General features: G+C 44.4%; 1 protein-coding gene across 1 annotated transcript; it reads left to right on the top strand.

Annotated features, from left to right (window-relative positions):
- Positions 1 to 55,771: 55,771 nt before the first annotated feature.
- On the top strand, positions 55,772 to 60,485 carry IL10 (interleukin 10). The gene is made up of 5 exons (XM_022593582.3): positions 55,772 to 56,129; positions 56,966 to 57,025; positions 57,303 to 57,455; positions 58,506 to 58,571; positions 59,656 to 60,485. Exons 1-5 carry the CDS (start codon positions 55,965 to 55,967, stop codon positions 59,746 to 59,748), a joined length of 537 nt encoding a protein of 178 aa, XP_022449290.1. The 5' UTR covers positions 55,772 to 55,964; the 3' UTR covers positions 59,749 to 60,485.
- Positions 60,486 to 72,089: the final 11,604 nt, after the last annotated feature.

Genomic DNA, 72,089 nt, shown 5'->3' with positions numbered 1-72,089 from the left:
GCCGGGGAGAATAACTTCGGGCTCTTCTTAGCTCTACAGCCTCCACCACGCTTGGCAAAGCCAATGATGCTGACTTATGGAATGAGCCCTGGTCTTACAGTGACCAACCATCCCAGTTTGCCTGGGACAAAGGAGTTGCCTGGGACACGGGACTTTCAGTCTTAAAGACAGAAAATCCTGGGCAAACCGAGACAAGTTGGTCGCCACGAGTTGGACTGAGAAAGAAGAGCTGGATCTGAGCTCTGGTTCTGCCACTTACTAGCCTTGTGACATTGGGTAAGATATGGCTGTCTTTGAATAGCCTCAGTTTTCTCATCGGTAAGATGGGGCAATTGAAGACTGACAATATGATATATAGGACAACTCCTAGCTGAAGGGGGAAACTCAATAAGTGCTTTTAAATCTGAAAATGCGAGCAATAGGAACATAACTCACTATGCTTTCCTCTTCTCCATCAATAAGCCTCCCATTTGGGGCTTCCCTGGTGGCGCAGTTATTGAGAGTCCGCCTGCCGATGCAGGGGACACGGGTTCGTGCCCCGGTCCGGGAAGATCCCACGTGCCGTGCCGTGGAGCGGCTGGGCCTGTGAGCCATGGCCGCTGAGCCTGTGCGTCCAGAGCCTGTGCTCCGCAACGGGAGAGGCCACAGCAGTAAGAGGCCCGTGTACCGCAAAAAATAATAATAATAATAATCCTCCCATTCACAAATAGCATCTGTCCATCATTCCATGCTCTCCAAAGCATTTCCACATTCGGTATCACTTTATACTCAAAACTCCATGTAAGTAGAGAGATGTCCTCATCTCTTTTTTCCAGATGGGGAACCTGAGGCTCAGTGACTAGAGGATCACGCAGCCAGGTAGAGTTGGAACTCCAACCTAAGCACCTTGGCTCTTAGTCTAGGCCTCTTTCTTCAAGACCACTTTCCTCCCCTCCTCCATGGAGCAGCTGCTAGCCCTTTCCCCAACCTGGGGGCCCCAGGCCTCTGGAGACAAATACTCTGTTGATATTAAGAGGCAGTGCCAGGGTGAGCCCTGGGGAAGATGTTTCACCCCTCACCACACACACTCATGATCATTTCTTGGCATCACAAGACTTCAGGACTGAGAATGTTCTTTCCCTCTGAAAACATGGAAATCCTATTAGAGCTCAAACTCGTTTCAGTCGTATCCTTCTCAAGAAAAGAAAAGCAGGAACCTCATCCCCATGGCTTTGTGCTTTGAGAATTCCCTGGGCAGGAATCAAGCTGTAAGACCCCCGCCCCCCCCGCTTCCCCAAGGGGCCTTGGAGGGCTGAGAAGGCTGATGGGGAGGAGAACAGAAACACAAGCCATCCCCTGCATCACCTTCCCATTCTTATCCTGCTGTCACATCTCCGTTCCAGACAGTGCAGAGTGTTTGCTCAATAGAATTTTCTCTTTTTTAACCATTGGAAAAGTCATCCTTGTTTTGGTACAGAAAAATTGTAGAGACCACAGAGAAATAGAAGAAAAGGAAAATGGTCACTCGTAGTCATTCTATCCAAGAATAACCTTGGTGTCTTCTTTAAATTGGGCTCACTAGAGAACAATACTCGGGGGGTACACACAGCCTAGGTAACCCTAGGCCCTAATCCCACAAGGACCCTAACTCCAGTTCACCCTAGTCACTGGTACATTCACTCACCAAATACTCACTGGGCTCTTACAACTTGCCAGGCACTGTGCTCGGTTCTGGGGATATGACGGTGGACAACACAAACAGTCCTGCCCCACAGGCCTCGGAGGAGTAGGGAAGACGAGCCATCAACCAGCCATGGTCACTACATCACCCTTACCATTCAAGAGCTGGCCTCTGTGCTAAAACCCTTCCAATGTGTTGTTTCATCTCATCTTACAACCCTGTGAAGAGGCCCCATATTCAGCCACATTACAGATTGAGAACATTTAGGTAAAAAGAGCTTGAATGCTTGGACAAGGCCATAGAGCTAGTAAGCGAGGACATGGGGTCTGGACCACAGAATCTGACTCTGGGCTGGGGCAAGGGTTATAACAGTGCTGCCTTGTGGGAAGCTGTACGGGGGCCTAACCTGGTGCACAAGTCAAGGAATGCCTCCTGACGGAAGTGAGATTTAATTGGAAACATGGTGGAGGAGCAGCAGAAAAAATTGATGGAGGAAATCCATCCTTTCCTCCAGATCATCCACGAGACTCCAGTGTTCTCCCCCAGGAGTCCCACCCTATCTTCACCCCAAGCTGTGGCTCTTCAAGGGCCTGCCATCCTTACATCTCTTGCTTTTCAGCCCTTTTGTCCTGAGTGTTCCCCATGAGTCCTCCTCAGTGCCCCACTGCTCTCAAGCCTCTTGGGGAATCTTGGAAATTTCCCTTCTCCCCTCCCCACAAAATTTTCAAGTTTGCTCAGAACCCCAGTTTTCCCAGCACCAATTATTAATCATAGTTCTGGCTAAAACTGCCATGCTCAAGTTCCCGCAAATTCCAGGCAGGGTAGGGAAGGGACATGATGAGGAAAAATCTGGGACTTTTCAGCTTCCAGCCACCTCAGAAAGGCAGGGCAAGAGCAAGGCCTGAGGGAACTTGAAGAGCCTGGGCACCTTGCCCAAATTAAGGTGCAGACCAAGCCTTCTCCCCAAGTGCAATTAGCTTTCATTCCCATGGGTGCACTTTCCCGCCAGCTTCCCCCAAACGACCCCAGGTTCCCCGGGCAAAGGGGAGGTGGATGAGGATCCCAAGGTGGCAAATACCTGAGGAGCCTGTCACTCACTTCCCCCTTTCTGCCTCTCCTTATCTCTGCCAGGCCTGGGGGAGCTCAGAAACACCTGGCAAGTGGCAATACCTGTATCCACCTGTTGTAACAGAAGCCAATAGGGGAGAAGTGAGGGCACAGAAGCAGGCATTAAGCTCTTGCCAAAGGAAGACACACCCAGACTCCGTTAGCCCTGAACATACTTCCTCTTCCACAGGATTCCTCTTTCGGGAATTCTAGCCTCAGGGAACTCCCAGAGCCTGGGGTTGGGGGGTGGGAGTGGGGGAGGAGCAGCTGGGAGGGGGCCAGTGGTGTCATCCAAGGCCCTGTTCACGGGAAAAGCCTGATGTGAGAGCAAAAAGAACTTCTGACAAGGACAGCTCTGCCTCTGAAAGCTGAAGAAGTCATCATGGTTGTTGCAGTAGCAGTAATAATAGCAGCAAACACTAAGTGTGAGGCAACTGCTCTAAAAGGCTTTATGTACTTGAACTCATTTAATCTTGGGTCCAGGAGAACCTGCTTCCCTGAGGCCCTTTACAGGTGCTGGGTCCTGTTGCTAATCTGGTATTCTGACAGCATCATTTTAACTTACAAAATCTGCTTTATCATCACATCATTCATCGATTCAACATACCGAGCTGGGAAATATCTACTATAGCCCACTGTCGACAAAAATATCAGTAAACAATCTATAATAGGAATAGAAAAGAGTTTTATTTGAGGCAAACTGAGTATTATGGTCTGGAAGACAGCCTCTCAGATAACTCTGAGGAACTGCTCTGGAGGAACCTGGTTTTTAGCAGTTTTATATCTTGTCAGAACAAAGAACATCAAACAAATCATGGGTACGTTCTTTCAAGGTAACAAAAAAACAGACCGGCACATACACAGCAAGTCAGTATGGCCTTGGCACCTGGGAAGGGAGTCTTTCTGTTAAAGGAGTACCAGCATTGGCATCCCAGGAAGGGAGGCATTTAGTCTTTACTATTTTATTTATTTATTTATTTAACTCTATTTGCTTTATTGTTTGCTGTTTCTCTTCCATATACATCTAGATCGACATGTATTCACACACACACACACACACACACACACACACACACAAATAATATATATACATAACATTTTTCTGAATGATTCAAGAGTAAGTTACTTGCATAAAGCCCTTCACCCCCAAATACTTCAGTGAGCATTTCCTCTAAATAATAATATTCTCTTATGTTTACACAGTAGAGTTTTCAACTTCAGGAAATTTAATGTTGATACAATATTTTTATCCAAGTAAACAACCATATGCCAATTTTTTAGTTGACCTAATAATTTCCTATGCAGCATTCTTTTTTTTGAATTTTTGAATTTTATTTTATTTATTTTTTATACAGCAGGTTCTTATTAGTTACCCATTTTATATATATTAGTGTATATATGTCAATTCCAATCTCCAATTCATCACACCACTACCACCACCCCTGCCACTTTCCCCCCTTGGTGTCCGTACATTTGCTCTCTACATCTGTGTCTCTATTTCTGCCCTGCAAACTGGTTCATCTGTACCATTTTTCTAGGTTCCACATATATGCGTTAATATCCGATATTTGTTTTTCTCTTTCTGACTTACTTCACTCTGTCTGACAGTCTCTAGATTCATCCACGTCTCTACAAATGACCCAATTTCGTTCCTTTTTATGGCTGAGTGATATTCCATTGTATATCTGTACCACAACTTCTTTAACCATTCGTCTGTCGTTGGGCATTTAGGTTGCTTCCATGACCTGGCTATTATAAATAATGCTGCAATGAACATTGGGGTGCACGTGTCTTTTTGAATTATGGGTTTCTCTGGGTATATGCCCAGTAGTGGGATTACTGGGTCATATGGTAGTTCTATTTTTAGTTTTTTAAGGAACCTCCATATTGTTCTCCATAGTGGCTGTATCAATTTACATTCCCACCAACAGTGCAAGAGGGTTCCCTTTTCTCCACACCCTCTCCAGCATTTGTTGATTGTAGATCTTCTGATGATGCCCATTCTAACTGGTGTGACGTGATACCTCATTGTAGTTTTGATTTGTATTTCTCTAATAATTAGTGATGCTGAGCAACTTTTCATGTGCTTCTTGGCCATCTGTATGTCTTCTTTTTTAAAAAAATATTTATTTACTTATTTATTGGGTTGCACCAGGTCTTGGTTGCGGCAGGCAGGGTCCTTAGTTGTGGCATGCGAACTCTTAGTTGCAGCATGCATGTGAGATCTAGTTCCCTGACCAGGGAGAGAACCCGGGCCCTCTACGTTGGGAGCACAGAGTCTTAACCACTGCGCCACCAGGGAAGTCCCTGTATGTCTTCTTTGGAGAAATGTCTATTTAGGTCTTCTGCCCATTTTTGCATTGGGTTGTTTGTTTTTTTAATGTTGAGCTGCATGAGCTGTTTATATATTTCGGAGATTAATCCTTTGTCTGTTGATTCGTTTGCAAATATTTTCTCCCATTCTGAGGGTTGTCTTTTCATCTTGTTTATGATTTCCTTTCCTGTGCAAAAGCTTTTTAGTTTCATTAGGTCCTATTTGTTTACTTTTGCTTTTATTTCCATTACTCTAGGAGGTGGATCAAAAAAGACCTTGCTGTGATTTATGTCAAAGAGTGTTCTCCCTATGTTTTCCTCTAAGAGTTTTATAGTGTCTGCTGGTCTTACATTTAAGTCTCTAATCCATTTTGAGTTTATTTTTGGGTATGGCATTAGGGAGTGTTCTAATTTCATTCTTTTACATGTAGCTGTCCAGTTTTCCCAGCACCACTTATTGAAGAGACTGTCTTTTCTCCATTGTATATCCTTGCCTCCTTTCTCATGGATTAGTTGACCATAGGTACGTGGGTTTATCTCTGGGCTTTCTATCCTGTTCCATCAATCTATATTTCTGTTTTTGAGCCAGTACCATATTGTCTTGATTACTGTAGCTTTGTAGTATAGTCTGAAGTCAGGGAGTCTGATTCCTCCAGCTCCATTTTTTTCCCTCAAGGCTGCTTTGGCTATTTGGGGTCTTTTGTGTCTCCATACAAATTTTAAGATTTTTTTGTTCTAGTTCTGTAAAAAGTGCCATTGGTAATTTGATAGGGATTGCATTGAATCTGTAGATTGCTTTGGGCAGTATAGTCATTTTCACAATATTGATTCTTCCAATCCAAGAACATGGTATATCTCTCCATCTGTTGGTATCACCTTTAATTTCTTTCATCAGTGTCTTATAGTTTTCTGCATACAGGTCTTTTGTCACCCTAGGTAGGTTTATCCCTAGGTATTTTATTCTTTTTGTTGCAATGGTAAATGGGAATGTTTCCTTAATTTCTCTTTCAGATTTTTCATCATTAGTGTATAGGAATGCAAGAGATTTCTGTGCATTAATTTTGTATCCTGCAACTTTACCAAATTCATTCACTAGCTCTAGTGGTTACCTGGTGGCATATTTAGGATTCTCTATGTAGAGTATCATGTCATCTTCAAACAGTGACCATTTTACTTCTTCTTTTCCAATTTGTATTCCTTTTATTTCTTTTTCTTCTCTGATTGCCATGGCTAGGCCTTCTAAAACTATGTTGAACAATAGTGGTGAGACTGGACATCCTTGTCTCATTCCTGATCTTAGAGGAAATGCTTTCAGTTTTTCACCATTGAGAATGATGTTTGCTGTGGGTTTGTCATATATGGCCTTTATTATGTTGAGGTAGCTTTCTTCTATGCCCACTTTCTGGAGAGTTCTTATCATAAATGGGTGTTGAATTTTGTCAAAAGCTTTTTCTGCATCTATTGAGATGATCATATGGTTTTTATTCTTCAATTTGTTAATATGGTGTATCACAATGATTGATTTGCGCATATTGAAGAATCCTTGCATCCCTGGGATAAATCCCACTTGATCATGGTGTATGATCCTTTTAATGTGTTGTTGGATTCTGTTTGCTAGTATTTTGTTAAGGATTTTTGCATCTATATTCATCAGTGATATTGGTCTGTAATTTTCTTTTTTTGTAGTATCTTTGTCTGGTTTTGGTATCAGGGTGATGGTGGCCTCACAGAATCAGTTTGGGAGTGTTCCTTCCTCTGCAATTTTTTGGAAGAGTTTGAGAAGGATGTGTGTTAGCTCTTCTCTAAATGTTTGATAGAATTCACCTGTGAAGCCATCTGGCCCTGGACTTTTGTTTGTTGGAAGATTTTTAATCACAGTTTCAATTTCATTACTTGTGATTGGTCTTTTCAAATTTTTTATCACATTTCAATTTCATTACTTGTTATTGGTCTTTTCATATTTTCTTTTTTTTTTTGTCTTTTCATATTTTCTATTTCTTCCTGGTTCAGTCTTGGAAGGTTATACCTTTCGAAGAATTTGTCCATTTTTTCCAGGTTGTTCATTTTATTGGCATAGAGGTGTTTGTAGTAGTCTCTTAGGATGCTTTGTATTTCTGCGGTGTCTGTTGTAACTTCTCCTTTTTCATTTCTAATTTTATTGATTTGAGTCCTCTCCCTCTTTTTCTTGATGAGTCTGGCTAATGGTTTATCAATTTTGTCTATCTTCTCAAAGAACCAGCTTTTAGTTTTATTGATCTTTGCTATTGTTTTCTTTGTTTCTATTTCATTTATTTCTGCCTATTCTTGATGATTTCTTTCCTTCTGCTAACTTTGGGTTTTGTTTGTTCTTCTTTCTCTAGTTCCATTATGTGTAAGGTTAGATTGTTTATTTGATATGTTTCTTGTTTCTTGAGTATTGCTATTAACTTCCCTCTTAGAACGGCTTTTCTGCATCCCATAGGTTTTGGATCATTGTGTTTTCATTGTCATTTGTCTCTAGGTACTTTCTGATTTCCTCTTTGATTTCTTCAGTGATCTCTTGGTTATTTAGTAACGTATTGTTCAGCTTCCATGTGTCTGTGTTTTTTACATTTTATTCTCTGTAATTGATTTCTAATCTCATAGCATTGTGGTCAGAAAAGATGCTTGATATGATTTCAATATTCTTAAATTTACTGAGGCTTGATTTGTGACACAAGATGTGATCTATCCTAGAGAATGTTCCATGAGCATTTGAGAAGAAAATGTAATCTGCTGTTTTTGGATGGAATGTCCTATAAATATCAATTAAATCTATCTGGTCTATTGTGTCCTTTAAAGCTTGTGTTTCCTTGTTAATTTTCTGTTTGGATGATCTGTCCATTGGTGTAAGTGAGGTGTTAAAGTCCCCCACTCTTATTGTGTTACTGTCAATTTCCTTTTACAGCTGTTAGCAGTTGCCTTATGTATTGAGGTGCTCCTATGTTGGGTGCATATATATTTATAATTGTTATATCTTCTTCTTGGATTGATCCCTTATCATTATGTAGTGTCCTTCCTTGTCTTGCAACATTCTTTATTTTAAAATCTATTTTATCTGATATGAGTATTGCTACTCCAGCTTTCTTTTGACTTCCGTTTGCATGAAATATATTTTTCCATGCCCTTACTTTCAGTCTCTATGTGTCTCTAGGTCTGAAGTGGGTCTCTTGTAGACAGCATATATATGGGTCTTGTTTTTGTATCTATTCAGCGAGCCTGTGTCTTTTGGTTGGAGCATTTAATCCATTCACGTTTAAGGTAATTATCAATATCTATGTTCCTATGACAATTTTCTTAATTGTTTTGGGTTTGTTTTTATAGGTCCTTTTCTTTTCTTGTGTTTCCCACTTAGAGAAGTTCCTTTACCATTTGTTGTAGAGATGGTTTGGTGGTGTTGATTTCTCTTAGCTTTTGCTTGTCTGTAAAGCTTTTGATTTCTCCATCGGATCTGAATGAGATCCTTGCTGGGGAGATTAATCTTGGTTGTAGGTTCTTCCCTTTCATCGCTTTAAATATGTCATGCCTCTCCCTTCTGGCTTGGAGATTTTCTGCTGAGAAATCAGCTGTTAACCTTATGGGAGTTCCCTTGTCTGTTATTTGTCATTTTGCCCTTGCTGCTTTCAATAATTTTTCTTTGTCTTTAATTTTTGTCGAGTTGATTACTATGTGTCTCAGCAAGTTTCTCCTTGGGTTTATCCTGTATGCGACTCTGCACTTCCTGGACTTGGGTGGCTATTTCCTTTCCCATGTTAGGGAAGTTTTCGAGTATAATCTTTTCAAATATTTTCTCAGGTCCTTTCTCTCTCTCTTCTCCTTCTGGGACCCCTATAATGCTAATGTTGTTGCGTTTAATGTTGTCCCAGAGGTCTCTTAGGCTGTTTTCATTTCCTTCCACTCTTATTTCTTTATTCTGTTCTGCAGCAGTGAATTCCACCATTCTGTCTTCTAGGTCACTTATCCGTTCTTCTGCCCCAGTTATTCTGCTATTGATTCCTTCTATTGTATTTTTCATTTCAGTTATTGTATTGTTCATCTGTGTTTGTTCTTTACTTCTTCTAGGTCTTTGTTAAACATTTCTTGCATCTTCTTGATCTTTGCCTCCATTCTTTTTCTGAGGTCCTGGATCATCTTCACTATCATTATTCTGAATTCTTTTTCTGGAAGGTTGCCTATCTACACTTTACTTAGTTGTTTTTCTGGGGTTTTATCTTGTTTCTTCATCTGGTACATAACCCTCTGCCTTTTCATCTTGTCTATCTTTCTGTGAATGTGGCTTTTTCTCCAGGTTCCCTAATATGGTGCCCTCATGGAATAAGATGATGCTTCTCCAGTAGCTGGGGGGAGGCCACCTTGGGCTGGAACAGCCTCGTGGGTGTGGTCCCAAAACGCAGGTTGTTTACCTCAAGCCCAGGATCCTTCTTGATTCTCATGCTCTTGTGCAAAAACTGAATAAATCTGGGCATGGTGCAAATCCCCAATTTCTCAAGTATTTTCCCTTCACAGTTCTAGAGGTCAGAAGTCCACCCTCGATCTCGTTGGGCTAAAACCAAGGTGTCAGCAAGGCTGCATTCTTTCTGGATGCTCTAGGGCAGAATCTGTTTCCTTGCGACCTTCTAGAGACCACCACATTCCTTGTCTCATTGCCCTGAAACTGAGCAGGGCCCTCTGTTAATCTTTATTTTTAACGTGGACATTCTTTACTTCTGGTCAGTGTGTCCTCTTCTTTAATAATTAAAGCAGATGTACAAGGTATTTTTGATAGACCACAATCAGGCTGTTCTAGTTAGCATAAAGTTCAAATTAACTCAAGTACAAGCCAGAATGACTTCCCCATACCTCAATATATGAAAGTTTATTTTATCATCACACACTGGCAATATAAAAACACGGCAGTTCCTTCCTGTAAAGAGCTAAGGGTCTAGTGGGACAGACAGGCAAATAAAAGGACAATCAATCACAGAAGTGCCTTGAAAGGGGAACATATGTGCTGTGGGAACACAGTGGAGAGGTAATTAATGCAAATCAAAGTGTATGGGGTAAAGGATATCAGAGAAGGCTTTCAGGTGAAGGTGACCCCTTAGCTGAGTCTTCAAGGATGCATAGGAGTTAGCCAAGGAAAGAGAAAGAAAGGCATGCTAGATGGAGGCCTGGAGATGGCTGAGGATGGCAAGTACTAGGAAACACATATTGGTCAACATGGGCAGAGTTTGAAAGCAGGGTGGGAAGGAGGGTCGCAGGAAGGCATGAGGCAAGATCACTAGATCCTCACAGTTTATACTTAATGAGCTTGTGTCAGAGGAGCCTTATTGCACCAGTCTCTCCCTGTCCTTCAAGCCATCCCAGCTGTTGCCCCATAGAATAAAGGCTATTCTCACCAAGCATGCCCAAATTTCATATTCATGAGCAAATAAATGATTGTTATTGTTTAAAGTCACTGTTTTGAGATGGTTTGTTTTGGACAACAGATGATCAAAACAATCACTTTAAAGGTGGGGGTACCCAAGGAGGAAAAGGAGGGCTAAGTGGAAAATGAGAAGCATCATCACCATTAGGTATCGGTGTCTTGATCCTCCCAGGCCCTATGTTTGGTTAGAAGCATACATTGTTTGCCAACATCTGAAAGCAATTATATCAGCCAGTAAACATCAGTATATAATTTTAGAGGGTGCTAAAGGGCCTTTAGGCTCCAAATACAGAGCACAACCCCAGAATCTGGATATATGGACAAGAATGGGGTAGCATGCTAATAGCTCAAAGGGTACAGACTGATAAAGTGATGTCAACCTAAATGGGGTATTCTAATAGCTGGCCATGGACCTCCACCCTTTCCCTTATCCTGTCACTGATTTTTAACAATCACTTGGTTAAATACAGTTTAGGAGACCATACTTGTCAAAGTTGCTAAAGACATGAAACTTGGAAGGCTAGTGGGCATATGAAGTGAGAGAATGAGGATCCTAAGATATTTTGCCCATCTGGAGGGACAATATAAGTCTCCATGTTTGAATCTAAAAAGAAAATTTCACAAGTATAGAATTTAAAAGGTGTGGCTTAACCAGAGGATATATGAGAATCACCTAAGAGTGCAGGCTTTGGGCTTAGAGAGATATAGGTTTACGTTTTAGCTATAACACTTAGTAACTGTGAGCCTCGGGAAACTTATTTAAACCTCTCTAAGCCTTAGTCTTTCCTTGTAAGAATTAAAGATAATTCATTTAAAGGGTAGTTTCTGGTACAAATTAATTGCTCAATAAACAGCCAGCAAAGATCTAAGTTGTTTGCAAAGTTGTTTATAAGACTATGGCAACCCTCAAATCCCTACAGAGTCTAGGAAAGAGAACCTTCTCTGATGGCAGAATGTTCTATAATCTGCGCTGACCAATATGGTGGCCACTGGCCACATATGGCTACTGAGGCCTAAAATGTGGCTGTTGCCACTGAGGAAATGAATTTTTAATTGTAATTAATTTAAATTTGAATGTCCACTTGTGACTAGTGGTTACCAAATTGGACAGCCCAGGTCTCGATGATGTTAAGACATGCTAAACTCTAAACCTAAGCCGAATCTGGAGGGAAGAGAAAATCTTCACTCATTTTCTTGGTGAACTTCTGAACTGGTTGACCTTTTTATTATGACTAATGTGTAGAATTTGATAAGCTTTGATATATGTCTACACTCATAAAACCATCATTTCAATCAAGATTATGAACTTATCCAGCACCTCCAAGAGTTTTACCCTGCTGCATTGTAATCCTTCTCTCCTGCCCCTCTTACTCATGTCCCCACTCCTACTCCTGCCAAGACAACCACTGGTCTGCTTTTCTGATGGCATAGATTAGTTTGGTTTTTCTAATATATTTTATAAATAGCATCATATAGGATATAGTCTTTTTTGTCTGGCCTCTTTAACTCACTGTAATGCATCCCTGAGATTCATCCATGGTGTTACATGTATGAGTAGTTCATTTCTCTTTTCTACTGAGCCATGGATGCCACAATTTCTTTTTTTTTTAAATAGATTTATTTATTTTTGGCTGCATTGGGTCTTCGTTGCTGCACACGGGCTTTTTCTAGTTGCGGCGAGCAGGGCCCACTCCTCATTGTTGTGGCCAAGCATCTCATTGCGGTGGCTTCTCTTGTTGAGAAGCACGGGTTCTAGGCGCACAGGCTTCATTTGCTGTGGCACACAGGCTCAGTAGTTGTGGCTCGCAGGCTCTAGAGCACAGGCTCAGTAGTTTTGGTGCACGGGCTTAGTTGCTCTGCGGCATGTGGGACCTTCCCGCACCAAGGATCAAACCCGTGTCCCCTGCATTGGCAGGCAGATTCTTAACCACTGTGCCACCAGGGAAGTCCCCACAATTTCTTTATCCATTTACCTTCTAACGGACATTGGGCTGTTTCCAGTTTCAAACTATTGCAAACAAAGCTGCTATTTGTGTAGAAGATTTTGTATTGACACATGCTTTCTTTTCTCTTGAGTAGATGCCTTACAGTGAAAAGGTTGGATCATGTGGTAGATGTCTGTTTAGTTATTTAAGAAACTGCCAGACTGTTTTCCAAAGTGGTTGCACCATTTTGCATTCCCACCAATGAGAATCCTCACCAAAACTCAGTAGGCCAGTCTTTTAAAATTTTAGCCATTCTAATAAATTCCAATGTAGTAGTACTTCATTGTGGGGTTTTGTGTGTGTGTGTGTGTGTGTGTGTGTGTGTGTGGTTGAAGATGTCAGTTTTTTTAATTGAAGTATACTTGATTTACAATATTATATAAGTTATAGGTATGCAATATAGTGATTCACAATTTTTAAAGGTTATACTCCATTTATAGTTATTATAAAATATTGGCTATATTCCTGCATTGTACAATATATCTTTGTAGCTTATTTTATACCTAAGAGTTTGTACCTCTTAATCCCCTACCTCTGTATTGCCCTTCCCCCTTCCCTCTCCCCTCTGGTAACCGCTAGTTTGTTCTCTATATCTATGAGTCGGCTTCTGTTTTGTTATTGTCACGTTTTAATTTGCATTTCCCATACGACTCATGATGTTGAACATCTTTCCATTGTTTATTTGCCATCCAGTATAACATTTGTGGTGAAGTGTTTGTTCAAATATTTTGCCCTTTTTTTAAATTGAATTGTTTGCTTCTTATTACAAAGTTTAGAGAGTACTTTCTATTTTCTGAATACAAGTCTTTTATCAGGTACATACTTTGAAAATATTTTCTCCCATTCTGTGGCTTGTCTTCATTATTTTAACAGCGACTTCTAAAGAGCGAAATTTTTTATACTGGTGAAGTCTGTAAAAGATTAATAAAACAGAAACCTCAATTAAATAGAGTTGGGAGTCCAGAAGCGGGAGCTCCCACGCCCTGTGATGATAACAGAGCCCAACAGGAAGAAAGAAGACTCTTCTTTCCAGGCAAGGACTCAGCCAATGATAAGCCATGGACTCTTTGTTTACTACAGCCCTCCCAACTTCCTTTTCCTCACTATGAAAGTGGTCTCCTTCCCTCTCCATGTAGGGACTTGCATGTGGCTCTCCACTGTTGCACACCTAGAAGTGCAATTCTCTGCTGATCCCAATTAAAACCATCTTTGCTGGAGAAATATCTGGTGGTCTGTTTGTTTCAGGTCAACAAGTCCAATTTATCAACTTGCTCTTCTATGGACTGTGTGTTTGGTGTGATATCTATGGAATCTTTCCATAAACCAAGGTCACAAAGATTTTTTCTCATGTTTTCTTCTAGAAGTCTTATAATTTTAAGTTGTACATTTAAACCTACGATCCATTTTTGTATATGGTGTGTGGTAAGGATCAAGTTTCACTTTTTTTAACTATGGATATCCAGTTGTTACAGCACCATTTGCAGAAAGACTATCCCTTCTTCACTGAATACCTTTACATCTTTGTCAAAAATCAGTTATCCAGATGTGTGCAGGTCTATTCTCTTTCACTGATCTATTTATCTTTATACACTATCATGATTACTATAGCTTTGTAATATGCCTTGAAATCAGGAAGTGTTAGCCCTGTGAATGTATTCTTCTTTTTCAAAGTTGCTTTGGCTATTCTCAGTCCTTTGAATTTCTGCGTGAATTTCAGAATAAGCTTGTCAATTTCAACAAACAAGCCTGTTGGAATTTTGATCAGTATTTATTGAATCTATAGATCAATTTGGGGAGAATTGCTATATTAACAACATTGAGTCTTCTGACACATGAATAAGGTACATCTTTCCATTTATTTAGGTCTTCTTTAATTTCTCTGAACAATGTTTTGTACTTTTCACTGAACAATTTTTCATATCTTTTATCAAACTTAAGCTTAGGTATTTCACATTTTTATTCTATTGTAAGTAGTACTTTTCAATTTTGATTTCTGATTGTTCGTTTCTATATATCGAAATGTAATTGAAATTTGAATTTAGAAACATAACCAATTTTTTGTATATTAATTTGATATTTTGCAACCTTGCTTGACTCACCTACTATTTCCACTAGGCTTTTTGTAGATTCTATAAAATTTTCTATGTAGACTCTGAATAAAGACAGTTTTATTCCTTCCTTTTAAATCTGGATGCCTTTCATTTGTTTGTTTGTTTACATATGTATTTATTTATTTTGCCTTATTGCAGTGGAGCTAGGATCTCAAATACAATGTTAAATACAAGTGGTGAGAGTGAATATCCTTGTATTGCTCCTGATATTAGGGAGAGAGTATTCAGTCTTTCTCCATTAAGTATGATGTTAGCTATAGGTTTTCCATAGTTGCCCTTTAGCAGATCGAGGAAATTCTTTTCTAATACAGGCATTTGGTGCTATAAATTCCCCCTAAGTATTCCTTTAGTAGCATTCCACAAATTTAGAAGTGTATTATTTAGTTTCCATGTATTTGGGGATTTTCCAAATATTTTTCTCCTACTGATTTCTAATTTAATTCCATTGTGATCAGAAAACATGTACGTGTGTGTAATCTCCAGTTTACTTTTGACTAGTGTTAGCATGGTGTATCTTTTGGCATTTTCTGTATTCTTTTACTTTTAACTTATTTTTTGCCTTTAAAGTGCTTTTCTTATAGACGGCAGCACATAGTTCAATCTTATTTTTTAATCCAATCTGATGAGTTCTGCTTTTAATGAAGGTATTTAAGCCATTTAATGTGATTATTGATATGGTTAGGTTTAAGTCTACCCTCTGGCTGTTTGTTTTCTATTTGTACCATCTGTTTTTTAAAGCTTCCCTCCCCCCTTTTTTCTAACTTTTTTTGAATTCATTGAGTTTGTGATGATGGTGATGGTGATGACAACGACGCGATGATAATGATTCCATTTTATCTTCTTTGTTGGCTTATTACATATAACTCCTTGCTTTGTTATTTTAGTGGTTGCCTTAGGGTTTAGTAGATATCTTTAACTCATCACAGTCTACCTCCAAATCATATTATACTACCTCAAGTTAAGTATAAAACCTTACAATAGTGCACATCCATTTCTCCCCTCCCAGCCTTTATGCTATTTTTGTCACATTTTACCCATTCTTATTTTATAAACTGCAAAATACATTATTTCTATTTTTTAAACAGTTATTGTTTTAAAGATATTTCTAAAGGAAAAAAATCTGATAATTTATTCATGTAGTAACATTTACAGTGCTCTTTAATCCTTTGTGTGCATTCAGATTCCCCTCTAGTATCATTTTTCTTCTGCCAAAGAATTTTCTTTAACATTACTTGTAGTGTGGTCCTCCTGGCAATGAATTTTTTCAACTTTTGTATACCTAAAAAAGTCTTTATTTTACCTTCATTTTATTTTAAATTTATTTATTTATTTATTTATTTATGGCTGTGTTGGGCCTTTGTTGCTGCGTACAGGCTTTTTCTAGTTGCGGCAAGTGGGGGCTACTCTTCGTTGTGGTGCGCGGGCTTCTCATTGCAGTGGCTTCTCTTGTTGTGGAGCACAGGCTCTAAGCATGCGGGCTTCAGTAGTTGTGGCACCTGGGCTCATTAGTTGTGGCACCTGGGCTCTAGATGCAGGCTCAGTAGTTGTGGCGCACGGGCTTAGCTGTTCTGCGGCATGTGGGACCTTCCCGGACCAAGGATTGAACCCATGTCCCCTGTATTTGCAGGTAGTTTCTTAACCACTGCGCCACAAGGGAAGTCCCTTTACCTTCATTTTAAAATGATACTTTCACTAGTTGTAGACCTGTAGACTGACAGATATTTTTCAGTACTTTAAAGATAATGCCCCTCTGTCTTTTCATTTGCATTGTTTCCAATGAGAAATCTGCTATCAACCTTACCTTTGTTCTTCTGTACTCAATGTGTCTTTTTTATCTGAATGCTTCTAAGACATGTTTATGATTTGCCTTGGTGTCATTTTTTTTGCTAAGGCTATGTTTTACATAAGATTGTGCTGCTTGCATTTTGTTGATTCCAATCCCCGGAATCATGTTGCTAATCATGACTAATAGATACAAAGTTAATAGTTATAAAGTTAAAGATACAAAAATAGGTAACTATATCATTCAGGAATCTCCATAGAAATAGAACCAAAATCTTTTAATATATAAATAGATTTTATTAGTTTTATTTATTTTATTGAAATGTAATTGATTTACAATGTAAATAGATTTATTTCAAGGAATTGACTTACACCGTTATGGGGGCTAGCAAGTCTGAAATCTGTGGGGCAGGTTGGCAGGCTGATAATTCTCAGGCAAGAGCTAATGTTGCAGTCTTAAAACAGAATTTTTGCTTCCTCCAGGAAACCTCAGTTTTTGCTCTCAAGGTCTTTCAACTTGATTGGATGAGGACCACCCACATCATGGTGGGTAATCTCTACTTAAAGTCAACTTATTATAGATGTTCACCAAATCTACAGCATATCTCCAGAACAACACCTAGATTAGTATTTCATGAAATAACTGGGTACTATAGACTAATCAAGTTGACATATAAGACTAACCATCACAGTAACAAAAAGGGTTAAAAGGTAACTGTGAAATATCATAGAAGTTGCAATGGTTAAGATCTGAGGATGCACAGGGAAAAGGTTGAAATTATTAAAAGTTAGTAGAGAGGCCCTGAGGAACTGAAACTCAGACCTCTTAGTAGGAGGCATTGCTCAGCCAGTGTTAAACAACTGAGTTCAGAAGAGGGGACCCAGGGGACTGGGACCCAGATCTCTGCAGAAGGGACACTGGCTGGCTATTGCTGGCATCCCCAAGGGAGACCAAATGAGGCTGATACTGCAAATTTTAGAAAAACTATAAACTGGATTCAGCTGCTGCTACAAGAAGAAAATGCCTATGTTATGATGAAGTTTTCTGGGGTAATACTCACAGGAACCACAATCAGACAGGAAACCCTCAAGAAATACACAGCAAGGAGCAAACCCCTTGTTCCTCTTTCAGCCTTGCAGTCTCCATCTAGTGTTCCTATCAACAGAGCCAACTGGAAAAGCAAATTTGTGATTTTCAGAGTCCTAGCTCTAGGATCCTTGTGCTCAAGGTTACCAAGGCCACTGGCACCAAGAAACAATTCCAGAAGCTCTCAGACTGGACACCTGCCCACTCCCCCCAAGCAAAACAAAGTTATTGTCACATTCAAAAAAATAAAAAGGTTTGGAGTTGAGACACAATAACTTAATAACTGATACAGTCCACCTTTGGCTATTCAGCATCCATAACACTACTCTACAAAAACTTGAACTTTGATATAATCATAAAAAAACTCTTCGTTTCCTCCTCAAAATGCAACTTTTCTGCATATAAACCAAGACAGTGTTGCCTTCTCCCCAAATTCAGATTTGTAAAGCCCCAACTGTCATTGCACCCATCTCTGAGCAGCATCCATTATTTCTCAAATTCAGTCACAATCTCATCTGAATATATGCTTCTTAAAAACCAAATTTATAAGAATAAATTTATCCTTCCAAATAATAAGGAGAGAGAAGAATAAAATGGTTAATGTATACAATTATATATACACACACATTCACATAGTAAGCGAGCACATAAGTGGTCATCAGGCCATAATTGATAATTATAACTTCCTTCTTCCATATTCTATTTCATATTTCCTTTGTCTTCATCCAGTACCTAAGATGGTTGATTTTTTTTTTAATATGATGGGGTAATCTATCTTGCCTAAAGGGTCTGAATCATCACTGGTTATGGCTTTGGCAGTGGGGTGGGAAAATGGTCATCTTCTATTAACTTTTACTATTGGACATGAAAATACTAAAAAGCACGCTGTATTTCAGATATAGTTCTCCCTGTCCCCATTGAGTGGCAGCAACCCAATTTTCCTTTGGTAATCAGTATCAGTCACCCCAGCCAGCAGAGTAACTCTTCTCTTCCTGTTGGTTCAGTAGCATGAGGAACCCCAAATGGCCAGGTGGCAGTCAGTCTTCCAAATCAATTCAACATTTGTGCATGTCCTAGTAGAAGCGTTTGTTTCTTGGGAATCAAGACTTCAAACCAGCAGAGCTCAAAGTCACAGGGATTGGAAGCAAAAACAAAACAAAACAAAAATCTGTGGGCAGACTATGAGATTTAAGAGTGAGAAGAACCATTCTATTTCCACCTCTAATTCCCAGCCCCATGTGGTCTGGCTATGGGCAACGCAGGACTATATATTTGCCTGTGATTCAAAATGTAATCTACATCATTTGAGGAAGAAACTCTGTCCTCTCAGGGTGTAATTTCTCAACTGGTACCATAGCTGCAGCAAGTTATTGCATCTTTCTGTTAGGCCAGCTGCTTCTGGGGGGTGAAGTATGTGGTGTAATCCCATGGGCATGAACCCCTTGCTGCACTTCTTTTGAAATGACTCCCTTGATCAGCAGCAATGATATGTACAGTACACCATATTTTGTAATCACAGACGTTTCTGGCAGAAGAGTCTTGGGCAGGAAAGCAAATATGTACTCAGAATACATGTCTCCTCCAGTGAGGAAAATTTTTTCTCCCCTGCATGACAGAAGGGGTGCAACATAATCAACTTGCCCCTGGGGGCTGCCCCTTGGAGAGTGGTGCCATATCAGGGGCTTAGTTTAGTTGGCAAGTTAGGCAATCAGCAGTGTTGATAGTCAGAAAAGCCCTGATTAGGGCACCCACACATAGTCCCCATCTCTGCCATTATGGCCACTTTGTACACAGGCCCGTTAAGCAAGCGCTGGAGCAGCTGGAGAAAGGTTCTAACTGAAAGCCACAGTGTGGGCGATTTTGTCCCCCTTCAATCAAGGGACTCTTCATCTGGAACTGCCTTAGGTCTAGAAATTGGTTGAGAGGTCACTCAAGTCAGGTTTTTGGCCACTAGGCTTTTTATATAGATTAAGCAACAATTTTAGTAGGCTGTCTTCATTTTCTTTTCTTTCTTTTTTTTTTTTTTTTTTGCGGTACGCGGGCCTCTCACCGCTGTGGCCTCTCCCGTTGCGGAGCACAGGCTCTGGACGCGCAGGCTCAGCGGCCATGGCTCACGGGCCCAGTCACTCCGCGGCATGTGGGATCTTCCCGGACCGGGTCACGAACCCGTGTCCCCTGCATCGGCAGGCGGACTGTCAACCACTGCACCACCAGGGAAGCCCAGGCTGTCATCATTTTCATTCCTAGGTGTACCATGATCAATTAGTCCCACTAAAAATCCCTAGGTTTCAAAAGAATGATTGCCACTATGCCTCTGTTGCTTTTTATAATAAACATGGTCTTGTCTCTGGTGGCTATGTTCTGTTATTTGGCCTCTATTTTAAGGGAATGCCATCCCTCCCAGCGAAAACAGGGAGCCCAAGTTACAGAGGCATCTTTCACCACTACATCTGGCTTACAGAAAACAGCCACCACGGAGTTTTTCAGAGACGCAAGTGCTACCGTCAGAAATTTATTTTTCAATGTCTAAATGAATTGTCCTCTGGGCCCTCGGGTTGATGTACTGGGGGGTAGGTGTGTGGATCTCATGTGATAAAGTCACTTCATTCCTTTCTCCTTAAGTCTTGAATGCTTTTCTCTGCATCTTATCAGGGAAGTCCCAGCATTCCAACCTTATTAAGCATATGCCATAATTTTTTTTCTTCTTTTGCTGCATTGAGTCTTAGTTGTGGCACGTGGGATCTTCATTGAGGCATGTGGGATATTTATCGTTGCGGTGCGTGGGCTCTTCGTTGTGGCGCTCTGGCTTCTCTCTAGTTGTGGCATAAGGGTTGTCTCTTTCTAGTTGTGACGCGTGAGCTCTGTAGTTTTCAGCACGTGGGCTCTCTCATTGAGGTGCATGAGCTCAGTAGTTGTGGCACATGGGCTTAGTTGCCCCACGGCATGTGGGATCTTAGTTCCCCAACTAGGGATCAAACCTGCGTCCCCTGCATTGGAAGGCGGATTCTTAACCACTGGACCACTGGGGAAGTCCCTAAGCATATGCCACTATTGAGTCCAAGGTTGAGTCAGCCAACCAAGATAATTTTAGAGCTATTTCCAGTTATAAGGGCTAATACATTAAACCCAGAATATTTAATAAATGTACCCAATAAATTTGATTTGATAAAGTGCTGTACTCTATCATCCTTAGTCTAGTACCCTTAGAATATACTCCTCCATATATTTCCCAGGTTTCTTCCAATACATATTACCAAATCTTGCACTTCTTTTAGTGTACAAACGATTTCTTCCTGAGTCAGATTTTGTACTTGTCTCCTCTAGGCAAAGCTGTGATCTGACCCTAATTCTGAGTCTGGTGGCAATAAAGAGTGGTTGGGATGGGTCTTGACAGGAATGGGCATCCCCTTGATGGCAACTGCTCCCAGATAAAATTGCTATCAGGTTTTCAAAAGCACAGATGGGATGGTTGATTCCATACATGGCATTGCTGAGCTACAACATGCCATTCACTGATTAATCTGAGGAAATTCCTGTCAATCTCATTAGAATTGAAGAAAAGTATCTTGCAAGTCATTTAATAGAAATGTGTCCTTCTCACCACCCCCAGCCCACTCCCACAGCTACCGTATTTCTTGTCTGAAGTGATTCTCATCTGATGCACAGAGACTGCTATGGTGCCATCTAGTGGCAATTGCCCTAGAAACCTTATCCTCCCATGCTTCTGTAACAGGTGGAGAGGACACAGATTCATTTTTCTGTTGATTCTCCTAAAACTAGATCTATGCCCAGAGGTTGGGAGAGTGCATCGCAGACTTTCTCAGAGACGCGGTGAAACATAAAATCATCTTTTGAAGTTCCTACCAGAGCTGAAGACTGGACAGAAGAATGCTCTGCTCAGCTGGCCAACAGAGTTTTTCTTTGAGGCTGAGCTAAAGTGAGGACCTGGCAGGAAAAACCAGTGGAGTCCAGGCCCACAGATGGCATTTCCAGAGACTAATGCCCACTTCCCCCCACGCTATCCAGGACCAAGTATAATTGACATTACAGGTTACAAAGCCTACTACACACAGGCATCACGCATAAGGATGTGAGGAACATTAATTATCGTGCCTTCCTTGCAATGAGAGCAAGCTTCAGATACTGAACTAGTTTGAGGTTACAGAGATACAGAATGGCAGAGACAGGCAAGCCAGTCCGGATCTTCTGCCTATGAATGCTACATCTGCCTCTCTTCACTGTTCCTTAAGGTGCCCCAAGCTGCAGGCAGAAACACCCACGGGGGCCACCTTGAGGGACCCATTTTCAACATACAGAAAGATTGTTTTCTGGGACGAGAGAGCAGTTTTCTCGCTCCCTCTAACAAGACCTACTCCTGGGTTCACAAGGAGTCAGGCAAGTAGGCAAGTTTGCTTCCAGAGCCTTCTGCTTTCCTTTTCTGTCATCCAGGCACCTCGTGTGCCCGTTCATTGGTGATGCCCCTGCTCCCAGGCCTTCCTTTCTGCGGCAGCCCCTCCAGCACCTGTAGCCTCTCTGTTACGTCTGCCCTGTCTCTTCCTTATTGTGCCACAAGGTGTCCTTAGTGTCTAGAGACCAATGTCCTGCTGCAGACACTTGTTCAGACCACCAAGCCCTCCAGGAAGGAAGCTTCGCCCACATGGCAGCAACTTCCAATTTCCTCTGAGTCTTAACCCACTGTGAGCACTCTGGTCATGGAAGCCTCGTTGTACTCCTCATTGTTTCCCCTCACACACTTACTTGTCTCAATTCCAGAGCTCTCATTGCTTAGTCTTTTGCTACCTTACCCCTACACACACACACACTCACACACTCACACAAGAAAGGCCCTTCTCACCTCTCCCTGATTCACTGAATTATATCCTTCCTTCAAGGCCACAGTCACTCTGTGTGCACAGCTAATTCTGCTCTGAGCTTCTGTGTCGCATCAGTCTGTATCCATTTTTTCTGGCCCTAAATCAGCAGTATATACTGAATTTGCTCATTTAATCTAGAACTTTAAAATCTGGCCCCGACTCTTTTTTTTTTTTTTTTTTTTTTTTTGCAGTACGCGGGCCCCTCACTGTTGTGGCCTCTCCCGTTGCGGAGCACAGGCTCCGGACGCGCAGGCTCAGCGGCCATGGCGGCCATGGCTCACGGGCACAGCCGCTCCGCGGCATGTGGGATCCTCCCGGATTGGAGCACGAACCCGTGTCCCCTGCATCGGCAGGCGGACTCTCAACCACTGCGCCACCAGGGAAGCCCCCGACTCCACTTTTTTGCATCATCTCTTTAATAAAAAAAAAAAAAATTGCCCTCACCTTAGAAATTACAATTAAATCGACCACCTCATCATCTTTCCATATGTATTTGTTTCTATTTAGTTGCCTCATTTCAATGTTTCTTCTCTCCTCCTCCCTAAAAATATATATTTTGCACCATTCCTGTATCCCACAAAGTGCTGAGACCTGGGAATTCTGTGGTGAACAAAATAAACACGGTCCCTGCCTTCATGGGGTTCACACTCCCGGGCAAGACAGATATAACACAAGTAAACACAAGTCAATGTATGATTACAGATTGTGATTAGTGGTTTGAGATAAGGATGCCAAGAAAAATAGAAGGACTCCTATTATTAGGTTGGGAGACCAGGAAACATCCGAGGAAGGGGTGTAAGTAAGTTAAGATGCCATGAAAGGAGACAGCCAAGGAGAACTGAGAGAAGAAAGATCCGAGTGGAAGGAGCGGCGTGTGTGAAGGCCCTGACAGAGGAAGGAGCTTGACACATTCAAAGAAAGAACTGATAAGTAGCTATGTGTCTGCAGTGAGGTGAGCAAAGAAAGGACAATGGGGTCGGGGTTAATGTGTGGAGGCTGAATCTGCGCAGGCCAGGTCTTGGAAAGCCATGATAAGGAGCTTGAATTTATTCTACGTGCCACACAAAACCACAAATTATTTTAAGCAAGGAAGTATGATCTGATTTACTAGCAGACCATTGAATAATATGTAGAAATGGCTTGGAAGGGTTGAGAGTGGAAGAGAAAGGCAAGTTAAGAGACTGGCAATGATCCCGATGAGAGATGATGGTGGCTTGGACTAGAGGTGGTGGTGGAAAGGGAACCCATTTCAGAGGTGGAACCACAGGACGTGGTGATGATTTGTACCTAATTTTAATTTATCCTTATTGTTCTGGAACACATTTTTTACCAGTTTGTTCAAGGAGTATCCTGGGAACTTTATTTTCAGAGTACACATATTATGAGTGACAGTTTGCCCAGGTATAGAATTTTTGGGTCACACAACCTCTTTCCTTCACAATTCAAGGAAGGAATTCCACTAGCATTTAGAGCTAGGAGGAGAAATCTGAGGCATATTTCTTTATAGGGTTTTGGTAATCTTTTAGATTTACAAATTCTACATGAACAGGTCTGAGAGTAATTTTTTTATTAATCTGCCCACCATGCTGTTATTTAGCCTACCCAGTATCCATTCCCCTTTCCTCTGGAGTCAGCAACCACATTATCCTCTGGGAAACTGTCTCTCCCTCACCTGCAGTCCATGTGGGCACTGGATAGAGCTGAACACCCCTCATTCTAGGAGGGAGAGTGTGCTGCCAATGAAACTAATGCAACAGCACTTCTCAGACACCTGGATTGATTCAAAGGTGAGTTCATGACTCAAGCCAGACCAGAATCAGTGAGAATTAACCCAAGGTTAATGTCTCAAGTATTAGAAGTAGACAACTCTTTCCTCCCATTGGGCTTGGAAAGCTAGAAGAATATAAGTCTGGAGCGATTGGGTGCCACCCCATGGCAACAACATACCCAAGAAAAGAGCCAAGCCAGAGGAAAACCAGAGATGGAGAGATGGATTCCTGGTGAACCTGTGGACTTCATTATATAAGCCAATAAAATCCCTTTTTCTCTTTAAGCCAGTTTGAGCTGGGACCCTAACACAGCGCAAAGATTCTTAATTAATACGATAAGCACACTCAATTTCAAAAACACAATGTTACTGAAGGCTAATAAAGGTTCTACATATGGCTTCTGCTACAAATGATTCTATTAATTATTTTAAGAACGCCTGTTACTTGTGGGTTGGCTCTTTGATACCTGTCTTTCGCAATTATTCTATTCTTTCATTTTCATTTCTTTACCTTTTGCTTTTGTGTTCTAGGAAACTAATCTTGAGCTGACCTTTTACTCACTAATTTAGTTTCCTGCAGTGTCCATTTGTAAGTCATGGCTTCCATTTTAGAGTTTAATTCAATAACCATGTTTTCCAGGCTAATAATATTTTTCCACTTGTATTGTTTCCTTTCTGTAATGGCTTATTCTAGTCACACAGATGTAAACTTTTTTAAGCAACTAGCATATGGTATTTTTGATAAATAAACAAAAAATAAATGGAATTGTCATTCATTTTCCTGATCAACGATTTCTCTTATATTGTTTAACTTTCCTTAGCCTCTTTGTCTTTATAGCACCCACCATCTGAAATATATATATCTCCCAGGACCTTGAATAATGCCTGGCATAAGTTGACACTCAACAGTTCAACATGCTGGACATGGAAATAAATGATGTAAATGCATTAATTTGCTCACAGTATCCTTGAGAAAGTAAATTAGCGCAGAAAGATAAATAACAATCCAAGACAGCTAATTGAGAGCTATCAGAAATATACACATGATGAAGAGCTGAATAATTGTTTGAATGCAGGTGTACTCTGGAATCAGAGCCCGGTGTGGGCAGGGGACATCAGTTAGTGCTTGAATGACCAGAACAGTGTCCACAGACAAACCCAGGATTGAGTGCAACTTTGAGGAAGGGGTATGATTTGGAAAGGAAGGAAGCTGGTGGAATCTTCTTCCAGAGCATTCCTCTGGTTTTCAGATCACCCCACCCACAGCAGTCAGCACCCGTTCAGTCCTTCAAGGGCATAGCTACTTTTCCTATGATGTAATGGAATTTCAGGGCCCAAACATATAGAGAATTTTAGGTTGAAAAAATGCTTCTTCTCCTCCACACCCCCAGTGAGGGTGCATAAAGCAGCCAAGGAGCCTGGTTCTTCGGTGGGCTGCTCTCTTGTTTGATTCCTGGGTCACTGTGTCAGGCATCTCTAGTCAGCTACACTTTTCAAACACCAAATCTCCTCCTGATTGAGCTTGTGCTGTGCCTGGAAAGATGATGACATTAATAAAAGCTTGTTATTGAGACTAAAGGTGCAACCTATGACTCAGATGATGCACACTTGGAGAGACTTCACATGCCCTAATTCCTTCCGTCTCTAGTCACTCGCAGCTTCTCACTACCCATTTGATTCCAATGAGCACAACTTGGGGGTTATACACAGGTAGGGAATCTATGGAGGTATGGAAAACAGATTAAAATCAAGGAAAGAACAACCTGACATGGTTAACATTGAAGCCATGGAATGCCTGTGTTGGAAAGGACTTCAGGGTTCATTGGTCCTACTCTCCCAGTGCAGGTCCTGTAATTCTTGACTTGGACAGATGTCATCCTCTGTGACTTCCAGGACCCGGGAGCCCATATCCTGCAGTTGTCATCTGCAAACTCAGCAGGCCGATGTAAATGACAAGCAACCCATATTTAAATATAATGAAAATTTATATACATATAATATTCAAATGTATAAAAGTCTTCCGGATTGTACACAGCTAGGGAAGTCCCTGGGCTGCCCTATAAGAGAAATGAGAGGTAAAGCTTTTCTGAGCTTCCTGCCATGTTATGATGGGAACGGAAAGGAAAAGACAAAGATGGAGCAAAGAAAGAAAAGATGACTCGATATTGTGATATTCAAGCTGGAATGATGTTCCCTCTCACCTTTCTGGAGTGGCTTCCAAATGACAGTCCCTGGAGCAGTGTCAGACCAGCTGCTCCAGAATCCCCAGGGAGTTTTATATGGGTTCCTAAGTCCCAGCCCTGAAAACCTGAATTTAGTAGAGCTGGGGTGAGGCCAGGACCACTCTAATTTTTAAAGCTTCAGATTGTTTGGCAGTGCCTCCAGGTTCAAATTTACTTCCTTAGAGAGCTCTGGCCTCTGTTATCCCTGGTAATAAAAAGCAAAACCCAAAATACTACAGTCCCTAAAATTCATGCAAGCAGATATCTCTTATGTCCTCTGTCAGCGTTTCCTGAAATCATATTTTTGAATCACCTACAGCTGGTTGACTAATACTTCCCTGCTCTCCCCAGCCCTGGCCATGCCCTGGAGCATCACCTGAAGTCCATATCTGGGCCTCTCCATCCCAGCTTGCCCTCTGTTGCAGGCCAGCCAAGATGCTGACAGGAACAAAAAATGACTTGTTTTTGAGAGTAAAGCTGTGACTGAGATGACGCACATGAGCTCACGGAGGGAGACTCTCACATCCGACCTACCTTCCTCCGCCTACAGAGTCACGTTGCTATTCTAACCACATCACTAATTCCGAAATGCGGGGACTCCAACACAAGCCTCCAGGTCAATGCCTCTGACTGGGGAAGGGACCTTGAAGGCATCCAGCCCCAGGTTCCTGGCACCTCAAGTTCTCTCAACACTAACGGCTAAAGCTCATGGGGATAACCGTGTTGTAGAATCTCTGGGGTGCTTGTTTAGAAAGATAGCCTCTTGGGCTTCACAAAAAAAAGCATTCTGAAAACCTGCCTTTTGAACAAGCAGGAGCAGGTAATTCTGAGTGAGGCTAACTTTGAACTCCACCCTTTCAGGACTAAATCCCTAAAAAGGAAAATATATGAAGACAGGAACAATTTCCCTCATTCTCCCAAAGCCATTGCTCCATCTTTTCTTGAGATCTGGGCCAGGTCCCCTATTTTTTGACATTCCCCTCACCTTACTACCCATTATATTCCTCAGGAAAAGTTCTAATCTGCCAGAAGATTGGTCTTTTTTTTTAAGGCTAGTGGTTAACCTTGCCTGGAAGTCCAGCTCCATTCATCTGGGTAGAGGGGACAGAGCAAGGAGATAGGACAAGTGGGCAGAACTGTACAGGGAGGAAAGGACAGTGTTGGAAGACAAGCCCAGGCTTGGAACTTGCTTATGTCAAAAAACAATAATAATCCATACCCCTATTATGTCATTCAGAATCGAAGTATTAAGTGATGACTCACTCATTAAGTTCTTTCCCTATGAGCTGAGTTGTGGAATCAAAAGATCTGAATTTAGTCATGGGTCCATCACTTATTAGCTGTGTGATCTCGGGGAAATTACTGAACCTCTCTGAGATTTAGTTCCCTTACCTGTAAAATGGGGCTGATCATCTAATAAGGCTGCTGTAGCTTTAATGTGATAACACATTTAAAGTGCCTAACACAGGTTTTGGCATGTGATAGGCAGTCAAGAAACACTAGATATCATTAATAATGTAACTATGTAATGTATTCCTTCCACACTACTCTCCCCTTGCTCCCTTCACTTACTCTAGGCTCCAGCCAACCTGAATTACTAAGGCTCCCTAAGGCCCCGATAAGTCATGGGCTTTAGAGTCTAACAGAATTGGTCTAATCCCATCTCTGTCACCAGCCCATGAGCTGATTGACCTTTCTGTGCCTCAGTCTCCTCCTCTGGGAATAGTAGCCCCCTCACCAAAATTTCGTATGACAATGACCTAGTACAACGATGCATATGGAGCCAAGCACCATGCTTAGCACTTACCATCCTTCTCTCCTCTCCTTCCCTCCAGGCTCCCATCCTTGTCTGTGCTCTCCTCCTTGGTGACTTTGCTCATACTGCTTCTTCCACCTGTAATGCCCTTTCCTCATTTTCTGCTTGTTGGAATTCTTCCCAAAGTTGTCTTTATACTACCCAACCCCGACAGACAAGATGCCGAGATGAACCACCCTTCATTAACAAATATAGTATTTATTGAGAGCCTGTCGTATGTCAAGTATGGTTACTAGTGCCTAGAGATACAGAGATGATTGAGGTTTAGTCCCCGAGCTCAATAAATTCAGTTGACTTAACATAAGAACAAATAACTGTAATGCTATGAGGTAAGAGTAGTAACAGAAGTAAGTCTAAAGCGCTGGGAGAGCACAGAAGAGGGGGCTCTTGGGTCAGATGGGCTGGGGAAGCCTCTACAAAGACAAGGACCTCTGGGCTTGACCTGGAGGATTAGTGATGTTTGATGAGGAGAGATGTGGAAAAAGGTTGTCTATGACTGTCCTGGAGACCTGAACATCTGAGCTAGCATGAGGGTCAGTATGGCTGGAGGCTAACTTGGAATAGGGAGGGGATGGAAGCAGAGCTAGAGAGGTAGAGGGTACCAGGGTGTGAACACGTTGCCCTTGATCAGGGAAAGGTCCCAAGAGGTTGACCCCATTCCACCCTCGCCCAGGCATCTTGGGATAGTGGAGAACAGACCTGAGGTTCCACGAGGAACATCATTCCCAGGACAGGGTCAATTTCTAGAAACCTAGCCTTCATTTTGTCATTGGCTAAGGGGTCATGGCCTGTAGGATTGTAACTCAAAGGACATGTGAGTATGGAGGCCCCCTGCTGCTGGCTTTTTTTTAAAAAAGTACAGCTTTTCTTTTGATTTCTTAAAATTCAATTGCAAAATTTAGAAAATCCCACTCCATCACAAGGGGATAAAAGTAGGAAGACTTGGTGCTTTCTGCGGAACGTTGCAATTCGGGAGTGAAAATTTCATCTCATCATCCAGCCATCTCTTTCTATGAGCCAGAGGTCAGCAGCCCCAAGGTCAGTGCAATGCTTCATTCTAGGGCCTTCTAGAATATGTTCCTGGCCCAGAGTTGTTGCTGGTCTCCAGGCTCTGCCTGGTCCCGTACTTGAACCAGCCAACATCATTGTCCTCCAGATGCCAGGGCAACTGCCTGTTGATATTTACCTATCACCTCCTTGGCTTGGCACACAAGGCCAGGCAAGGTCTCTGGCCAAGTTCAGCATTCTTTTCCCCATGTCCCCTGTGCTCCATACACACTGACTATCTCACCATACTCCAAAATGAGCAGCCCTTTCCTTCCTTTTTTTAACTGAAGTATAGTTGATTTACAATGTTGTGCTAGTTTCAGGTGTACAGCAAAGTGATTCAGATATATAAATATATATATGAGTGTGTATATATATATATTCTTTTTCAGATTCTTTTCCCTTATAAGTTATTACAAAATATTGAGTATGGTTCCCTGTGCTATACAGTAGGTCCTTGTTGGTTATCTATTTTATTTATAAAGGTGTGTATATGTTAATCCTAAACTCCTAATTTATCCCCGCCTCCCTTTCCCCCTTTGGTAATCATGAGTTTGTTTTCTATGTCTATGTGTCTATTTCTGTCTTGTAAATAAGTTCATTTGTATCATTTTTTAAATTCCACCTATAAGCAGTATCATATGGTATTTGTCTTTCTCTGTCTGGCTTACTTCACTTAGTATGATAATCTCTACGTCCATCCATGTTGCTGCAAATGGCATTATTTCATTCTTTTTTATGGCTGAATACACAATATTCCATTGTGTATATATACCACATATTCTTTATCCATTCGTCTGTCGATGGACACTTAGGTTGCTTCCATGTCTTCGCTGTTGTAAACAGTGCTGCAATGAACATTGGGGTGCATGTATCTTTTCAAATTATAGTTTTCTCCGGACCAGCAGCCCTTTCATAATGCTTAAAATCTCCTTTGCATCTGCCTATGGATCTGATCACTGTCACTCTCACCTCCTTTCCCCTGCCCCCACCCCCCACCCTGCCAAAACACACACACACACACATACACCCCCAACTCATGCTCTCCCTGGCAAACTCCTACTCACTCTTCAAGTTCAGTCATGTGTCACGGTTCTCAGTGAAACCACCCTCAGCTACCCTCTTCTCCCCCATGTAATAAATCACGTTTTCTTTGAAGTCTTACAGCACTTCTCCTCCATCCTTTAATAGCACTGTCTTGTTGTGCAGTAAAATACCTGATGATGCGTCTTGACTCCCAAGGAAAGTAGGCTCCTTCGAGGCAGTGCTGGAGACTTACACATCTCTAGCCTTAGCACTCAGCGTAAAGCCTAGTTCCTAGAACCACTGTTTGTTGATGGTCTCCACCACTCATTTGGAAGCTCAGTGGGGTAAGGACTTTCTTTGTCTTGTTTGGTGCTGTAGCCTCTGCATAGCCAAGGTGGTGCCTGGTTTATAGAAGGTACTCAATAAAACTTGGTTGAATGAATTGAATTTTAATCAACTCAAGACAGTGTGGTGAAATAAAAGACTTGGCCAAGTTGTTTGAGTTTCTTGAAATTTTATTTATTGGGGGATTATCATGACTTCAAATGTGTATTTAGTACATGCCCAGTTTTTTTGCACAAGCTGTGAGACATATGAAGATAAACAAGAAGCTTATAGATACATGGGATGGGGGATAAGATGTTTATAAAAACAATACTCACACAAGATAGAAAGCAATAAGTGCTGTGGAAGAGGGCAAATAAAGTACTATGGGAACCCAGGAGAGAGACTTCTTCCGTCAGACTGCTCAGTGGTCTTCATGGAGGACAAGCTATTTGACTTGGGATACCATTTACAATATTTTCCCAGTGTGACCCCTGGCAGCCACATGACTCTGGTCCTGGATGTAGCTGATTGGAGGGTGGCCAGTTGCCCTGTGTCCCAGGAACTGGGATGGGAGAATTCAGAGCAGTAACTGGTGTTTGCTGGTCCCTTGAATTAAAGACAAATAGTCTCCAGAGCGGTGTAGTTTTTGTCTTTTGCAGACTGCTCAGAGGTTCAGAGAAAGCTGGTCTGGGGAGAGAACAGAATGCAGGGGCACCAAGAAAAGCAGAAAGGGGTGGCCGTGTGGCCTCAGCAAGCAAAAGGTGGAAGGCTGACTTTCTGAAGACTTTGGTTCCTGGTTCCTGCCCTTGGTGACCTGCAGCAGCTCCTGCCCATGGATATTCTGAGACACCCCAGGCTCCTTACAATAAATACCTTGTTTTTGCTTCAGCTAGCCAAACTGTATCACTGTGGCCAAAAACTTTGGTGAAGTCTGTGAAGATGTGAAGAAATGGGCCACAGCCAGGATGGGGCTACTGGAAAAGGGGTGTGATAGGAGAGCTTATTGACCTTCATGTCACTCCACACTCCCTCACTCCCCTCAGCATCTCCCATCCAGGGGCCCTCCCCTTCCTCTAAACCTGGCCAGCAGCCCAGCAGCCAGGGACTGGCATGGCCCAGGCAAAGGTGGCCTTGGTGATGTACGGGTATCTGGAAGCCCAGTCTTCCAGACCCCTAGAATAAACTGGGTATGCCTGGTCCCATACAGTGACTCTACATCCAAGATCCCCATAAAAGAAGTGACTCATCCCATGGAACAGAGTTCAGAAGTATTTGCACACATGCATGCTTACACACATCCACACGTGTCCATGGTGAGGACATGTAGACTCGTACATAAATGTTCCCTCTGTATGTCTTCTTGGAATCCTATGAGTGCACGAAAGCATCTATCTATGGAGAAAAATCATAGAGAGTCATCATTACGAAGAAAGTAGCCTCAACTCCCACCCTCTGGTGGCTTTGAGGTCTGCAAAAGTGTTCACACAGCAACCTCTTTACAAAAACTTAACCCAGCTACTCAGAGGTGAATCATGCCTTCAGTCAAGGTTCGTACTGTGTGGGAGGGCTCCACGAGGAAAAGAAGGGTCTGTAGTGTTTCTCAGGTGGGTTGTGGGACTCTGACATTTGGCCGATCAGGTAGGGGAGGGGCAAGGCAGGTTTGATGGGGGCCCTGAGGCATATACAGTTGGAGAGAGTGCTCTCTTTAAGGAAAGAAAAAAATACATACATATATATATATATATATATATATATATGTAATTACTAATATTAAAACTAGGTCCAGGGCTTTGGAAATGGCTGGTGCAAGTGAGAGACACTGAAGCTTTAGCTTGGGGCATGCGAGAGCTCAAACTTAAACTTCTTTCCTTTCTCCTGTCCTTGTCATCTCCATACCAACTGAAGTCCCCAGAGGACTGTGGTTCCACGAATGTAGCATATAGCGCTTCCCTCATGAAGGTGATGCCTGGGTTGTGACGGGCCTTGGACAAGCCCCCTGCAGGCTAGGGAGGGTGAGCCTGTAGGGAACACCTAGCCAGGTGAGGAGCACCAGCAAGGCAGCTTGAGAGGGAGAGGAATGAGCCATTTTTCTCCCATTCTTGCCGCTTCTCTAACCCAGCAGTTGCCAGACTTTTTCAGCTTGATCCCTTTCCTTTTACCTCTCACAGATCATCGCCCTTCCTCAACCTCCAGGACACAAAATCCCTTTCTATGGAGGGTCCGGGGGGGCGAGGGGAACTCACCATCCATCTTGCAATACCACCTCGAGCCGTGGTCTAGGGACGCAACGTAGCTGAGAACGTGAGCTTGGAGTCAGGCTGCCTGGGTTTGAATCACAGCCTTTCCTTAACTGAGTGACCAAGTTATTTCAACTTTCTCTCTAATTTCCAGTTTCCTCTCTGTAAAACTGAGATAAAAATAGACTCCACCTCTTAGAGTTATAGTGCAAATAATTCAAGACAAATGTCTAACGCAGTAAATGCTTGTCAGGTTGACTCCCATGCACCATAACTCGTCAGCACTGCAGGCCAACAACAGTTGCACTTGAACGCTCTGGGCCCCCGACTTTCGTGAAGATTGTACCCTCTTGTTGGAGAAGTCTCTTCCCTCGCCCCTCTCTCTGAAGACCTTAGATCATTTCTCAGAGGTACTGCCTTGGGGCAATAGTCAAGGAACTTAAGACAATTCTCCCCATTTTACAGCTCACTGAGGTAAGGCCCAGTGCTGCTAAGGGCAGGGCCAAAGCTTCAGAAAAAACAAAAGCATGTCTACAAGTAAAACCCAAACCCCATGGCCCCTTAGTATGATTCTCTGGATTGGGAAGCAGGTGAGGACTGTCTCCATGGAAGCTTTGACTCTGCCTGGGACCCAGCTGGAGGGGCAGGGGTAGGCAGCAAGTGGTTCAGGGGAAATCACCTGTCCCCACAGCCTGCAGCAGGTGTGTTCTGTTTTCTCCTTCAGCTCTGACACAGCACAACCAAACATAGCAGGTTCTGGGTTCCCTGAGCGTTGATCAGTGCCTAGCTCTGCCACTGGTTAGAGCCCTGTGTCCCAGGAACTGGGATGGGAGACTTCAGAGCAGTAACCAGTGTTTGCTGGTCCCTTGAATTAAAGACAAATAGTCTCCAGAGCGGTGTAGTTTTTGTCTTTTGCAGACTGCAGTTTTTGTCTTTTGCAGAAAGAGTCAGTGCTTTTGTCTCTAAAGTCAGAGATTGGGCTTGATGACATCCAAGTTTCTTAAACCTCTCCAGAAATTGCTTCATCTCAAAGTCACTTGGAGAAAGAGTGAGAGCCCATACCCCAGAATGTTGCACTTCCTACAAACTATTATACCAAATCTGGGCCCTCATCATGCCCCAGAGAGCTCTGATCCCTGAGGGCATATAGCTCGAAATGGCCACCTGTCGTCACCTTTTGGCAGTGTTTGTGAGTGACAGCAGTGGGTCTGGAAGTGGCAGCAAGAAGATTGCTTAGGACTTGAGCAAGGAAAAAAAAAACAGGGAACTGTGGTGCTTCAAGTTGGAGGGCAATTTTTCAATTAATATTTTTTTTAGGCACATAGTACACACACCTACCCATTCGTATAGTGGCAGGAAAAACACAGTGAGGGACTCAGAGTCAAATTACAGTAGCAGAAATGTAGTCGTTTGCAAGAATAGCTGAACTTTCTGAGGTGTGCAATGCTGAAATGGGTGACCGCAGGTAAAAGTGGAGCTCTTTGGTGCCTCTGACTTCCATGCCTTCTGGAAGGATGGAACATCATGTAGAATATGATCCCTACCCCATCCAGCCCCCACCATGGATTCCCTTCCTTCCTGAGAATTCTAGAATTCTGCATGGGTTGAGCAAGAAAGTGCAAAGGAGGATTGACTTGGCAAAAGGAACGGGTTTGGCAATGAATGTGTCACAGTGTGACCCCAGACAAGTTACTTAACTTTGACCATTAAGTAAAAATCGAGGATGTTCACATCCTGTCCAGCAACAAAGCCTCTGCACTGTAGCAGGTGGGCCTTGACCCTTAGAGGCTGACCTCAGTGTAGGAGTCAGGGAAGGTTCTTCTTCCTCGAAGTTTTATCCAGCCTCACCCTCAGCACAAAGAGCCTTTGTGACCTGGGTCATCAGGCAATGCTACCCACCTCCTGGACGGTGAGCCTCCCTGGGCTTGTAGCCCTGAGCTGGACAGAGGGTGATGATCCACAGGAAGAAAATGATGCCTTTCAAGGGCCCCTAGAATGATGGGGAAAGCAAGCCAATGGACTCTACCCCCCAGGAGCTGCCAGACTAATGAGGATGATAAAGAACACATTGAAATAATCCTACAGGAACTCATGGAGAAAAAAAACAACACTAGGTGAAAATTAACATAGCTCGAGCCACCCACCTGATAAAGGATGGAGAATGAACTGAATTAATCAGAGAAGACTTCTTGGAGAAGGTGAGTTTTAAGACTGGTAGTAGAAGGAATAAGGAGAAAGAGGCATTGATTCGGACACAATGGAGAGAATGAGAGTGGGTTGTGGGGAATAACCTGAGGGAGGTCTCTGATCCCGGGGTAGGCAAGTGCACAGCTATCCATGTGTGGAGGCCATATGGGCTCACAGCAAGTTACTCCCAAGTCATGGGTCTGTCTCCCCACCTATAGAATGAGGAAGAAAGTAAACTGGTTTGTCTCTACAGCCCCTCCCAGCATTTTACAATCCTAAAGTTTAGGGAAGAATTCATGGGTGAGCTGGGTTGGGTAGAGTAGAGAATAGGTGGGAAGTAGGAGAGAATAGGCCAGGTTCTTGAGGCATCTAATCTGAGTATAATCTAGGTATATCAGCTAGGACTGAGCAAACTCAAAGTCTACCCCAACCAAGCATCATCCAGGACTGGTCCCTGTAAAGGAGCCCCAGAGCAGAAGGCAACATGCATATGTGACAGGATAAACCCAGCTGGATGCAAAGAAACTGAAATGTGTCAAGGAGGTGGGGCTGGGTCTAGCAAAGCACTATGGCTTTAAGATGACTCATCCATCCCTTCTAACAACAGACCACTCCCCACAGACCTCTGCCAGGTGAACAGTACCAGCCCTGGAGTCCAGGGCTTACTCTAATTCTCAAATTCTTCAGTGAGCCCCAAGGTCTGGACCTAGACTGGCCCTTGTGTCTGAGCTGTTTGCACAGAGAGGAGAGAACCGCCCAAGAGAGAGTCCTCGCCCAGAGCAGGACAGCCAGGATTGCTTCAATAGCCACAGAGATATGGGGGTGGGGTTTGGGAGGCCTTGAGTGACCAGCAGGACGCAAGGTTTTGGGGCCCCTCATCCTGCCCTGAGATTCCCAAAATTCTCCATCCCACAGCACCTTTATAGGTATAGAAAGTAGGGAGTGTGGCAGGATTACAGCTTGTTAAAGCCCAAGGGGCTAGGGACAGGTCATGAAACATGGTCCAGGGAAATCCCCAAACAGAAGTGCCCCAGCTGGTTTCCCCATCATTTTGGGTAACTTTCCATTGCCACACACCCACCCCTACCCCCTCCGTCTCTTGTAAAGAACCTACTGTTCTCTTAGTGATCTGCTAAGTATAGGCATCAAAAGAGGCAATGAGCCCAGTTCCTAAACTTGAGAAACTACAGCCTGCATGGGAAGATGAACTTACATTCATGCCCCAAGTATAGAAGAGCCAAGAGGGTATACAATGATCAAGGGCCAAAGTGAAATATAAGAGGCTCAGAGAAAGGCATGTCATTGAAAACTGAAGCAGTGGCAAGAGGCCCCACGGGAGAGAAGTATCTAGGGTACAGCAGCGTGGCAATCAGTGAATGTCCGGAGGCAAGAAGGCGGGAGGAGGGCTTTAGGGAGCAGGGGTTGGAACAGACACAGAGAGAAACTGAAATGAAATAAACCACCATTTGTTGAGTGCCCACTCTATGTCACTCATTGTGCCAGGGGCTTTCCACCTGTTAGTTCATTTTATCCCAACAAGAGTGGTAGTATCTTTATTTCCATTTTGCAGAGGAGGAAAATGAGGTGTTTACATGAATTTAGACTTGACCTGGTGGTCAATGAGAAGTCTCTGCCAGTGGCCAAACTGGGCAGGAGCTTGAGGGCAACAGTGATGGAAAAAGATTGGCCTGGCTATGGTATCCAAGGTGCTGGAGAATATTGTCCATCTACATCCTAAGGTCAAGAGGAGACATGACCCAGAAGCCCTCTAGATGTCTCTGGGACATTGAGTGACGATCTGTGACCTTGGGATTCACCCTCATGACTCAGGTGTTCTAGAATTAGCCTTCGGCCCTAGGACCTTTGCCCACACCTGGTGTCAGGCCAGCCCTACTTTCCTTTGCCCGGTGCTCAGCATCTCCGTCCTCCCTTGCTCAGAGATTGGATGAGGTAAATAATCATCACTTACTAACTGTTAAGGAGGTCAACGAGGTGTTATCATCGCAGCCACGCAAGCTGCGGCTATGACTAAACGAGCAGTGTCAGAGATTCAGAAAGCACTGATAATTATTATAGTATTTTTCCAGGCTTTGTGTTTTTCCTATTTTTGAGGTTCCCAGTGTGAGCTGGAGAGTAAAAGGAAGGTCCAACCTTTCTTTCCCAGAATTGAGAGGATGAGCCATTTTGTTTCAGCCTCCCACCCAGCCTTGTGAGCTGGAGCCCTGTTTGACTCTCCAGGCAGTACCTTGATGGGGGTCTGAGCATCACTGAGCAATCTGGGGGCTGGGGTGAGTCAGGTCAGATGGGGGAATTGGAGGCGTTCTAGCAGAGCGTGGCCGCTGGGTTGTGTCGTCGGGGAATCCCTCAAGGGAACCGTGGACCCATGCTGACCAAAGCCCGTCTGAAGGAAAACCCTGTCTTGCTACATGACTCCTGATTCATAGCTTTCCCCTCCTGGGGCTCGGCTCACGTGCTGCCTCATATTATTTTTAAAATTGTCACCCCCCAACTGCCTCAGACAACAAACTCCACCGAGATGGGGAGACTGAAATGTCAGAAGCTAGAAAAGTCATGTGCAGAAGGCCGAGTCAGGTGTCAACTCCAGGACCTCCCAGGTGATTACCAGTGGCTTGCTTGGGTGTTCTACAAGCACGTTCACAGCACAAATCCTTCTGATCTGCTCTGTAATTGATCCTGAGAGCCCTTCATCCCTCCATTGTTAGAATACAAACCATTCCCAACAGAGGGACAGCGAAAGGAACAAGGGAACTAACGTGAATGTGCTGAACCTCAATGGGGCAGCCAGGGCAATCATGTTTTCATAATTACCCAGTTTTTTCCCAGGCCGGCCCGGTCCAAGAACATCCACCACTGTTGACTAAACACAGCCTTTAATGCTATGGGGAGGGGGCCGAGGCCATGCCCAGGTTGGGACTGGGGAAGGAGAAGAGAGTCCAAGGAATTCAGACCTGCCCCCCAGGCTCAGGAATACTCAGCCACTTTCACTCATGAAGTGGGTAGTGGGTGGGTGGTTTCCTTGTATATTATTTCCAGGGTGGACTTTTTGCTCTTTCCCAGGCTTCCTCAGAAGCTTAGAACACACTTGGCCCTTAAAAGCCACAGATGTCACCAGGATGGGGCAATTCCAGAGAAGTAGGCATCTGCCCCATGACTGGCACTATTCATCTTTCGTATTGGGAAGGGCAAATGAGACGATAACTCCAACCAGCCTGGGAAAGCCCTGGGCCTGCCCTCAAATGTGCGCACATACGTGCGCGCGCGCACACACACACAGAGCCAGGAACGCTCGATTACTTAGATACCCTATGTGTGATATTACCAGTGAAAACTATATGACCTTTCGTGGGAAGGTGAGAAATTGCAGTTATAACCTGTTTCTTAGTGTTCGGTTGGCTAATTACCTTTAAGAAAATGGGGCTTTTGTAGGAGGAGGAAAGGGAGAACCCGGTAAAGGTGAAGCTGTTGGCAGAGGAAACCACACTGAGGTTTGGAAAGCAGAGAGCTGAGGACAAGGTCCCAGAGGGCTGGGCGTGGGGCACAGGAAGAGCTGGCACTCAGCACAGCATGCAGAGAACTAAAGTCAAAACCTGGGGACCCCCTGGATACAGCCAGCAGCAGGGCTGCTGGGAATTTGCCCAGCCTTTTGCCCTAATCGTGAACAAATGTTCACTGATTAATTCTCTCTATCCAGTTCTATAACTGTCCCTGGAAACAGCCTTCTTCTTCCCAAGGAGGAAGTGGAAGAGGTCAACCTGGCCCTCCAATCGGAATCTGACTATTGCTGGATGTGACGGGTGATCAGCAGATGAGATGGTAAATCTGACCAGCCCTGGAAAAGCCCTCCTGTCCACAAAAGTCTCACACACAAGCACCACACAAGAGAGAACAACTGAGCAAGAAGGAATGAGGAAAGATGGCAAATGTCTTCTATCAAGACCCCTTAAACTTTCTGAAATGCTTTCTAAGAGAAACCCCTATGGAATCCAGGCTCCTGCCTTCTGTTTTGCCAGATCTGCTTTCAAGCTGCAGGCACATGCTAAGGGGATTCTGGAGATGGTAAAACCCTACTTCCCTGCCACAGCTCCATCCAACTGCTTCTGTCCCAGCTGGTCGGGCCGTGTCAGGGAGGGAGGGGGAGGGGAGGTGGGGCGAGAGGATGAGGTGTCAGAGGCCAGAGATGGGCATGTAAACCCCCAGACACCTGCCAGCGCCCTAAACTTGCGTCAGAGTCTGTCTCCAACGAAAGGAAAGAAAGCAAGTGTGCTGCAACCAAATCACAGTAGCCAAAGTGGAAAATACAGCTCTGCCACAGGCCGTTGGCTCTGGGGAAAATTCTGCCAATGAACCATGTTGAGGCTCAATGTTGTTTATCTTCTATGGTTGCCGAGCTTGGGGTTTTTTTCTTACTCTTTTTCTATTTGGGAGGTGGCACGTATTTTCCTTTCATTGCAGTGGAGGGGGCTGCTGTTACATGCCTTTGGGCAGGCCACAATCAGAGAAGCAGGCTGACTAGAACCAGTGATGAAATCTCATGAGGCTCGGGGTTTTCTTCCGGGATACTGAGAGGATGGTGGGAGGGAAGGACCACAGGCTTGTGACATTTTTTCTTTTTTCTCTCTCTTTTTTTTTTTCATTTTATTGGAGTATAGTTGATTAACAATGTTAGTTTCAGGTGTACAGCAAAGTGATTCCGTTATACATTTATATATATTCATTCTTTTTCAGATTCTTTTCCTGACATTTTTTTCAAACTGACATATAACATCATATTAGTTTTATATGATGTTTCAGGTGTAGTGGCATTTTTAAATTTTTTTAAATTATTGAAGCTACATTATTTATCTCAGTATGGTGATATGGGTAAAGAAATGAACTGATTAGATCAAACTTCTAAATCCTAGTCTGCCACTCAGGCAGATAGATTCATTGAACGCTCTGAACTCCATTTTCCTCATCTGTAAAAGGAGAGGATTAATATAGAAATGAACTAGAAAATAAACTCCAAAATCCCTCCCAGCTCTAACAGTCAAGCTCTAACAGTCAAGCCTTAACTCTATGCTTCCTGGCTATCTGACTCTGGGCAAGTCAGCTAACTTCTTTAAGCCATAGTTTCTTCATCTGTAAAAACTGCACTAAGAACCCTGGCTTTGCCTTCCTCCTAGGGTGGCTGGGGGGACCAGATGTTACAATACCCATAAGGGCATTTTGTAAACCTTTACACTCTAGACATGTGCAGACTGTTTGTATAATTTCCACTTACCAGGGCAAATAGTAGTAGAAGGTTTTAGTTATCTGCACCTCTTGGTGCTCCGTGAAGCTAGCAACAGGCTTATAGAGAGCAGGAGATTGGATTGAAGAAAATTTTCTGAGCACCAGTATCACTGGACACTATGGAATCTTTTCTGAAAGGCCACAGGAAAAAAATAGACAGGGATTGGTGCCAGGTTGTTTGGTTATGTCTTGAAAGCAAGGACTTAGGATAGACGACTCCTACTTCTCTTCCAGTATAAGAATTTTTAAGTCTCCTACATAAGGTTTACTCTGGGAAAACCATCTACATGGACAATGGCCCTTTGGATTTAAACTGGACCATTTTTGATCTCTACAGCTTACTGGAATCAGAGAGAGGCTTCCTAGAAGATGCTTTTAGAGGGTGTGAGTACAAGGGCAATGTTGTCTGAAGCAATGGGTTGGGAGGGTGGTTGGAGTAGGAGTGAATGAGGTTTAGAAGGGATGTAGAGGAATAGTTTAATAGTTTCCCCAAAGAAGTTCAGTGAGCAGGTATGGCTACTTTGAGAAAATTCTTATTCTTATTAAGAATCTACATGGTATAGTTTTTTTCTTTTAAGGTCTAAGTTTTGGGGTCAAATATGGGTTCACAATTCTGCCTCAATCACTGTGAACTCTATAACCTAGGGTGAGCCTCATTTTACTCTTCTTTAAAATAGGATTGATAACTGGATAACCTCTTGAGGTTGTTGTGAAACTTAAAGTGAAATAATATTAATAAAATGCCTGGCACATAGTAAGGTATCAAAGAGTAATAAAGGAAAACCAATTAGGCCAGGTAGCAGTCAACCGTGGGTATCAGCAGGGGTCCAAGGGCTCTTGGCCTTGGGTCAGGCTATGTCAAGTCCATGGCACACAGTAGACACACACTAGATGGTAGCAGACATGTAGCATCAGTTATTCATAAAAGAGCTTCACAGAATCACACACACGCACAAGCACACACTCACATTCACAACAGATCAGATTGCTTAACCTCACCATCTCCGGATTGAGAAGATGAATAAGAGGCCTGAAGACCAGTGTGTTTCCCCAGCCGTGTCACAAGAAGGAAGGTCCTCAGTATCCCTGGGAACCCTGGGCAGAGGGGGATTTTAGAAGGAAGCTCTCTGAAAAACTCAGATCCCCATGGCTGTAAAGTGGTTGTATAAAGGAAAGTGAGGCCTGACAGACTGCACCACACAGGGCAGTGGGAAGGCTAAAGCCCAGGAAAGGGCTGTGGGGCTTGGTGGTTTGGAGCCTGGCTAGGGAGAAGACAGTCCTGGATCTGACTACTGCTGCTGGCTCTAAAAGCCAGCAGGGCCTCCCTCCTTGAGTCAAGGATAAGACCACAAAGGAGCTGACTCTTCCATGTCTTTGGCTGTTTTGTAACCTTAAAGTATTTCAACCTATTGGCAGGCCTCTTTGATCCTCTGCCAGGGAGGAGTCTCCCCATTGCACAGAGAGAGAAAATGAGGCTCACTGAAGTTGGAAGACATCTCCATAGCCACACAGAAGAAAGGCTAAAACGTAAACAGATCTCCTTCTCCTGGGCCCAGATCTTTACCATTTGAGAATCTAAAACCCAACTGCTAGCCAAAATGAGCAAAGTATTTACCCCAAAAGCTAGATTGTCTCCTCCCCATCCCTGGCGTATGCAAAACATGGGTCCAGGCTCCCAGGACAAAATACACACATACACACACACAAACACACACAAATACATACATAGGAAAAGGTGCTTCACCATTCTAGGTGGTGGTATACACCAAGTGTGGCCAAGTATGGTCATGAGCAGTGGAGGAGTGGAAGGAAGGAAGGAAGGAAGGAAGGAAAGAAAGAAAGAAAGAAAGAAAGAAAGAAAGAAAGAAAGAAAGAAAGAAAGAAAGAAAGAAAGAAAGAAAGAAAGAAAGAAAGAAGAAAGAAAGAAAGAAAGGAAGGAGGGAGGGAGGGAGGGAGGGAGGGAGGGAAGGAAGGAAGGAAGGAAGAAAGAAAGAAAGGAAGAAAGGATGGAAGGAAGAAAGGAAGAAAGGAAGGAAGAAAAAGAAAGAAAGAAAGAAAGAAAGGAAGGAGGGAGGGAGGGAAGGAAGGAAGGAAGGAAGGAAAGGAAGGAAGGAAGGAAGAAAGAAGAAAGAAAGAAAGAGAAAAAAAGAAAGAAAGAAAGAAAGAAAGAAAGAAAGAGAGAAAGGGAGAGAGGGAGGGAGGGAAGGAAAAAGGAAGAAAGCTCAGTGGGACCAGATTGGTAACGGAAGGCTCATGGAAGAGGTGGCTCTGGAGGATTCTGTCGGATGAAAGCCGAGAGGCGTGCAGTCATTGCAGACCAGTAAAGCCGCGGGTGGAAGCAAGATGCTGAGAGAGAACAGGGCATCTTCTGACAACAGGTGAGAGCCCTCTTGTTTTGGCCGGCAACTTTGTGCAGAAAATCCGTGGGAAAGAAGGCTGCAAAGGCATTTGGAAGTGTGAATGCGAAGCTTGGGTGGCTGGGGTCTGTTCAGAAGGAACTGGGCAGCCATCGAAGGTTCCTGCAAATGGGACTTTGGTGATGATACTGGTGCATTAGGAAGATGAGCCTGTGGTCTGGAGAAATCAAAAATGACGTAAAGAAGGCATTCTGGCGTTCCTGGGGTTGAAGGGAACAACCGGCATAAAGAGTTAATTGGCTGTCCTTAGAATGGTAATGGCAGTAACTACGGGCTACAGCTGAGCCTCCATGTGGCCTTTAGCTCAGCTGGGGTGGGAAGCACCAGGGACCAGGGGTGGGGTCAATGTGAAGAACTCAGCAGCCTCACCATTTCTGCAGCCCTAAATCTCAGCTGCAGTGGCCCCAGCAGCCTCAACCCCAGCTTTCCCACCACTGCAGCCTATGCAGGAGCAAGCTCTGGCTCCCTGCGGCCTCTTCCATGCAACTCAGCTCCTCCTCACCTCCAGTTTACTCTAAAGCCCTCTGATTTTACCTGAAATGAAATAGAAGCCCCAGCTGTGATCATAGTGACCAGAAGCTCCCATGTGCTGCTCCCCAGCTCATCTCCCTCCACCAAGGGCCCTGCCTCATTAGTCCCCTGCAGCCCGCACCCGCTCCACTTGCACCACTCTTTGGATGTTCAAAGTCATTTCAAGAGGCCCAGAAGGGAAAGCAAAATTGTGGTAGTATCAACAGTCATAGCTGTTCTGGTAGTCATGGTGTGGTAGGTGTAACATAGTTATATGGAAGCCATGGATTGTCCGCCAGGTAATAGTCGTTGAGCGCTCACTACATGCCAGACACTGTGACAAGTTTTTATCCCATTTTATTCTCATGACCAGGAGATGGGTATTACTATTTCTTCCGTCTTACAGATATGATAGGGTTTCCTTGGTAGACATGTATATGGGGCTCTGGATTCCAGTGGCAGAGACACCAGGCCAGTTTGCCCATGACACCCCACTGAGGATGTCCAGTTATCCCTTCCCTTCCACGTGCCTAGCCCCAAGCCCCCATCACCATCCCTTCCCAACACGCAGTCAAACTTTGCAGCCCCTTTGGCCAGGTATGTGTTTTTGGAGGTAGCTTTTGCCTGAGGCACAGATGTGTGTAAGTCACTGTTTTGGAACCTGGAACAACGTCTTCATAGAAACTCCTTTTAAAAATGCTTTGTTGGGCTTCCCTGGTGGCGCAGTGGTTGAGAATCCGCCTGCCGATGCCGGGGACATGGGTTCGTGCCCTGGTCCGGGAAGATCCCACATGCCGCGGAGCGGCTGGGCCCGTGAGCCATGGCTGCTGAGCCTGCGCGTCCGGAGCTTGTGCTCCACAACGGGAGAGGCCACAACAGTGAGAGGCCCACATACCAAAAAAAAAAAAAAAAAAAAGCCTTGTTCTTGGCCTATGATACAACTGTGTTATACTATAAATAGCACCAACCTCAGCTCAGGTTCTTGGGAGCTGGGGTCTGCAAGATTAACAAGGGGGAGTTTCTTTCTCCTACTGGATATATGACCAGCCTTAGGCAACATTTGAAATAGGCAAAGTTGTCTTGGGTCACCTCTTATCACACTCTACTCCCTCTCCCTAAGACCCCTCTGGGAGGCCCCTGTCACTTTCCCCTCTGAGGGGAGGGACCCTCACTTGAAACCCCTCTATTGAAACACCTGCCTTCTGCCCTGCTTGACCCAGAGCTCTCAGGTGATCTACTCTCCTGTCCACCTGTCCCAGCTCACAACCCAGCCCCACACAGAGCCCAGCCTCTGGGGTCAGCACACCTAAATGTTCTGCTTCTTTTCCATTGCTTCTTCCCCGCCTCTGAATGTGACGCCAGCGGCCCTCTAGAAGTTACTGGTTACTTCATAAAGGATCTCTCAGAAGCAGAATCCTGAAGTAAGGGGTTCCTTACTCAGAAGGGTAAGAATGAACCAATGGCTGCCATTTGAGTCTATAGAAATGGGCATTTGTAAGTTGGGGGTGGCCTGTATGTCCTTTGGCACCATCTACATGTTTCTGTCCAGTGGGGCTTCAGTCCGCTGATCCGTGGAGCTTCCTTCATTGGCTCCACGAATCTGCTGCTCTGGCGCCTGTATGAGGTGAGTGTTCCTCCACAATGGTTTCCACATGATGGTCAGATGTCCTGTTTCTGGCACTGGTCATTCCCCCCTCTCTCCTCTCCTTTTCCCTGTGGGATATGACCAAGGGGTTGAAGGACCTCCTCATCGCTTCAAAGCCTGCAGCCCTGGCAAGCCACGGCCTGAGGCAGCACCCGACCTGACTTGCCGTGCTCTGCCATGGGGATCCAGCACCCACACCACTGTCACCAAGCAAACCTGTTATCTGAGGCTCAGGTCGTGAGCCAGCCACATCCAGAGCGCTTCCTCCTTGGCCGTGGCCTGCTCCTGGCCGACACCAAACGACAGAGACATGTTACCTCTCGGTGCGGATAATTTCTTGAGAACGTGAAGAGATGTGAAAGAGATGTGAAGCGATCTCTAGGGCTTTCCAGTAATATTCTTTCCTCCCAGAGACAGAAAGAGATGTGAAGCGATCTCTAGGGCTTTCCAGTAATATTCTTTCCTCCCAGAGACCGTCACTGTGAGAAATCCACTTCCGGAAGGTGCTCACCTCCATCCCACGCCCCCGCCACCCCCCAGGCCTCGCTCTTGAGGAAAAGGTAGCATCATGTCCTCCCCGACTAGGAGGCCCCTCATTTCCACTGCTCTCAGCAGCCCTGACTCACAACGAAACTGCAACCTCAAGCACACGGGGGCCAGGACTGCGAGAAGGAAATACAGGTGAGCACACGCAAAGCTGCCCGAAGAAAAGGTTTTTGTTCCTCTTACAGAAGGGCACTTCCAGGGCTGGGCAGCCTCTCTGCACTAGAAATGGCCAGAAGGGCCCCATGTCGAGCTGACTTAGTGGATTTGGCAAGGGAGGAAGGTGTGCATCGGAGTCACTCATGCCAGCTAACTCTTGCCAGGGAGGGTAGACGGGGCAGGGGAGGGCAACAAGAACATCACAAAATGTTAGGATGTTAGATTTGGAAAGTACCCTAGCAAAACCACTCTGTCAAGCCTCCCACTTATGGATGCAGAAAGCAAGGCCGAGGGATGGAGAAAGGATGCGTCCAGGATTTCACAGGGGAGGCCAGGGCTGGAAGCCGTCCTCCTGGACGGCCGAGCCAGAACTCTTTCTATTATGGGGTTGACTTCACTGCCCCCCGGGACGTCCTCAGAATATTGGGGTGGAGAACTCCTGTTCCCAGACTTTAGGTCCACAAAGAGATACCTCCGGCTCTAGCAGCTGCGCCTTCCCACGGAAAGGCATGGACCACTGCATCTCAGGTGTACTGACTGCTTGTTAAGTGCCGGGCAATCACCTAGGCCCCTGTGTACGTGCACTATTTCACTCGGTCCCTACAACAGCCCCACAGTGCCAGTCATCATCTCCAGCTGGAGATACTGCAGTTCAGGGAAGCTCGGTAACTTGCCCGGGCTCACACCAATGGTAAGGGGCAGAGCTGGGTTGCAAATTTAGTCTGACTCTAGGGCCTACAGATTTAACCACCACACTCTCCTGCAAAGACCAGTCCAAAGGCAGGGCACATCATGCGGTTTCCAGTAACTGAACACTTGGACCCAGGGGGCTGTGGGGTGGCAAGTGAGGAAGATGAGTGCTTTGCTATCAGAGATCCAGCCTTTGCTGTCAGAGGTCGTATGAGTTGTGTCACACAAGGGAAGCTTGAGTGCACAATTCTTAGCCACTGTTTCGTGAAACCGATCAGTCAACTACTTTATAACCAACCTTGTGCTTGAGGCATCTGACTAGGAACAGTCCCGAACCACCCAAAAGCCAGGCACAAAGAGATCTTGCTCAGTTTTTTGAAAGAATCATGTTTTTGGGGGTTTTCTGGGTTTTTTAACATCTTTATAGGAGTATAATTGCTTTACAATGGTGTGTTAGTTTCTGCTGTATAACAAAGTGAATCAGCTATACATATACCTATATCCCCATATCCCCTCCCTCTTGTGTCTCCCTCCCACCCTCCCTATCCCACCCCTCTAGGCGGTCACAAAGCACCGAGCTGATCTCCCTGTGCTCTGCGGCTGCCTCCCACTAGCTATCTATTTTACATTTGGTAGTGTATATATATGTCCTTCGTCCCAGCTTACCCTTCCCCCTCCCTGTGTCCTCAAGTCCATTCTCTACATCTGTGTCTTTATTCCCGTCCTGCCCCTAGGCTCTTCAGAACCATTTTTTTTCTTTTTTTTTTAGATTCCATATAGGTATGTATATATATGTGTTAGCATACGGTATTTGTTTTTCTCTTTCTGACTTCACTCTGTATGACAGACTCAAGCATTGATGTATGTAGTCATCAAAAGTATCAGAATCTTGCTGGGCTTCCTTAAATTTCTTTTATAGTTTAGTGACATGTTATTCTGAACTACATTTGAAGGTTGAAGCATCTTAGGGCTTCTCAGTCCAGCTCTGTTAAAAAAAAAAGAACATGTTTCCACTCAGTGCATAGACTCTCCCATAGTCAGATGGGCCACCAGGGATCAAGCTTTAATTTGAACACACCATGTCTGACCCAGTTCCTAAAAGGGTGCCCACCTTTCAAAGTGATTTCTGAATTAGCCAGATCAGTCAAAGCCCACTGACTGTATCTGCCACTCAACTCTGCAGGAGGACAGAAGAGAATGGAAAGCAAAGTGTATTGATTTGATTGGATTAATCCTGGCCTGTTAGACTGGGAAATGTCTGCTTTGCTTTTCTTTTCTTTTTAAATTTTATTTATTTTTTTATACAGCAGATTCTATTACTTATCTATTTTATACATATTAGTGTATATATGTCAATCCCAATCTCCTAATATTTTATTTTCAAGGTTTTTCTGAAAACTGAGAAAGAACAAAGGTAGCCAAAGAGAAAGCAGGTTTATTAACTGCCCCTCAGAATTGAAGGAGAGAGCGAGAGAGCGAGAGCGAGAACGAGAGAAGAATTAAAAGTGGAAATGGAAAGTAGAACCAAGAATAAGTCTACAGTAGAGTCCCTCCCACAGCCCGGTGCCCCCTGACCACCCCAGCCCTGCAACTTGATCCTGGGCCCCAGGCGCCTTGGAAAAGGGGATTACCAGTAACAGGAAGGGCACTGCAAATCAGCCCCCGAACTCCCTTGGGTTCTGACTTGAAAGTACAAATTTGGCGTGTGAGGCACTGCAGCTTCCATGACACACTTGATGCTCACAGAAGCAGCTGCACTGTGAACCGCTATAGGACCACACAGGCTATTGGGAAACTCTGAATAAAGGAGACGGCAGTGAAGCAATGGGCTTCTCCCTTCTCCCTGCAGGACAGGTGCCTGAGCATACATCCTCCGCCCCTTCCTTGGAAGCCAAACTTTGATCACCTTCCTCCCATTCATCCTCACCCAGACATTTTTGTTAAATGCTTAAGCCAACGGTTCTCAAGGTGTGGTCCAAGGACTCCTAGGAGGACCTCCCTCTTCTAACCGTATACCTCTATGAGGCTGGATTTTCTCACACGCTTCAAACCCAAAAACCTATCACAACAGATTGGCTGTAGGAGCAGATGTAAGAATGTAAGTTCCTCTATTAAACCAGATATTTAAAGAACTTTGTGACAGATGTCAAACTGTGCACTCTTCTCACTAAATGTGTTCTGACTTGGAAAATACAGTTATTTCTCATTAAAAATTTGTTATTTATGTTAAGATGTAGTGGGTTTTTAAATTATTATTCCTTTAGAATGTCATAAATGTTTTTTTTAAAAAATTTCTCAGTTTTCCTTTCTAATATGATGAATATTGATAGATAGAACCCAACAAAGTAGAAGCTCTTTGGGGTCTTCAACAATTTTCAAGACTATAAAAGGGTCCTGAATCCAAATAGTTTGAGAAGAGCTGACTAAGGGAATCTAGGACCACGCTGAACACAGTGGCACACTGCCCCCGAGAGCATATGACCTCGGGCTGGTATGTAAATGACACACTCACAGTAGAAGTGATGTGAGTCCAGGATGCACGAAGCAGCTGGTTCTTCCTATGTCATGCACTTATGCACCTAAGCACACGTGGAGTGTGGCTGAGGATTTACAGTCAGGGGTACATCTTAGGGATAGAGATCAGAATAGGCAAGATAAAGGGAAATCCTCAGCTCTCTGTTCTCTTGAATAAGGTTTCATGGAGGAGATGGTGCTTTAGGGGTACCGTGGTGGGAGAGCATACCAAACTATGCCTTTAATATCACTGCAGTTGTGTCTTAGAGACAGACAAGGTACAGGAGAAACTCCTTTCTGTCTGCAAATATTCGAAGGATTGAAATATTTCCCTAAGACAAAAATACCTAGGCAACACTCACCCCCATCTCCAGCTTCTAATCATAGGGCTATGTATCCTGCAAGTACATAATAGATTCATAATTGTTTTATGGAGGAAAAACTTATTTTCACAGGCTTTCAGCTTCTCCTCACCACTGCTGCCCCTCATGCTGCTCACGTCTTAGGCAACTCCCCCCAGTTGTTGGTGCTGCATGAGAATTCAGTGACTGAACACCCATCTGAGTCGAGGAATTAGGTACTGATTTGAGAAGAATAATACAAAAGGAATTGAGTTCTGATTTCACCTTTGTCATTAACTGTCTCTAGTGCCTGGGAAAGTCACTTTCTTTTCTGGGCCTCAGTTTGCCCATCTGTAAAATAAGAGGTATGGATTAGATAATGTCTAAGGTCCTTCCTCTTCTGACATCTCCTGACACAGGACCCTTTTAATGTTCCAACAACCGTGGGGGATTTGGTTAACATCTGCCAGGAAGAGTATAGATTAGTGATAGTATTGATAGTTCAAACATGGAAAAGCTAAATGGGAATAGACATAGAGTTTGTGAGGGTAGGTGTTCCCCCAAGTGAATTCACCCTCTGCTCTATATGAGATAGAAGGCAAACGTAGCCATTTTACAGCTACAAAAAGTTTAGGAAGCACACACTCAGTCATGCAATGCATCAACAAATATTTAGTGTGAACCTTGGATGAGCCCAGAATTGCGCTAAGTACTAGGCAAACAACGATGATCAAAAATAGACGTGAGCCCTGCCCTTGAGGAGGGCAGTCTAATGGGAGAGATGGAGATCAGTCAAGAGACCACATAGCCACGTGTGTAATTACAAACTGACACCAGTACTATAAAGAAAAGGAGCAAGGTGTCCTGAGGAGATATACCCAAATGACCTGACCTTGACTGCAGAATAAGGAAAAACTCATATGGGAAAGTAAGATCTAAGCTGAGAACCAAAGGATGAAGAGAGGGGGAGGCACAATCCAGAAAGGAGAAACTACAGGTGCAAAGGCCCCGTGGTAGGAGAGAGAGCATGGATGATTTGGGAAAAAACAAAAGAGGAAAGCCAATATGGCTGGAACGCAGAGGGAAGTGGAGGGTGCTGGAAGATGAGGCAGAAGAAGTAGTCAAGGTCAGATAATAAAGGGAGCTGTAAACAGTATTAAGAATGTGGGTCCTTATTTTACCCAGGAAGGGAAAGTGACACGTCATTGAAGGGTTTAAGCAAGGGGAGAGTCATGATCAGATTGGTATTTGAAAATAATCACTTGGGATACAAAGTGGAGGACAGTATGGAGAATGGATATTAGAATGTCAACAAGGCGCTTGTCCGGAGCCCAGGAGAGACAAGACGGAAGCTTGAACCAGACAGTTGCTGCTGCTGCTGATACAAATGGAGAGAAGTTAGCAGATTACAAAGATGTTTATGAAGAAAAATCTGGAAGACCTGCTAATAGATTGGACATAGGTTGGTAAGGGAGAGGGAGGAACCGACAAGTTACTTCTAGGTGTCTGGCTTGTATGTATGTTAGGTTAGATGGTGGTCCCCTTGCTGAGTTAGGGTGCCATGTCACTGGATGAAGCTGAGATGAGAGAAAGAAGAGGATGAGTTTAGTCTCTGATAAAAAATCAATTACATAAATTGGGGGCCCAGTGCAAAATGAAAACGTGGGGCCTCTTGTTCAACAATTGTTAAGAATTTCAAGACAGTGACAACAGAGCAAAGGCAGGGCCCTTCCAAGCATGGGGCCCTCTGAGTGACTACACAGATCACGTGTCCTGCTTGGACACACTAGGTTTAATGTGTCAGCCATCCAGGGAAATTTGAGTAAACTAAATCCCATCAGAGGGACAGCCCTGGAGCTGAAGGAATCTATCTGTGCTCCAGGCTCAGGAACCCACTAGTTATTCTAGGTAGTCATGCAGACAGAGCAGAGACAGCTGTATCCTCTGGGTGGCAAGGACTCCAACACCTAGTGTCCTGGCCCCTGTAGCCAAATCTCTCGTATGAGAAGTTACAGAGCACAGTGTCCGTCCCCTAAGGAAAATCCAAATTGCTTGATATGGCGCCACCGTTGTACAAAGGGGAATTCCACATTGGCTGTCCAAAGATCAGCCCTTCCGCTGTGGTTTGCAGCGTCTGCCGGCCACAGTCCTCGGAAGGGCACCCACTCCAGTTTGCATAACCCTTGCTTGATTCGGCCTAGGGGCCAGCCCCAACTCGGGCTCCTTTTAAAGCTCTGACCCACCAGGACTTTATTCTGAAGCACCTCAACCACAAGGCCAAATTCAAAGACAGAACCCTGTCCCTTGGGGTCACACCCGGCCCCACTTGGGGGGTGTGATGCCACACTCTGTGCTCTTGACCAGGCCTGTTGCAGCAAAGCCCCTGAGGAAGCCTCGGTCCAGGGAGCTGAGCAAGGTTATTCAAGGGAATACTAGAAATTTCAAGCTGGGGAAACTATTGTACGTTCTAGATGTCCTGAAGAAGAAGAAATGAAACTCCCATTATCAGCCTTAAAATAATGATTACAAGTGAGCACACAGGAGCCAAGCCCCCAAGGGATTCTTCATTGAGACAGTCAGCTCCCTTGTCCTGGGTGGGCACCTTCCCACCTTCTCTGCCTGCATCACTGACCTGCCTGCTACGCTTGTGGTGGCCCTGTTGACAGGCAAGCTGGCTGAACCCTGAGTCCAGCAAGCTCAGTTTCCATAGCCTTCTCTTTGTGACTCCAGTGCAGCCCCACAGGGCTCCCAGTCTGTTCCCCACTCTTGGGTCTGAGCAGCAGAATTGTTGCAAGATAGAGGACAGTTACACCAAGAAGGCTGCCCTTTTGCTGAGCATGAGGTTAGCTGTGAGGTGATTCCTTATAAGCTCTTGTGCATTATAGACCGCACCCTCCAAAATCTGTTCACAATTCTTGTCTGCCTGGAGTCGTCTGCAGCTAAAGTGGTGAAACTCATAGATGGAGCTTTCCAGAAAAATTATTAGGATCTCCTGGGCTGACATGCCTTTGGACCTTTAGACTCTACCCACGTCCCTCCTCCCTGACATCCTACAACAATTCATAGAAAAGCAGGAAAGCAGAAAAGTTGGGCCCTGGATGACACTGGAGTGCTGTACTAGCCTTGGACTGCCTGCCTCTGAACTTCTTGTCACGGAAGACCAAAAAATAATATCCCTTTCCTTTTTAAGCCATGGTGAGTCAGACTTTCTTTCTTTTGCAGCTGAATATGAACATTAGGGAATATCCTGGAGCAGGGATGGAAGAGAAGAGATATCTCCCCTCCCACACTTTCCTCTGATTTCCCAGTGAGTCCCCAAGGGAAAAAATTCATTTAAATTCAATTTAATAAGCATGTATTGGACACCTGCTATGAATCTAGATCTGAGGGAGAATTGGCTCAGACCATCTGCTCTCAAGGAGCTCACAGTCTAATGAGTGGCATTTGTGTTGTCTTGAAATCCACAGGGCCAAATGGTGCCCAGACTGACACACCATCCAACCACTGGTGCCTGCTCGCTCAATTTCTTCCCTACTTGGGCTCTTGCCTTGGACTGAAACCCCAACTCAAATCTGACATGCAGACTGTTGACATTTATGTCACATCTACATGACCTGTGAGTTTGGGATTTTTCCCGGTGAATCCTAATGACTTTTCAGATGAATGGTACCTTCACAGTCTTGAGAAACAGGAGTCATCTTTGTTGTTCTTTCTGTTTGGTCAATATATAAGCAAAGGGTCTTAACTTTTCCCAAGATGTTCACACCTATTCTCTTGTGTCAGCTTGACTTCAGTCCTGTGAGATATGTGGGTAGGGAAGATATTGTTATCTCCATTTGTTAATTAAGTAATTGCATCAAGGAAGTTGCCTAAGTGGTCTCTGACCATTTAGATTCTGAAAATTTTGAGATGAGAGAGGACAACAATTTCACATCAACAGAGAAAGGATGAAAAATTCAACAAATGGCTTGAGGTAATTGGCAACATTTACCAAACATTCCAAAACAAAGAAAGAAGTTAGAGCCTAACCCTTACCCTACCTAATGGCTTATGGAATAAAGAAAGATAGAAATGGCTCTTGCCCAACTCTCTTCTCCTGCCATTATGTTCATGTATGCGTGCATGCGTGTCTCTGTGTGTGTGTGTGTGTGTGTGTGTGTATTTAATATTTCAAATTGTAAGAAGAAAGTGGAAGAGATACTGCCTGCCTTCCTGAGTTGCTCTGAGTGCTTGCCATTGCCCAGACCAGCCCTGGTCGAGGCCCACAGGGTACTCTGCTATGCCCATCCCAACAGAGAAAAAAGGAAGCTGTGTCCCTGGCACCTTCCATGGGCCAGACCCTGTACTCGGCACCAGATACACAAAAGGTAATGGAACAGTGCCCTGTTTCAGGGAGCTCACAGCTGATTGGCTGAGGCAGTTGTGCACATGGATGACAGCGACATTTGTTGTAGACTTAGTAGTGGAGAAAAGCACATGGCACAGTGGCAAACAAAGGTAAGAGGGGAATCTGTGCTGTCTGGGTCCAGAACCGGGGCCTCGTAGTCTGCCCTGGGTTTGGGTCCTCTGGCCTGACTGGTCTGCCAGGCTGAGTCGGTACCCAGAACACCCAGCTCAGAGAGGGGTCAGCCCTACGGGCTGAAGCACACACAGCCCAGAAAACCCAGGAGCCAAGAGGGAAGGAGTAGGGTGGAAGGGGTGCAAAGCCCAGCCCCTGACCCCTTTCCTCTTCTTCCTCGTGGCAACACTCAGAACTCCTAAGGCCAGTGTAAATCTGGCAGGAGCAGCAATTCCTGAGTCAGCTCCACACTTATTTCTTTTTTTTTTTTTTTAATTTGATTGAAGTACAGTTGATTTTCAATGTTGTGTTAATTTCCGCTGTACAGCAAAGTGATTCAGTTATACATATATGTATACTTTTTCATATTCTTTTCCATTATGGTTTATTACAGGATACTGAATATAGTTCCCTTCCGCGCCTATTTCTAAAGGTTCTTTCTCCCTTTGTGATTCTTAGGCTTCTGCACCAACACTCCCCAGAGAGTTGGGAAGAGAGACTACAGTCCCCTGATCCTGACCCACAAGGTACATCCGCAGCCTGGGCTCTTTGCCTCCTCCCTCCCACTCCCTCCAGCCCAGCCCCAGCATGTCTGCCCCCCTTGTCTGGTGCAGTGAGCTTCTTTAATGGGGCACACTCAGAGCCCAGGGCCACCTGAGGTATCCCAGTGCTGATGCAAGAAGGCAAGAAAATAACAGAAACACTGGAGATATCCTACATCTGAATCCACTTGTTACCTCCCCAGGCCCCATCCCATGTGAAGCCCAAAGGCCCCCGGCAGACAGAAGGCAGGTACAGCTGTCCCCTTGGGATAGATGGAAAACAGACACAGGGAGGTCAGGTGACTTGCCCTAGGTTTGAGTGGCAGAGCCCCGGCCTCCTGTCCCCCCAGATCAGAGCTCTTCAGTGGGGCAGTGGGAGAAGCCCCTGCAGAAGGGGGAGGTCAAGGCCCAATCAAAGACTTTCTTCATATCTGTAGAAGTAATGTCACCACACCATCCTTTCCTTCTAGTGGTAGTGCAACATTCCTTACCATACCTGGCTACTCTGCCCCTACACACACTCACACACACACACTCACACACACTCACACACTCACATGTGCAAATCCAAAGCAAGACAACTAAGGCTTCTTTGGAAGGAAGACAAGGGATAGGTAAGCGAGGAGAAAAGGGCCTCCTGTCCAGCCTTCATGGAATCCCAACTTATTTTCTTTGTTATTTTTACTTCTTCCTCCCCATCTTTCAAATGTTAAGTCTCCAGCCACTGAAGCTTACAACCCAGAAGAAACCTAGTGACTCTTTAAGCCAAATTTTCCATTCTGCACACTGGGCCCAGTGTAGAATAGGGAAAGGTGCACAGCCTGAGTATCAGGCAGGCCTGGGTGCAAATTCTGGCTCCCTCATTCGGCACCCATGTGCAGGGTGCTTAATATCTGTGTGCCTCGGTTTGCTCACTGTAAAATGGAGATGAGGGTCATGGTGACTGGCAGGTACAGCTTCCAGTAAGCGTGGACTACTCTTACTAATTCCCCCTGAGGATGTGGCTAGCCAAGGAGGTTGGAGACATGGATCTGAGAGTCTAAATGAATCCAGGGCCAGAGAAGGAACGTGGAGCTCGTCCGACACCCTTGCCTGTCCTGTGGGAAGCTGGCCTCTTTAAGGAGTAGTCTTGGAACATAAAATGAAAGAAGCAGAAGACAGCTTTGAGGATATTTAGCTCACACTCCTGTTTTCATTTGGGGAAGATGAGGTCTGGAGTGCTGAGGTGACTTCCCAATCCAGTAAGGAGAAGCCTTGAGTATCAACCCAGGTTGGGGAGGGGGACCCAGTTATTTCTCAATCCCAGTGTATTCTGGAATGGCCAATTTGTCCACGTCACTGTGACCTAGGAACACGTGAATGGAACCCACAACTGTGGGTCCCTGCGCACAGAACAGCTGTTCACCCCAGGAAATCAACTTTTTTTTTTTTATTAAGAGAAGCTGAAAAATTATTTTAAAAGGGAGAGAGAGGTAGCTCCTCCTAAAAATAACCATATGCAGAAGTTCATTTTTCAACCATCTCTTTTGCTTACGATGCAAAATTAAAACCTTTGAGTAAGAGTTTCAACGAATACAAAGTTGGAGAGGTCTAGGGAAGGGAGGAGCTTTAATCAGAAGAAACTTTTGCCAGGAAATCTGTGACACTGTGGCTTTTTATGAATGGCGAGGCCCCACAATATAAAAGGGGGACCCAGTAGGTGAAGGTCTACACAACAGGGGCTTGCTCTTGCAAAACCAAACCACAAGTCTGACTGAACGAAGAAGGCAGAACACCACCATGCCCAGCTCAGCACTGCTCTGTTGCCTGATCTTCCTGGCCAGAGTGGCAGCCGGCCAACACCAGGGCACCCAGGCTAAGGACAGCTGCATCCACTTCCCAGACAGCCTGCCCCACATGCTGCGGGAGCTCCGAGCTGCCTTCAGCAGCGTGAAGACTTTCTTTGTGAGTATGATGCTCTCCTGTCCTTCCTTCCTCCCTGGGACTGCCTGACGAGGCATCCTGTTGGAGCTTATAAAGCCTCCTTTTCATTCACCTCCACCCCCAACACCCATTCCCTGCCAAACTGAAATTCGTAAGAGTCCCTGGTCAAGCTGCGGGTTCAGTGAGTCAATCTAATCCCTGGTGCTGCCGTAAATTGTGCAGGAAAAGCTCCCTTCAGAAAGGTATCTCTCCTATCTCTCCTATGCTCGGAAATTTGTATAAGAATTCTCTGGAGCTCAATACTTCATAGGCTGGGAGAGATCACGAAGGGTCTGACTGGAGGTGAAGATGTTCCCCATACCCTGCGGCAGGGAAACATAAATTGCCTCAGCTTAGAGGGCTTCCAGAACCTGAAAGACTGATGGTTTGGGGTAGCACCATACAGGGGAAACCTGCATTAGGAGATGCTTCCCGCTTGCGGAGAACTTTCAGTGCTGCAGCTGGATGTCGGCAGCGGGTAGACAGAAAAGCAAAGGGAGGCAAGGGGTTGGTATGGGGACCCTTGCACATGTGACACAGTTTTGCAGAAAGTCCAGGACCCAGGCAAGCTTCTGCCTTGCCTTCAAAATCAGCCAGATTTTTTTTAAAGAACTTGATCCCAAGGGGAAGGACTTGATTTAACTAAGAGTTCCAGCACCGTTGCATGTCCTGTTTTGAAAGCTCTCTTTTCCATTTTGGGGCCAGGTCTGCATTGATTAAAAATCAAAAACTCTATAAATAAAAGGGCATGAGAAAAGCAGTCAATTTCAGTTATTTCCCCAAACCTTGGGTTCATTCTCCTTGTGTTCTTCTTGCAGCAAATGAATGACCAGCTGGACAACTCGTTGTTGAGCCAGTCTCTGCTGGAGGACTTTAAGGTGAGGGCTGGGCGGGGACGGGGGTGCGGTGTGCAGCGTGACTAAGGGCCTCTCTGCTTCTCGCCTGCAAGGAGCTGGGTCCACTTCCCTCACTTTGAAAAGGAGAAGTGGGAAGATCTTAACTCAGCACATAGTCAGTAGTGGGAGGGGGGTCTGTCACTAAGGGCTCGGTCCTGGGGGGAGGTGGTCACTTAAGAAGGTCCCCGGGGACAAAGCCGTCCTCTCAAGCAGTAGCTCTTCCTCCCGGGTCACCACCCATCCTGGCTTCCGCCCTTAGGGTTACCTGGGTTGCCAAGCCTTGTCGGAGATGATCCAGTTTTACCTGGAGGAGGTGATGCCGCAGGCTGAGGACCATGGCCCCAACATCAAAGAGCACGTGAACTCCCTGGGGGAGAAGCTGAAGACCCTCAGGCTGCGGCTGAGGCGCTGTGTGAGTAGCAGGCCGGCTCTTTCCCTTGCAGGCTGCTCTCTCTCCTCTGGGCTCTTCCGGAAACATCCTGCCCAAACCCGGTTCCCACCCGGAGACACAAAGACACAGGCTGGCAGGCGCCTTCTCCCTCCGGCCAGGCGCTGAAGTCGCATCACTTGCTCATTTCTCTCTGAGCAGAGGGTGGGGTGGCCGCTAGGCATTTACATGTGAAGGTTTGCAATAGCTTTCCTGTTATTTGTGAGTCATTTGTGGGTTATTAGTTAGCTATTCCCCTCTCTCTACATGAAAGGGGCCCAGAGCTTCAGTCAGGGCTCCCTCGTCCCTGGGGACCTAGGACCTGGGCCCCGCAGGAGGGGCCAGAGGTAAGGGTCCCGGGGGAGGAAACTCCACTCCCCATGTCTTCTTAACCTTTTGAGAGCAGAGCTTCAAGTGGAGCCCAACTGACTGACAGGATTCCCCCGGGCATTTTAGAGGGACCAGGGGGCTACTCGGCCCCAAGCTAGTGTCTGTGAATAATCCCCCAGGATCATTTATTTCTCCAACTGAAATGATGTCCTCACCACTGGCTTCCTTTGTTCCCTCACTGATGTTGAGAAATCATTTGGGCTGTAATTGTAGAAGAGGACCATGCAACGGGTTTGGCCTGCAGGGCTGAGACTGTGTCTCTGCTCCTCGGAGACTTAGAAATGGTCCTCGTGGCTGGGGCTGATGGAGAGGGACAGGACAAAAGCAGGAAAGGACAGAAGGACTGGCTCAGGCTCTGGTCGGCACTGGGACGTGCCAGGGGAGGAAACTGCAAGACCTGGGTGTTTGACGCAGCCTTGTACGCAGCTGGGAGCAGCTCCTAGGGAAACACAAGTAATCTCCCTGGGCTGTGTTTCTTCTCTGTCTGGTGGGGAAGGACGAGGTAGGCTCGTCCTCACAGGAGCTGTGGAGAGTAGGCGTCCAAGATGAGTCTGGCCCGTCGCTGCTCCCGGGTTGTCCCCCAAGCACAATGGACCCAAGGACCCGGGCGCCAGCGTTGTTCACACTTTCTCTTTCCTTCCACAGCATCGATTTCTGCCCTGTGAAAACAAGAGCAAAGCGGTGGAGCAGGTGAAGAGTGTCTTCAATAAGGTGAGCCTGGGATGCTGGCAGGGAGGGCCTGGGGGCCATGACCTCTGCCCACTCCCGAGGGGCGGAGGTTGGCCGGTGCTCAGCAGGCCCTGAACTTCGCTCGGAGGGAGTGTGGGAACCCGACAAATGGTGTGACCTCCTCAGCCAGTGAGGAGCTGCCATCTCAGTTCTGTTTGTTTTCTGTGAAGTGTTTTGGGGGGTTTCTAAATGACTGCTCCCTGCCTTTGCAGGCCTGCGGGTTGGGCTGGCCAGCCAGCTGTGAACACAGTGAGCTGGGTGCTGGGGAGAGTGACAGAGGAAACAGAAAGTAGCTTGTTGGGAATCAGGTCTGAAGCCACACGTGCAGGAAGCTGACACGTGAACGTGCACTTACAAACACACCCAGGGGTGCAGCCTGAACTCCCCCAAACTCAGAGCAGGAAGCAGAGCTCTCCCTTATGTGGACTTGGTTCCCTTCTCTTTCCATCTTCCAGTCACACCTCCCAAGGTGCCTGAGAAAGTCAGCTCTCAAACCAAGTGGGGTTTCACTCTTTCAACTGTCCATGAATTCTTCTACCACATTTCCCAGAAGCCATGGGGCCTATGTCCTCTTCATGGGCTGGAGACAGACACTGGGCAGGGTTCCAACACCAGGGGGCATGAATCCCCCGACAGTAGGCCAGAGCAACAGGGCTGGACCTCCTCAATCCATGGGTGGGGGAACATAAACACAAAAAAGGCTCCCTTCTCTCCTTCTCTCAATGTCTTGCTTTCAAAGTGGTTCCCCTAATGTCTTTTCATCAAATTTTGAATAAGCATCATGTGAGTACATGACCTTTAAAACTGTTGAAAAGGCACCATTTGAAAGACTGTGCTTTGCAAAAGTGAATGTTCCTCTTGCTGCCTATTGGCCATGGTCCAGGCCAATGCACAGCCTTTCCTGACAGCAGGGCATATCCTCAGGTCCCCAGGGTCTGTCCTTCATCCCCCAACACAAGGGAGCTAGTACAGCTTCTGGGTCCCAGGGTCATGACCATCCAAGCGGAGAACCCACTTACTTGCTCAGATGGGGTTTTCACTAAACATTTCTTATCTTCCTACACAGCTCCAAGAGAAGGGTGTCTACAAAGCCATGAGTGAGTTTGACATCTTCATCAACTACATAGAAGCCTACATGACAACAAAGATGAAAAACTGAAGCATTCTAGTGAGGAAACCATCCAGGATGGCGACTCTACTAGACCCTAGGACATAAACTGAAGATCTTTGAAATCTGATCCAGGGTTCTGGGAGAGCAGAACCAGCTCCCTGGAAAACCCTACTGTACCTCTCTCCTAGAATATTTATTACCTCTGATACCTCAACTCCCATTTCTATTTATTTACTGAGCTTCTCTGTGAAATATTTAGAAAGAAGCCCAATATTATACATTTTTTCAATATTTATTATTTTCACCTGTGTTTAAGCTGTTTCCATAGGGTGATACCCTATGGTATTCGAGTGTTTTAAGAGAAATTGTAAGTTATATAAGGGAAAAAAATTGTTCCTTGAGGAGTCAACTGCAGCTTCATTTCCAAGCCTAACCACACTTGACAGCTGTTGGGCTATTTTCCCTGACCTCCCTCTAATTTCTCTTGTCCCTGAGCCTGGGGCTCCCGGAGTGTTACAAAGACTCCTACGCTCGTAAGAAGAGAAACTAGGGAGCGCCTTTGACAATTAATATTCCAGTGGCTCTGAGGGATTCCCCTGACCTCATTCCCCAGCCACTTCACTCTTGAAAGCTGTGGCCAGCTTGTTATTTATAACAACCTAAAATTGGTTCTAATAGAACTCAGCCTGAACTAGAAGCAATTCAATTCCTCTGGGAATGTTACATTGTTTGTCTGTCTTCATAGCAGATTTTAATTTTGAATAAATAAATGGGTCTTATTAATATCATGTTATGGTGTCAGTTGACTTCTGTCTGGCTAAAAATATTCTCTCAAAGTTTCCAAGATAGAAGAGAGTAGATGAATGAATTCTACATTCCAGAGAAAGTAAGCCAGCTACCCTCTCCCAGAAAACCGGAAACCTCCAAATCTGATCAGGGAAAAGCTGTTACCCCTTCAAAAGCCAATAGCAAAGACCACCATATTCTTCCCCTAAACTCAGTCCTTTAAAGAATCATCCTTCATGATCATGCTGATTTTCAAGGCTAAGGATGAGATTCTGTACATACCAAAATTAAAAAGCAAGGCAGAAGAAGTTTTTCAGTGTATTTTAGGTTTTGGTGGCTTTTTCTTTGTCTTCTTTTTTGTTATTGTTGTTTGCTCCTTCAAGTTCCAAAGCTCCAGGGATGAATATTAATTTGCCTGTGTTATTGTGAGGATTACGATAAAGTGCTGCATGTCTCCGGACACTAGGAGATGGTCCTAGTGCACACAGTTGGCTGTTATTAGAATTCACACCTAAAATCTTCTACCAAATCCTCCTGGAGCTGAGCAGAGGCAACAGGTTGGACCTAATAGAGTAGAATATAAGCAAATGAGCCCACTTGATAGGCTACCCAAGGACTAAAGCTGCTGCACTTCTGTTCTCTCCTTGAGCCACCAGACAAGTGTGAGATAGGCTGCTGACTGCGGTCTGTTAGGCGGGGCATGGTGGCTGGGGAAGCCCTACTCAAAGCCCTATGACTTGAGGTGGAGAAGGGAAAGAATGGGCTGAGTAAACACTGATCCCCCTCACACTCTGCCCAGGCAGCCCTGGTCTGGGGGAGGGTGGGAGCCGAGTGGCTGTGGTCAGTTTTTCAGTAAGACCTGACTCACTTCGGTTAAAGCAACCATAGGAAGGAAGTGGGAAGGATCAAAGCTGAAATTCTGAGATGAAAGATTAGGGTTAAGAATGGAGGCTAGAAGAAGACAGTGAGAGAGGGAGGAAAGCTCTCTGTACTGAAATGGAGAAGAAGCCATGAGTCCCTCACCCGGGAAGGATTAAGCGGTTAGGGGTCTCTGGCAGGCAATGCACATTGACTTTGGTTTGAGGTTGGCACCTCACGTGAGGGAAGTGGGCATCCGAAACCAATAGACAGAAACTCACATGGAGAAGCTGCATAGCTGACAAGATGCTGACAAAAACTACAATTTCTTGAGCACTTATTTTGAGTGAGTCAGTACTAGGCACGTATGTATCAGTTATACTACATGGTATTTTATTGGTATTTTCTGTAAGAGGGAACTGATGCTCAGAAATGTTGATAGGGCTCGGCCATGTGGGTGATGTGGAGGACGGACAAGTGAGGATAGCAGCATTAAACACTTTTCCCTTTGTACCAATTATCTATTGTTGCCCTGCAGATTTAGCAGCTTAAAACCATAAACGTTTATTATACCACAGTTTCTTTAGGTCAGGAATCTTGGAGCAGCAAGGGTCTCTAATGAGGCTGTAGTCAAAATGACAGCCAGGGCAGCAATCACTTGAAGTCTCGACTGGGACTGGACAATTTACATCCACGATGGCACATTCACAGGGCTGTTGGCAGGAGACCTCAGTCCCTCACTGGCCATTGGCAGGTAGCCTTGGCTTCTTACCACATGAGCTTCTCTGCACGGTTTCTTGAGTATTTTCACGACACGGCAGCTGTCTTCCTGAGCCAATGATCCAAGAGACAGGGCAAGGGGGAAGTCATGGTATCTTTTAGACTTAATCTCAGAAATCTCATACCATCACTTCTGCCACATTCCATTTGTTAGAAGCACATTGGTAAGGATAGCCCATATTCCAGGGGAGAGGAATTAGATTCCACCTTTTGAAGAGAAGAGTATCAAAGAATCTGTGAACATGTTTGAAAACTACTACACCCTTCTAAGAATTTAGAAGAAATAGCTTTGAGCTGGTTGGCACATCAGACTCCTTGACTGGTGAGGGGAAGGGGAAGATTTGGGTAGACATCAGAGTGCATGGGTGGGTCAGCATCCTGGACACTGCCCTCCTTCAGTTCTCTCTTATAGGCTTAGTCTAATATAGTTACTTCTCCGAGCCTCGGTGTCTCATCTGGAAAACAGGTAAAACTTCTTTCCCTTTTTCCAGTGTTATGGACTGAATGTGTCTCCTCAAAATCCATATGTTAAAGCCCGAACCCCCAGTGTGATGGTATTTGGAGATGGGTCCTTTGGGAGGCACTTAGGATTAGATGAGGTCATAAGGGTGGGGTACTCATGATGGGATTAGTGCCCTTATAAGGAGAGACATAGAGAGCTCACATATGTGTGCTCTCGCTCTCTTTCCCCCCACCTGCCCCTCCCCCCATCCTCCCAAGCACAAAAAGGGAGATTGCGTGAGAACACAGTAAGATGTCTGTCTGTACCCACCTGCCAAAAGAACAGGCTTCAGAATGAAACCTACCTTGCCAGCACCTTAATCTTGGACTTCCAGTCTCCAGAACTGTGAGAAAATTAATTTCTCTTGTTTAAGACTCTCAGCCTCCGGTATTTTGTTATGGCAGCCTGAGCTGACTGATACGCCAGGTGTCATATAAGAGTCAAATGGAGTGTCAGGTATGAAGGTGTACATGTGTTTTGGATAGGAAGTGTACAGATGAGGTTTGGATGGAGATTTTTTTTTCAAATCTTTATTCTCTAAGAAGAGCAACCACCTCCTCCCTTGTCCATCGGTCCCCTCAAGCAGAGTTTGGTTGTCAGTGGAGAAAGAGAATCTCTGTCTGTGGTCCCAGCTGCTGAAGTGAGGAGGGTGGGACCAGTAAGAGGAGCTCCCCTAATCTATGTTGACAGCATGGTTACCCTATCTGACCACGGGCAGAATCAAACAGAGAGAAAGAAAATGAGTTCTTCCATCCTGGGAGTGAGGCACAATCTGGAAGAAAGGGAATGAGATCAGAGACAAAAAGAAAGAAGAAAGAGGAGGACTGGCCAGATGGCAGAAGCTGCCCATTCGATGGCATGTTTCCCCTCAAAACACTTCTGTGAGTGGATTTAATTGTGGAATATGGGAACCAGCTCTAGGCCGAGGGTGAATTAGGGAAAATCAGACATAGCACTACAAGGAAATAGGAACTGGAGCATAAGAGCATATACCCAGAATTTAAAATGTCAGGAAGATCTTTGAACTTGCATAAGCTACAGAACCGCCTACAGAATGAACCTGTCAACTCTGTGTCTCTGAGTGTTTGGTGGGTCCCAGGTAATATGTGTCCCATTATTCATATCTTTTTTTTTTAAGAAGCTAGTTTTTAAAATTTTTTATTTATTTATTTAAAGAAGTTAGGTTTTTTAAATTTTATTTATTTATTTATTTTTGTCTGCCTTGGGTCTTCATTGCTGCACGCAGGCTTTCTCTAGTTGCGGCGAGCAGGGGCTACTCTTCTTTGCGGCTCACGGGCTTCTCATTGCGGTGGCTTCTCTTGCAGAGCACGGGCTCTAGGTGCACGGGCTTCAGTGGTTATGGCACGCGGGTTCTAGAGCGCAGGCTCTGTAGTTGTGGCGCACAAGCTTTGTTGCTCTGAGGCATGTGGGATCTTCCCAGACCAGAGATCGAACCCATGTCCCCTACATTGGCAGGCGGATTCTTAACCACTGTGCCACCAGGGAAGTCCCATTCAATACTCTTTTTAAGCACTAACTCACTTGATGACTTCGGAAATTTTACGTGCCCTCAGTTTCCTCAATAATAAAGTAAGGATCTAGGTCTAGATTAATGGTTTCCAACTAGGGCCATTCACATGGGTTCTTGAAGGCACTCATGGTGAGGGCGAGGATTGTTTTTGAATAAGTTCCAAAATATGAAAAAGCCTAGTAAGAACTGTACATTTGTCACCCCTACCTCCCATAAGTCTGTACAGGCTCAAAAAAAAGCACTGCTACATGCTGGGCTGAAGTAAAAGCCACTGTGCATGGAAAAACAGGTTACCTCTTGCTGATTGGAAGCTCTACTTGGTAGTCATATATCACATCTTTGATTAACAAAATCAGAAGATGGAATTTTTTCCTTAAAAAAAATTTAACCAGCCAAAATAGCTTAAAATAGACTCAGGAAAATTGCAGTCCCTTGTGATCAAAAGCTTTAAAACCACTAAGTTCCCTTCAAGCCCACAGTTCCTAATTCCAGCATCAGATTCCTTCAGTCAGCCAGACCCATTCTCACCTGGACCCTCCTCCAGGACATATTCCTGTGTCTACAAGGTCTGCACTGGGCATTTTCCAAACAGCTTCCCAGTCATCTGCATGTCAGCAGCAGCTCCCCTCTCCAAGCGGGGTTGAGCAGCCACAGAGCACTGAGCTTCCAGAAGCTTGACACTCTGGCTGGAGAGGATCTGGGGGAGATAAAAGACCTGAGGGAAAGTAACACAGATTACCTCTTATTCCACAGCACAGGGATGAGGTGTACAGGCTCTGGAATCTGTCATACCTTGGCTCCAAGCTACATGACCTTGAGATATCACCTGCTTCTGCTATTCTCTATAATATAGAGAGTAATCATTCTTCCAAGGTGCTGTTGCCATAAGAAATAAAGGCATAAATACACATAAAGCACAGAGTAAATAATTAAAGCAGTTATTCCTTAGACATTTGGAAAAATGCTCAAGTGGGACCAGATGGTAAGATCAGTGCTAACACCATAAAAAAATAGCTGGACACAACTCGTGTGCCAGTCACTAGACTTGGACTTTCATGATAACACCTTCTGCCTCCTTACTCACCATTTCTAAGTGGAAAGCAAAAATGGACCATCTCCTCACTTGAGAGTGAAAAAGGGAAATGATTTTTTTTTGAGTGCCTGAAGTTGGTCTCAGAAAAGCTTTGCTTGATGAATTTTTAAAAATATACATATCAATTACAACCCACTGCTTAACATAAATGCCTCATTTCATTCAGAGCAATAATAGTTGAACATAACCTTAAATATAGATTAGATTAACTATGTAGAAGGCTTTATGTAATTACAACACTGAACGTTGTTCATACATGTTCATTATCCATCATTGTTGCTTATGTGCTAACAACCTGAAAAATGAGACAGCCTACTACCCTTCTTTTTCCCTCACCATTATTCAAGAAAAATATCTTCTTTTCCACGATCAAGAAGCCATTGTATAATAGAGCCTAGAATTTGTCCCATATACAACCCAGAATGTCATGTCTATTTGAAGACATCTTTCTGGATTACGTAGAAGAGGGGGATATCATTTCCCAAACCGGATCCTACCATATCTCTCCACCAGGGCTGAGCTAGTAAATAAGGTTAGTATGCAACATAAATAACTAATCAGTCTCCTTACAGAATAATCTCTACTTGCATATGTAATGAGGATGAGATTCAAATAAAAACAGAGGAAACCTAGAGCCCGTGCTCTGCAACAAGAGAAGCCACCGCATTGAGAAGCCAAGGCAATGAGAAGCCCCGTGCACCACAATGAAGAGTAGCCCCCACTCGCTGCAACTAGAGAAAGCCGGCGTGCAGCAACGAAGACCCAATGCAGCCAAAAATAAATAAATAAAATAATTAATTTTTAAAAAACAGAGTCAAACTGGCTTCTCCCTGGACTTTGCCTCAAATCAGAGTCATTATGAGATGTACATTTATTCACTCAGAACCTATTATGCTCTAAGTACTATGTTGAGTGCTGAAGAAAAAGCAGTAAATAGGCAGACGTGGAATCTACCTTCACAGATTCCATAGCTAGGAGTGGAAATAGACATTACAAAGTTAACGACACAGTTTTATTATAATTGTGATATCTACTAAATGAGAAGTAGGAGCTTTTAAGAGAGCAACTCACCTAGACAGAGGGTTGGGGGGAGGCTTCCATGAGAAGGTGACACTCAGCCGGACATGGAGGATGAGTGGGAGGTGGACAACAAAGAGGGAGGTGATGAGAACCTTAGCAGAGAGAGCCACATATTTAAAGACCCCTTAGAACTACAAAGAACAGGGGAGGGGGTGTCTCTGAAGCAAGGGTAGTATCACGTGTACTGATACCAATCTGTATTGATAGCCAGGCCCTAGGCCGTCTTCAGACCCTCTGACCTCTCCATCCCCTCTCATGCTCTGAGGCCTGGAAGTAGGACAGAACTTAAACTGTTTAAGGAAATAAAAAGTGAAGCACAGCAAGAGAGAGACAACATGCATGAGATTTAAGATGAGCTTGAAGCAATGGGCTGCGTTAAAATTTTTAGATTAACCTAAGAGCCATTGAAGGCTATTAAGTAGAGAGGAAAATATGTATTTTCTGAATGAAACCATTTAGGGACCATTTGCTAGCAGTCCAGACAAGAGGAAATTGAAGTCAGGACTAAGGTGGTAAGAAATAGGAATTGAGGGCTTCCCTGGTGGCGCAGTGGTTGAGAGCCCGCCTGCCAATGCAGGGGACACGGGTTCGTGTCCCGGTCCGGGAAGATCCCACATGCCGCGGAGCGGCTGGGCCCGTGAGCCATGGCCGCTGAGCCTGCGCATCCGGAGCCTGTGCTCCGCAGCGGGAGAGGCCGCAGCAGTGAGAGGCCCGCGTACCGCAAAAAAAAAAAAAAAAGAAAAGAAATAGGAATTGAGAGAAGTGCAAGTGATCAGATATTCAGCACCTACTTAGATGAGAGTGGTGATGGCAGGTGATGACCAAAATGCACCTCAGGTTTCTGGCCTGAACAACGGGGTAGAGAAGAAGCCAGTTTGGAGGGGAAGGTGATACACTCTACACTGGCCCCATTGAATTAGAGGTGCCTCTGAGACTTTGAGTGAATATGTCCAGAGTGGTCAGCTGGACAGAGAGACGTAGTCTGGAGATAAAGCACAGTAGGTTGGGTGTCATTGCTACAGAGATGGAAAATGAAATCCTGGGGCTGGAGAAAATCACCAAGGGGAAGAGTGTAGAGTGACAAGAGAAGAGAGCTTGGAACCAAGCCCCAGAGAAGCCAGATATTTATCATTCAGAGCAGAAGATGCTGTAAAAACAACCTGAAAGAGTGACCTGAGTGGTAAAGAGAAATAACAGGAGAGAGTGGTATCCCTGAGGACAAGGAAAGAAACTATTTCAAAGAAAAAGGATTGGTTGGCTGGATAAAATGCTATTGGGAGGTGAAATAAGATCAAGACAAAATAGCCCTACTGAATATAGCAAGTAGGGTCACTGGTGACTTTATCAAGAATAGTGCAGGGGAATAGCGGGAGATGGGAGATAGATGGTTGTATAAATGGGAGGTGGAAAAGTGGGATGACTTGTGTGGACAGCTCTTTCAAGATGTTGGGCCAATAGAGGAGGAAAAGAAGTTGAAGACAGAGGAGAGAGATGAGAGAACTGATAAAGACAGATTCTTCAGAAAGCAGGAAAGGTAGGATGCAGGTAAAAGGAAGGGGGGTTCTTGAAAGGAGGAGGAACTCCTTCAAAGACAGATTCTTCAGAAAGCAGGAAAGGTAGGATGCAGGTAAAAGGAAGGGAGGCTCTTGAAAGGAGGAGGAACTCCTTCATTGAATAACAGGAAGGAAGTAGGGACAGTGGGTACAAAAGCAGTTTGGTTTGAAGATTTGTTGGCAGGAAGTTGAGGTTGTTTCCATCAGATGGTTTCTATTTTCTCTGACAAGAGTCAGTAAGGACGAGAGAATGCAAGGAAGTTTGAGGAGAGAAACAAAGATTTGAAATGATGTTGGCAAAAATGTGGAAAGCAAACAACTCTCAAGAAACGTGGCAGATTTCCAGGCAGTGCTGAGCTCAGTTGAAGTAGGTGAGCCTGAATTGAAGCGGTCTGCCAGGTTATGTAATCTTTCTCAGGATCCTCTTGGCAGCCTGGGGTGAACATAGAGAAGGTAGAATTGTTTTGCCCCATGAATACCACAAAAGGACAAGGGGAAGAGGGCGTTGAGAATACAGGTAAGAGCCTGATTGGAAAGATGGATCCAGGATTCAAAGTTGAATAATGAGGGAAACAAAGACAGGAGAGAACCGATAAAAAGAGATAATGTAGATAAGTCAGGCAATGGACTGGAGGTTCTGCTGAGAATGAAAGGGAGAGGTGGAAGATGTTTGAGTGTCCTGGAGCATCTGGTGGATTCTTATTTCCACATACGTACAGTTCTCAGAGTTTCATACAATGGACACATGATCATTTTAGATTTTCCAAATCTTAGAGGACAAGAGATCTACATTCCTTAGAAGATTCCCTAATATAGATTTCTTGGACTTTCCTGATAAATAAAAGGACCCATATATTTGTAAATATATCTCACCAGATTGAAGTCATTTTTACATCAGAAAAATAACGATGTTCAAGTAGTAACCACACACAGCCTTAGAGTCACTCAAATCAAGAAGCGTATCATTTTTGCCAAGATGAATCATCATCCAATGACACATCCAGCTGGGAACCTCCAAACACAGATCTTCCCTCTGCTGTGCAGAAAGCTGTCTAAATCAGTGCTGCTCTGGGTGACCTGAAGACCGTTGTTGGACTACCAACAGTGACAAGACCGTGGCAAGGGAAGAAAAGAAATGAAGAGTAAGTGCTTAAAAAACTTCAGAGCAACTTGACGGTATTTTTTTGTTTGCTAGATTGAATCATTGAAAATGGGGTTTGTATTTTTTTTATAATTTTTTAATTTCATTTTCCTAGTAATTCCTGTTGTTGTATTTTATTAAAATGTTGCTCCATAATGGATTGGAATTTTTTCTTCAACCTGGTTCTTAGCCTAAGACGGTTTGAGAAGCAAGGTTCTAAATCACACACAGCCAAGCTTATTCCTAGACTCATGGAAACTCTAAATTAGAAGAAAGAGGTAGTGAGATACAAATGGTAGAAATATAAGATACATGCACCCCAATGTTCACAGCAGCATTATTTAAAATTGCCAAGACAAAAAAATAAAATAAAATAAAATAAAATTGCCAAGACATGGAAACAACCTAGGTGTCCATCAACAGATGAATGGATAAAGAAGATGTGATGTGTGTGTGTATATATATATATACATATATATATATACATACACACACACACACACACACACACACACAATGGAATACTATTTAGCCATAAAAAAGAATAAAATAATATGATTCATAGCAACACAGATGGACATAGAGATTAGCATACTAAGTGAATAAGTCAGACAGAGAAAGACAAATATTGTATGAAAACATTAAATGATATCACTTCTATGTGGAATCTAAAATGTAAATACAAATGAATTTATTTACAAAACAGACTCACAAACATAGAAATCAAACTTATGGTAACCAAAGAGGAAAGCGGAGGGGGAGGGATAAATTAGGAATTTGGGATTAACAGATACACGCTACTGTATATAATATAGATAAATAACAAGAGCCTACTGGGAATTCCCTGGTGGTCCAGTGGTTAGGACTCAGCGCTTTCACTGCTGGGGGCCAGATTCAATCCCTGGTCAGGGAACTAAGATCCTGCAAGCTGCGTGGCATGGCCAAAAATATATATATAACGAGGGCCTACTGTATAGCACAGGGAATTATATTCAATATCTTGTAATAAACTATAATGGAAAAGAATCTGAAAAAAAATATATATATATATATAACTAAATCTCTTTGCTATATACCTGAAACTAATACAATACTGTAAATCAACTATACTTCTATTTTAAAAAATATATATATATATATATATATACATATATTATACTTAGACTAACCCAATTTCAAACCCCCACTCTACCACTTACTGTTGACCTTGGGTAAATTGGCTAATCTCAATTCCTTATCTGAAGGTAGGGAAAATAGTCCTTGATTTGCATATTAAGATGAGGATTATGTGAAATACTGTGCTAGTGGCCTAGCACAATACCAGGCCCACAGTAAGGACTGTGAGTTGCCTTAAAGACCATGGGGTTGAACCCACAACCCATTGCTCCAATTAGAATCTCAGGCCCCAACAACGCACCAACCAGAGGTACCTAGCATAGGCAGCATATCCTGACAAGGAACCCAGCTCAGGCAAGCCAAGTTGTACTGGCCAGGTCATCTCTCCCTTTTCTCCATTAAACCAAAAGAACTTAACATCCTAACCAGGAAGGAAATATGGCAGCTGCCGTTGGCTGTCATTCTTCCCTTCTCTCTTGATAAAGAACCTTTATTTTGTTCAGATGTCAGGCATCCGCGTGCTTCAAGGGAGCTGGGCCTCTCCCATGGTAATTTTATTTTCCCTGTCCAGTAACTGATTTAGAAAAGGGTCTGTGATATAACTTGGTCAAAGAAATATGAGGTTGGCTGAGGGACTACAGGGAAACGTGTTTCTCACTCTTTTTTATTTTTTATTAATCCCTAGAATAAGTTACCAAAGGGACTGTGTTCCCTCAGCCTCTACAATAACCCAGGCTTTATTTGTAGGAATGGGATAACAATTTCTGTGCCTATTCGTTTTTTTTTTCCTCTTTACTTTTATTTATTTATTTATTTATTTATTTATTTATTTATTTATTTATTTATTTATTTATTTTGCAGTACGCGGGCCTCTCACTGTTGTGGCCTCTCCCGTTGCAGAGCACAGGCTCTGGACGCGCAGGCTCAGCGGCCATGGCTCACGGGCCGAGCCTCTCCGCAGCATGTGGGATCTTCCCGGACCGGGGCACGAACCCGTGTCCTCTGCATCGGCAGGTGGACTCTCAACCACTGTGCCACCAGGGAAGCCCTACTTTTATTTAATTATTTTTATTTTAACATCTTTATTGGAGTAAAATTCCTTTACAATGTTGTGTTAGTTTCTGCTGTATAACAAAGTGAATCAGCTATATGCATACGTATATCCCCATATCTCCTCCCTCTTGCATCTCCCTACCATGCCCCCATCCCAGCCCTCTAGGTGGTCACAAAACACCGAGCTGATCTCCCTGTGCTATGCGGCTGCTTCCCACTAGCTATCTGTTTTACATTTGGTAGTGTATATATGTCCATGCCACTCTCTCACTTCGTCCCAGCTTAACATTCCCCCTCCCCGGGTCCTCAAGTCCATTCTCTACGTCTGCGTCTTTATTCCTGTCCTGCCCCTAGGTTCATGAGAACCTTTTTTTTTTCCTTTTAAGATTTCATGTATATGTGTTAGCATACGGTATTTGTTTTTCTCTTTCTGACTTACTTCACTCTGTATGCCAGACTCTAGGTCCATGCACCTCACTACAAATAGTTCAATTTCTTTTCTTTTTATGGCTGAGTAATATTCCATTGTATATATGTGCCACATCTTCTTTACCCTTTCATCTGTCGATGGACATTTAGGTTGCTTCCATGTCCTGGCTATTGTAAATAGTGCTGCAGTGAACATTGTGGTACATGACTCTTTTTGAATTATGGTTTTCTCAGGGTATATGCCCAGTAGTGGGATTGCTGGGTCATATGGTAGTTCTATTTTTAGTTTTTTAAGGAGCCGCCATATTGTTCTCCAGAGTGGCTATATCAATTTACATTCCCGCCAACAGTGCAAGAGGGTTCCCTTTTCTCCACACCCTCTCCAGCATTTATTGTTTGTAGATTTTTTGATGATGGCCATTCTGACCCGTGTGAGGTGATACCTCATTGTAGTTTTGATTTGCATG

This window comes from Delphinapterus leucas, chromosome 1 (assembly GCF_059928025.1).
Source record: "Delphinapterus leucas isolate spDelLeu-1000000601 "Yukka" chromosome 1, BTC_Dleu_Yukka2, whole genome shotgun sequence".
NCBI classification, from domain to species: Eukaryota; Metazoa; Chordata; class Mammalia; order Artiodactyla; family Monodontidae; genus Delphinapterus; species Delphinapterus leucas.
This window is presented reverse-complemented; position numbering and strand designations above follow the sequence as displayed.

Bases quoted from the DNA above. Each gene is read 5' to 3' on its own strand.
- IL10 (XM_022593582.3), top strand. From the start codon at position 55,965: ATGCCCAGCTCAGCACTGCTCTGTTGCCTGATCTTCCTGGCCAGAGTG. The intron at 57,456-58,505 runs GTGAGTAGCAGG...TTCCTTCCACAG, and splicing joins GGCTGCGGCTGAGGCGCTGT to CATCGATTTCTGCCCTGTGA. The intron at 58,572-59,655 runs GTGAGCCTGGGA...CTTCCTACACAG, and splicing joins TGAAGAGTGTCTTCAATAAG to CTCCAAGAGAAGGGTGTCTA.